This window comes from Lissotriton vulgaris, chromosome 3_1 (assembly GCF_964263255.1).
Source record: "Lissotriton vulgaris chromosome 3_1, aLisVul1.2, whole genome shotgun sequence".
In the NCBI taxonomy this organism is placed as follows: Eukaryota; Metazoa; Chordata; class Amphibia; order Caudata; family Salamandridae; genus Lissotriton; species Lissotriton vulgaris.
In genome coordinates this window covers 816,172,601-816,244,689 of record NC_141689.1, presented here as the reverse complement: position 1 = coordinate 816,244,689, position 72,089 = coordinate 816,172,601, and positions in this window count along the sequence as shown.

Below are 72,089 nucleotides of genomic sequence, written 5' to 3'. Positions count from 1 at the left end.
CCTCCGCCAGTTATTTCCACCAGTTCCAGTGTTTATGCGTAAGACATGCCATTACTTTGGGAGATGACTAGATTGATCCCCATGTTAAAATTGCATGCCTTCTTTGAAGTATGCACCCTAAAATTCCGAATATGTCACAGATATCGCCTAGTTAAACTGTTCCAATTGAATGACCTATGGCGAGTGAGGGTGAATAGGTCCTGTCCTTGTGGGAAATCTGCAAGTTGCGCACACGCAGTTAATGTGCTGTTTGAGTATTGATTGATAGAGTAGTTTATTTTGTATTCTCAGTCGCGGGGTTCCGAATATGCGTTTGAGTACATGTAGTTACAGGTCCGACTTTGACAAATTACTGAAGGTATTTTTCATCGCATTTAAACTTTGCACAGATCTACCTCAAGATTCAGTTGCGCAGGTTTACTTTGGCAGGTGGTAGGAGGTAGCAAACAGCCTTCGGCAAACACGGGCCTGGCAAAAACTCTCACTGTAATGTCCAAGTAGCAGATAAACACTTGATACCATCTGCAGTGTGACGTAATGACCGGACCTTGCAACAGTGGAACTCGGGAACCAGGTTCGAGCATTGGGGTCGGATTAACATCCTGTGCTTCTGGGCAAACCTCTTCCCCATGCACATTTAGAATTTTAGAGGAATGACTGTCCTCTATCAGTGACCTGGTATGAAACAGCTGAAACCGGACCATATCTTCAAAGCTGTTCCTAACAGGGGCCCCCTAAATATGTTTGGCCCAGGGCCCTTAAAATCCTTAAGATGTCCGAGTTTGCCCACTCCTTTAAAAAAGATTTACGGGGGCAGAACCACCCGACTCCCCCTTAGGTTGTTCAGGCTCGCTTGCTACACTTGCTCACGTGGGGCACTCCCACACAAATTTTACGCTGAACCGCTTCTAAATGTCACCAGCCACCACTGTGAAAAGAGACTTTTAACTTGACCTCTTTTCTCTATCATAAAATATGGATCTCAAGATGGATCAGCATCTTTTTAAGTCTCGGCTAGGCAGCGCGCATGCGCTGTCTCTCCGAGACATACAATAATCCATATGGTGATAGTAAATCCGCCTGCTGCATGCCTGCTTCTTGCAATTGGCTGAGTTCGATTTCCGATCTCCCTATTGGTTGCTGCTCCGTTTCGTCACTTCCGTTTTTATCGGAAGCAGCATTGACCAACTACAGTTGTATAGCGCTGTAGGGCTTTCTCAGTTTAGTTTAGGGACTACTTATTTTTTATGCGCCCACTCCAACAATTACCCTCATTCCAAACAAATTACAAGATCTCCTTGCGGTTATGAAATGTACCCATGGCGTGCTTTCTTACCTCCTTTACAGTCCGCACCCCAAACCAAAGGGTTCCGGGGATGTAGGCGACTGACAGGCGCGAGGAGCATTATGAACGGGCATTTTCATTATCTTTGCGCGTTACTTCTAGGAAGCTAAATCGGCATCATGGATTTAATGCCGATCAGCACGTATGGCTCCTAATCTCAGCCTGGATGCCAGCGTCATGAACTTTATGATGTGCGGCTGCCACTTGCCCTTTCTTCGCAACAGCCATTTCCCCCTCCCTCCCCCCTCCTGCGTTGCAGCCCGGGCTGAGACAGCTTCCCGGGCACACACAGCCGCACCGAGTACATCACAGAACTTTAAAAGACCCTTTACGTGAAATGAGGCTTTGCTGTTTTTTCACTTCTCCTTAGAGCCCCTGCATCTCCACTGAGATCGCTGGAAGACTTAGCCCCCCCCCCCCGAAATTTTTAGTAGCCCCCCCCCGAAATGTGACTCTAGTTCCGCCTCTGCCCCAGCCACCCCGCAGGGGAGACCAGGCCCATACAACCAATGGACACTCTGCAGCAGAGGGCCCTCCGCAGTACTCCGTGATTGCAGCCTGCTGCCTGTCCCTGCCTGGTGTACCTTAAAGAGCCATGGGGGGGCTGGAGCACACTGGGGACTTCAGCATTAACAGCCACGTAACTGATTCCAGATTTTGACCATTTCCTTTACGGACGTATGTAATCTAATGCCGATCGTCATGTATGGCTGCTTGCCCTTCTTCCCCGTAGCCCCCCAGCCTAGGCGTGCATTGACCCCCGTCGTGTGTGGCAGCAGGGATGAGACAGCTTCCCGGGCACACACACAGCCGCACCCGATAACTACAATACCCGGAATGCATTCTGTTAACATCCGACACTGAAGACCCTTGGACAGTATTTACATAATTTTGCTTACATACAGGGCATGTGCAGGTAAGATACACTCGCCACCGTTCTCCCTGCAGTCCCTCCTCAGGCAATGCTCCGTGTACAGTAGCTTTACCCACCAAGGACGCAATACACACAGCACAGCAGCATGTACAGAACTGCAACATATTGTGCATTCAGAAGATTGCGGTTTTTCTAACAAGTACTAACTGTTCAAAACATCAGCCCAACCTGTGCTAGAAGGCACATTAACCCTCCAGGCTATTTTACAATAAGCCAAAACGACATCCTTAATCTTGAAGAATAGCGACCACGTGCCTTTGTTTTCTTTGACGTGTGCATCCCGTGCAGGTTTTTTTGTTAATTACTCACTCAAATGCAAACCCAAAAATATAAATAAAAACTTAATATTTTATAACAGCATTAGCTTTAACTTTGACAAATACAAGACCTATTGCATTTCTAATGCGTTTTCTTTTTCACATGCAGACAAAAACAGACTTTAAATTAAACAAAGCTGCCTTTGGGCTGATGGGAGGCAGGGAGACCGAAGGAAAGAATAAAGCAGCAACCACTGGGGCTGCATCACGTGGAAGCAAGCAGGCACCCCTGAACCACGGCAGGGTTGGTGCAGACCTGCCTGCCTACAAAGAGGGTTGAGAACATTTCTCACAAGATTTGCACCATTTTCTGCAGAACATAGGGACGTGGAGAAATAAAACTTAAATACGGGAGGTCAAAAAGATTGATTTTACAAAAATATATAAATCTCTTACCATTTAAATTTTCAGGAAGGACCGCAGTAGGAAAATGAAATTATGGCTTCCTCTGCTGAGAAGGTCAGCAACCCCTGACTGACACACCCCAGTCACCCATGCATGAAAAGAAGAAAGGTCCAGCTAGGGCAGTTGTGTTTCCTTCAGAGCTCGGTCGGTGTTCACACTTGATTAACGAGCATGACAGTACAGGTGCAAGGAACAAGGCTTTCTATAAATTGCAGTAAAATATTCGACTCCTAAAGTAGAGGGTACCAATGACGCGCGGTGCTTCCACGTCCAATACGTTCCTCATTCAGATGCTCTTTAGAGAGTTTGCCTCCGTTCATGAACATGTCTGATCTTTAATACAGACAGATAGGCCACATAGAAATATGCGATTGTGAGGCCGTAGTGTTTTGCGTATAATTATGGATTTGCCACCCTTGCCACATAATCAAACATCTGCATAATCTGCCGGATTAAAAAAAATGTTTATAGCACAAATGCTTCAAAAGTTACGAAAAACGCAGCAATACATGTTGCTGCAGTGAAAAGAACTGGTTCATTTCTATGTAGTTGCCCCTGCACTAGTCGTCATGACATTTTATTGCCATTAACTGGGAAGACATTCAGGAATCCTGAGATATCTGTAGCTGAAAGTGTATCCCAATATCTGGAGCCAGCAATGCGAGCACACAGTAGGGTGCAGAGTACACGGGACAGCCCCTGCCCTTCCACTCAGTCAGCAGCTTTTAACAGCCAGGGATTTCCTGATGAGTGGGTCTTTAAGTCAGAAAAAAAACAACTGAATAATTCCACTCACCATATGTCCCCCTCTGTGGTCCAAAAACACCCCTCTCACTCTAATGGGCTTCCTTGACAGAAGTACAGCGCATATTATTTCATACTAAAAGGTCACATGGATCTAAAAATCATCATCATCAAGAAAAATCATTATCATCAAGCTTTAAAGAAAACCAGAATGGGGTACACAGGAAGAATAGGTGCGAGATTACTGAAATTTTATGCGGATAGCAACCATTAATAAATGTGGATTAAATGACTTAAAAAAACGTAGGGATGTGAAGGAATATTTAAGAACAATACGGGCAGATATAGTTTGCATACAAGAAACTCATATTGAGGTATCTCGAAAGTTTTTATTAGAGCAGTTGGGATTTCAGCTATTAGTATGCGCGACCCAAGGAACAAGAACGCAAGGGGTTGCAATCTTAGCTCGGGCCAAGACTGTGGTAGCAAAAAAACAGCTTGCTGATGCTTATGGTCGGTGGGCTATGGTAGAATGTCAAGTGCAGGGACTAAATTTTACCTTGTGCTTGGTTTATGCTCCTACAGTCGATGACCAAGAGATTATAAATCAAATCAATACACAGTTGGCCAATTAGCCATTGCCAATAGTAATGTGCAGAGATCTAAATATAAATGGGTTAGACGGCTTATGGAAAAATGACCTAGCTAGATCGGAAAAAAAGAGCCATAAAGCCCTGGTACAATTAATGGAAGATAATGGGCTTATTGATATTTGGGAACAACAGAAAGCACTGGGGGGTTGGGGGGGGGGGGGGGGTGCACATATTATTCTGCGCCCCACAAGGCAGTTGCACGGCTAGATTATTTTTTGACCTCACCTTCCCAAACATCTATTGCCAAGATAAACCGACTGCCACGAGTGATGTCAGATCATAATCCCCTTATATTAGACATCTCAGTTTCAAATCCACAGACACAACAACTTAATAGCTGGTCTTTTGAGCTATTAAGATCGGAAAAAAAAGAGCCATAAAGCCCTGGTACAATTCATGGAAGATAATGGGCTTATTGATATTTGGGAACAACAGAAAGCACTGGGGGGGGGGGGGGGGGGGTGCACATATTATTCTGCGCCCCACAAGGCAGTTGCACGGCTAGATTATTTTTTGACCTCACCTTCCCAAACATCTATTGCCAAGATAAACCGACTGCCACGAGTGATGTCAGATCATAATCCCCTTATATTAGACATCTCAGTTTCAAATCCACAGACACAACAACTTAATAGCTGGTCTTTTGAGAGAGCTTTACTACAAGATGGTAGCTATGTACTACATATGGAGAGTTGGCTTAAAGGATTTTTAGAAATAAATAGAGGGTCTGCACAGCCAGGGATAGTTTGAGACGCTTTGAAGGCCGCTTTTAGTGGGAGACTCTGAGCTACTCAATTAAACGGAATAAGGCAGAGAAAGCTGAGATAGAGGAGAAGATCAGAATATTAACCATATTGGAAGAAGAGCTAACTAAAGCAATCGGCCTGAAGCAGGACATCTCAGAGATATTGCAGAAGCTGGCCCTAGCTAAGGCCGCAGCAGGAGAATCATTCGCCTCCAAGGCGGCTGGAAAATTCCTAGCCTGGAGACAGGAGCAGTACGAATACAGCGAGCAAATTGAGCATACGCTAGCAGTTAATACCTGGCAAGCAGCAACAAGAGGAGAAATAGAGAAGCTAGTCTCCGAGGCCGAGGTAATAGCCACCAGCCCTAAAGAAATCTGCTTGGTATTTCCAAATTTCTATCAGAAGCTAATCATTCAGACAGGGAAGCGAGTAGAGATGAGATAGTGAACTACCTTGATTCTGCATTAATAGAGAGACTATCAGGGGAGGATAGTAATGCTCTGGAGACTAGATTTACCCCTGAGGAGATACAAGGGGCAATAAATGACCTCCCTGCCGAGAAAGCGGTCGGCCCTGATTTAATTCCACTTGAGTTTTATCAAAAATTCTTTACTATGTTAAGAGACGATTTGTCAAAACTCATGATTCATACACAAAAAGGAGGAGTACCTCCAGTATCGTGGGGGGAGGCTACCATGGTTGTATTCTTGAACAAACATAAACCCCCTACAGATCCAGGGTCATATAGACCAATAAGTCTCATGAACGGCGACTCAAAAATGTATTCAAAAATTTTTGCGAATCGCCTCAGCTCAATAATTGGTAAGATCATTTCGCCCAGACAGCATGGATTAATTCCTGGGAGGGGCACGGCCGATCACATAAGGAGGGTATGCATGCTTTTTGACGGTACAACAGCCTCACGAGACCCTATGGCTCTTATATTATTAGATGCTGAGAAAGCTTTTGTTAGGGTCTTGTGGGGTTTCTTATGGGCTGCACTGGAAAAGGCAAATATCGGGGATGGATGCATAGGGGCTCTGAAGGCGTTATATCTAAACTCAAAGATCAGATTGAGAGAAATGGGCGAGGTCAGCGGGCTAATCAATATTGGGCGGGGAGTGCAACAAGGTTGCCCTTGCTCCCTGCTCCTTTTTGCTTTTTATATTGACTCCTTCATAAGGAGAATAGAACTGAATAGGAGTATCCCACCAATAGAATTAAACGGGCATGGTACTAAAATACTTGGCTATGCAGATGACCTGGCCATTACATCATCAGATCCTGTGGTGGTCCTGGGAGAAATAGAAAGGGAAGCAGATATTTATGGCATATTATCAGGCTATAAACTTAACCAGGGTAAGACCCAAGTAGTGGTTAACAGCAAAATTACATGCTCAGATCATAGAGTAACAAAGTCAGCGGTATACCTAGGAATTACAATAACATCTGATTTAACAAAGATAGTGGGAAAAAAATTTGTGCCTGTGATTCAAAAAGCCAAAAAAGATCTGGACAGGATGAATAACCTACTTTTGACAATTATAGGTCGTTGCAATGTAATAAAGATGTTATTTTTACAAAAAGTCCTTTATCTTTTTAGAACAATTCAGCTGAAATTTAATAACAGCTGGTTTAAAGAAATAGAAGGAGTCGCCAATCGCTTTATTTGTGCAAAAGGCAAAACTCGAAGGGCCATTACATTTCTATCTCTACCTAAAGACCGCAGGGGTTTGACAGTATCAGACTTTAAGGTTTACTACTGGGCGGGGGTCCTTCAATATGCTAGAGGCTTACTGGGTGGAAACATTGAAGACAGGTGGCGGGGGCACCCTGATCTATACAAACTTATAATCACAGTGGCTAACCAATGGCTGTTAATGTTTAGCGGAGCAAGCTACTATAAAAAAAGTGAAGTTCAAGACACTGGGGCAGTAACATTAGTCTGGACCGCGGTCAGAAAAAAGATAGAACTAGGTAGAATGAATTACTATACCCTATTATTTAACAATCCCTTGTTTATCGAGGTGTCTCACGAAAATGTTATGAAAAGATGGGATAGACTTGATGTAAAAACAGTGGGGGATCTAATTGATCCTACAGGATTTATTAAGTTCGATAGGGCACAGCAGCTGTACAACTTAGAGCGCAGGGATTTCTATAAGTATTTGCAGATAAGATCAGTGTTGTTGAGGAAACAAGGGGGCAACATAAATTTTAAGAGGGAAGAAATTATGGCGCGAGTGCAGAGCAAGGACGGCTGCTCAATTTCACAGATATATGACAAACTGAATAAACATAAAGAAAGATAATCAGGCTAAAGTTTCCGACAAATGGAAAACAAAGCTAAACTTAGATGGCAATGAGTTTGAAGATTTGCTTAAATTAACAAATACAGTATTGAAAGTAGCGAATCTGCAGGCCCAATATTACAAGACCGCCTACGAGCTATATTATACACCGCACAGAATAGCGACTTTGGGGAACAACCGGCATAAGCTGCCCGAGATGCCAAAGCATGGGAGCAGATACAATTCATATGTTTGCGTCATGCCCAAATTTAGATCAATACAAAAGTTCAATAGAAAGTTTTATGGATAGGTCCTTGGGGATCCCCATAAGGCTGACTAACGAAGTGATGGTACTGGGAGTTACCAGAGAAGGGAGCCCCGCAGTCCATCCGGAATTCATTTGTTTGGCAGCAGCCACAAGTAGGATATGTATTGCTTCCCTTTGGAAAGATCCAAACCCTCTGACATTTCAGCAATGAATGACACGTTTGTTGGCCACGTATAACTTAGAGAAGGCACTATATGAAAAGAAAGGATGTAAAGTAAAACAATGGGGGAAACGGATATGGGCCCCAGTTTCAGAGTGGAAACAAAAGATCGAGGGAAATTAGAGGAGATTATCTGCAGTGGCAATTAAGTACATATTTCTTATTTTTATTTTTTGTATGTATAATATTTAAAATCCGTATGTTTTGCAATTTGTATAGTTTAGATCTTAATGTGGAAAATATTTATCTATTGTATCCTCTGTGTATAATAATGAACTTTTGAATTCAAGAATTGATGATGAAATAAAAATTTAAAATACCAAAAGGTCACATGGATCCATCTTTTATTGCTAAGAATCACTATTGGAAAGAACCAAAACACTTTTTTTTCCTTAAGTGACTTAGAAACATATAAAAGTGCTCTAAAAATGGGAATTTCCATCATTCCTGCAATTAACTTTTTTCCATATCACAAAAATGTGTAAATCTGCTTATTCTAAACATTGCTCTCATGAGTCCTTGCCAGCCGGTATATTGTATTACTTCACTAGTCTCACACACCTTTCCCTCCTGGAGATCAGTGCAGCCTTGGACATTCACTGCAGTAGGTGCATGTATGTATGTATGTATGTATGGATGGATGTATGTAGCACACTTCATCTTCAGTTGTGGCATGTTGCAGCCCCAGAGGACTGCACATGGGCATCTGGTATTTCGTAATGTCCTGTGGCAGTCAGATAATAATTATGGCATCAGAACGAGCATGAACTGTACTTCCTTGTGATTATTTATTACATGTATGGCCTTCACGAACCCTCCCACCCCCGCCCTTGTCCCTCTATCTTTTCTCTACGGTCTTGTACTTTAAGGGTGTTGGCCCTGACATCAGAGGCCTTGTGCAGACGTTCCCTCCTCCTTTTGACAGCTTACCAATAACTAACAGTGGGCTTAAAACTCACCCATTACTTACCATTGGTTGGCTATTTTTTAACTCTCATTTGCTTGCATCTTATTTGATGGCTTGCCTTGCTCATCTTGTGTTTGTTCCTGCCCTGGAACACAGCCTCTTCACTCGGGTCCTTCCACTGCTTACATTTATTGAACCACTTTCTTTTTTATGATTATTCACTCCATGAATGTCCATGTATTCTCCAGTAGTTCCTCATGTGTGCTTCTCTTCTCCTGCATGCCATGTTGTCTCTCACCCTTTTGTTTCTCTCCCCTGTGCTCTGTGTTGCTGTATCTCACTTGCCCCCCTCTTGAACCGCAAATTTTGCGATTCCTTAAATGCAATGTATGAAGCAAAAAAATTTGCAACATGTCCTTAGGAATCGCAAATTACCACCAACTTCTATATGGTGGTAAGTTGCGAATTCCTTAAAAAATGCACATTTTTGCATTTTTCAAAGTGCAATGTAACGCACATACATGCCCTTAGGGCATGTATGTGCGCCACATGTGCACCCATGCATATTTCAGGGGTGCAACAGGGTATCCTTTGGACACCCCTGAACCCTTGAAATTATTCTCACTTTGCGATTAGCAAATTGCAAATCTCAAATTGAGAATAACTTCCCATTCATTCCTATGGGCCTCCTGGCCCATAGAAAATAATGGGAAAGGTTTCCTTAATTGCGATTCGCAATTTTCTAATTGCAATTAAGGAATTTTAAGAAATCACAAAAAAATGCGATTTTGTACATACATACCTATTTGCGATTCTCAAAAAGCGATTTCTTAAAAATCGCTATTTGAGAATCGCAAATCAGGTTGATGATACATATGGCCCTTACTTGCTTAATTTCAGGTTGCTTCTTACTTTAGTCTGTATTGCACTTTTACTCCCTTGGACATCAAGGTTTATTTTGATAGATTTGTGCTTTTGCCTCGCACATCAGGGTTTGCGTCGGGAGTCCTCTTGGTTCTGTGTGAAGCCCTTTCCACACATCAAACCCCAATTTGTTGTTGGGGAAAGTCTCCTTGTCCATACATTTCTTGAACGTCAGGGTTGTGCAGGAAGTGTTTTTCTGATTTCTTGTGGAGTCCTTCCACACATCACACCTCAACTTTGGTTTATTGGGGGAAGTTCTGCTATTATTGTGCTTGTTACTATGTTCTGTGTGGATATTTTCCACGCCTGCATACTGTTTTTTTAAATTAATGGTTAGTTTTCTTTTACACTTTTGCTGTTGGCTCTTTTGTGCTCTTCAAGTTTGCCTGGCCAGCTTGCACGATCCAATTACTTGGGTTGGTCTATAGTCTGTGGTGTGGGAGTGTTAGAGTTGTTTTTGCGATAGAAAGGAGGATGGTGTGCATGAGTCTTTGTACTTGTGTTACTGTTTCTCCCTTTTTACTTCATTTTCTCTGCATGAATGTTCCATCTTTAATATTTCATGCTATGCTTCAGAAAGTTGTCCTGGTGGGGATCTCATTAAGTAACATCTACTTGAATAAAGATACATGAAGATACCTGCATGAAATGGGCTCTACTTTTATTACAATGAGCCTACATTCCAGTGACGTAGGTGGAGCAAATTCCTAGAGGTGGCGTCCTCGCGAGCGCTTCAATGTCGCATCATACAGAAGAAAGTCGCATCAAACAGAAGAAACGGTTGCCGCACATGGTACATTTTCCATGAAGAATAAACACTTTACAGTACTCAAAGTTCATAGCATGCTGCCCCCAACAAACAACCAAGCAGAAATGTGTAATGAGCTACTTGAAAATGGAATCATCACAAATCCTGGAAGCCGCACAGTCTTCTTCATCGTCACAACCCACTAGACACATAGGCCCGACATGGTGTCAGGGCACAGGAAAATGGATGCCAAATTTGTATACACGAAGAGGTTGGCTTAGATGCTGTATCTTTATTATGTAGGGGCCCTGACACAGTACAGAGAGTTGCTTGCCCGTCAGGCTGTAAAATGCCAACTGACTCCACAACCCTTGCCTATGCCCAAGGCTCTAATTGGTACCTAACTATATCATAAAGCCTTGGGCATATGATATTATCCTGTGGCATGTTTGTTAGCAGAAAAGGTACTGGTTTGCAGAATTGGATTCAGCCCTGTAAATAAAGATTTTCTAAGATCCTATTTTAATCGTGACCTTTTCCCGCTGTGAGTAATGAATGCGTTTATTCATTTAGGATATGCGGAATTGCTTACCCCGGACTTTTTCTGCATTTAAACCTGAAATAAAGGTGCCTTCAGTTCTCTTCTTTGCGAAGGTAGATTCTGCCAATTAGGCTGTGCAGTAAGCCTTTCCTGCACATTAGGATAATGAGGCAACCATGCCACTCAGGATTAACAGCTGTCCCTGCTAAGCAGAGCATGGTTTCTCATGCTTGAAGTTTTACAGCTCAGATAAGAATGTTAAATTTAATGTAATAAAAAAGTGAAAAACTGCACCTAAGCGGAAGAAAAGAGGAACATAACATATTCACAGCAGAAGAGAAAAATGTATTTATAGTTGTAGATGTTACAAGCCATGTAAAAAAAAGAAAAGGCTTTATGTTTGAATAATAATGTATGGTCTGACAATTTGCCATGTTTCTTCTGTGATCCTGTGACTGGCAGCAATCGCAATGGTTCAGCAGGTGAACCTTAGCCCAGTCATAAGATGGCCTCCACCTCCTTTCTCTTTGACATTATGCTATAGTCTCCCATGACCTTTAAAAGTGAAAATATGAATCATGATTTAAGATGATACCCACAAAATTGCACATTGGCTTCAAAGCAGCTGCCACAGAGGACTGACTCATTTTTCTGCACTTGACTTGAATTGCTTCCTATATCCACACATAGAATTGTGAAGCCTAACTGTTCTTCAATATTTTACCATTTACTTTCATCCTACCACAGGCAACAAGAATATATCTAGGCATGCACTTCTTTATTTTAACCAAATTTATTGAGTTTTGTTTAGCATGAAACAGCCCGGAACAAATGACCAGCATGTGGTTTCCCAACCCTGCAAACCCATCAAAATGATACATTTACAAGAGATGGCAAACCACACAGTATGAACATAAGCCCATTCAAAATGCTGTTACAACATGCTGCTTGGAAGAGGGGGGCATTTGTTGTAAAGGTACTCAAAGCTTGCTTTTGAAGACCAGTTAACATTTCAGCCTAGCAAGTTGCACTCCTTGCTTTACACATGTTACTGGCACATTTCTAAAGTTCATCAGGTTTGGACTTGGCCTTGTCTGCAGGGTCACCTCCTGACTTTTTGCCTTCACCCTGCTGTTTTCTGAACCCGTTTTTGTTGGCTTCAGGACTCTGTGTACTTTACCACTGCTAAAGAGTGCTAAAGTGCTTGTACTCTCTCCTTTAAACATGCTGAAATTGGTTTACAACCTTCTGGCATATTTAACTTGCTTGTAAGCCCTTAGTAAGGTGGTACATCCTGCACCAAAGGTCCATAACTTAAATCCGACTGATGGAGCAAGGATTCAAGAAAATGAAACTTGCTCAGAGCGATCCATCATTAACTTTTACTAACTGTTAAACTTGTAGATGAGGCAAAACTAATATACACCAGACACCAACATATGGGAAAGAAGGCTTTACGCATTCTTAATTAATATGGAATAAAGTGCAACGCAACTAAAACCTACTTTAATTTGCAAAAACGCTTTGCGCATGTGCAAACCAGAATTACGTAAAGATAATGTGACTTACTCACTTTGAGAGGGTAATATCTCATGCATGCGCAAGTAGAACTAACATATGGTCTTGAGGAACCACATGCCCGGCATCTGCTTGCTTGAATTTAAAAGAAAGCTGCTGTTGGTAATGCTGTTGCTTAGAAAAATATTAATGACAAGGGATAGAGTAGAAGTGGGTGGTGAACAGTGAGAATTACATGATTAAGTAAATAACATCTATTTATGATTCTTTTATTAATAGTGTGCATTTGGGCCTGTCACGTCTATGACAAGGAGAGAAAATGGCGCTGGATAACAATGAGTTGGGCATGCTCAGTGGATTCTTGATGTGACCTGATGACCGGAAAGCTGAAAAGCTGCCAGATACCAAGAACAGAAGACGTGGAAAAGTGAAGAGGTGTATCCCTCATCGGTGAAGCTTGTATTGACAGAATTATAAGAAATGGCAAAAATATGTGTATGGGAATGAAAAAATTATGGATGAGCTAAAGGGGAAGGGTTTGCAGAATAAAAGTTCCTTAATAAATATGAATATGTCAGCATAGTGTGATGAAAACTCCCCTAGCCCTGTCCAATCACATTTTGTATTTTACTAATTTTTGCACCTATTGAGGGCGGGACATCTAGAAATAATGACTATAACTAGAGCGACTTAAAGGTTAGAGTGTATCGTGCGCAGCATCAAGAGAATCGAGGGTCAAGCCAGATTGAGTTGTTGGAGAGAGAGAGAGAGCGAGAGAGAAAGAAGAAAAGAGCAGAATGGGAAGATTCAAATCCAAATGACAGCCTGATTAGATTCAAAGATTCCAGAAGAAAATCGAGAGGGAGAGAGTGCGTTTGGTTTGTAGAGGAGTATCTGCCCTGTCCTGATCCTGTTCTATAGTCCTTGTCTCCTGATTCTAACTCAGGGGACCCCCACCAGTCCGTTGGCCAAAAGGGTGATTTTCAGTATTTCAAATAGGTAAATATTATTCAATCTTAAAATCGGCATATTCTTTGCATATGTAATATTGATTTGTATCTTTTGTCTCTTCATCTATCCACTCATATGCATTGATTTATTGAATTAGTTTGTTTTATTGATTGTATTTGCCAAATTAAAGATTTTCTCTCCAATGTGAAGAATGATGGAGTTTGCACTGTGAATCTGAATTAATGAGTGTTCAATTTGTGACTAAAACTTTAGATAATTTTTATGTAAGGGTATATACCCAGGCAGACTAACAGTACAAGAGGCTGGCTATTTAGAAAAACATATTATATAAACATAAATAATAAAATTAGTGCAATGGACTGAAATGATATCAAAAAGGTAATTTTTAATTCCGATATAAAAATGAATAAATACATATAGCTTTGTATACACAATATACACAATAAAAACTCTTGATTCTTTGTGTGACCTTTCTTCAACACATATTAAGAAGTCATAGCAATATAATAAAAAAAAGGGCTTTTTCCTTATTTTTAAATCTCTGGTTATGGAGAATGGGGCTGTGTGTCAACGCGTTTCGACAAAGTCTTTTGTCTTCATCAGGACAAATGAATATTCAGCCACTTTTTCTAAACAGAATAAAACAATATTTTTAGATGACATCAAAATAACAGTGCATTGCTTTTTTTATGCTTTCAGAAATAGAATATCATTCATTTGATAAAAAATCTTCTTAGCCAGACTTGTGTTATTACACAAGCTAATTGAATAAAAGAGTTGGAAAACATACATATCTCATATCTCATGATATTAATAATCAACAGTATACCTCTATAATCAGGATGACAAAGCATTCCTAGACATACATACAAATGTTGAATAGAAGTTGGCGTAACATTTTGGAGATTTTGCGTTTAACAGGATACTTGTGCTGCTTAAAAAGGCATTCTGGTTGAGATCCCTATCTAATTTATCTAAAATTTACTAAGTTCTTTTAATACTGACCGGCCTATGTTTGAAAAACGGGGGGTGCATTAGAAACTTATACTTTAAGTGAGACGGACCCATGTTCTAGAAAACGATTTTAACAAAACATTTTAACAAGACATCTTATGTGGGAGACAGGGATTATTTAAAACACAATCGAATTGACCTGAGTTTCATATCGTTTGTACTCTGTTAATTTAGGGATCAAAAGAAGATACATTTTGATTTAAAACGGACCGAAAGGAACCTTCCTTAATTTATCATTGTCTGCCTACTATTTATTGTTATTCTTACCTAAAACAGATCATGAAAAAATTGATTCGGAGTAGATGGAGGGAGTAAGGCACCTTTCCTTTGATATCTGGAGTAGGTATGTGATAACTGTTCAAAAAGAAACAATTACGATGTATTATTTCCTATAATAACTTAAAACATGTTTCAGAATTGTCCTTTTTGTGATTAGCGATTCTGTTGGTTAATATTTTTACCTGATTAAACAGTGTTCACTGCTCCCATCTTACGTCTACCTGCCTCTACTTTTCAATGATTTTCAAAAAAGGAGGGAAACATCAAGCGTTCTCCGTCATTTTCATCACCACATTGCGTTGTAATCGCTAAAGTTGGTTGTCTGTTTAATTAGAGGGAATATATGGATTTGTACCAATTGCTATTAAAAAACTCCCAAAGGTCTAAAGTTGCTTCTCTTTTTTTTGTTATTTACCCTTATCAGTTGATGACTTTCAAAAAACGTGGGAGAGGAGAAGGACTGTCGGCTGATGAATCTTATCGAGATCAGATATGAACGGGCTTCAGATACAAACAGGGTTCCATTAGGGTTTGCCTCTGTTAGGAATATAAGGGGAACAAGGGGCTGCAGTTCAAATCGGATGTCCGTTACACGTATCACGCCCACTAGGTAAAGGGAGGATACGAGGAAACAGCTATATTTAGAATAGGTTTCGAATCGATGGGGAAAGACTTAACAGAGTTCAGTTTAGGTAATGCGGAGTTCAGTTTAAGAAATGCGAAGTTCGTGCGGAGTTTTTCGGATTCTTACCGTTGTAAAGATCAAGGAGCTTGAGACGTCTCTGTTTCCCTCAGCGGTTCGTGTAGAAAAGGATGATTACGCGTAATCATCCTTTTCGAAACCCTATTCTAAATATAGCTGTTTCCTCGTATCCTCCCTTTACCTAGTGGGCGTGATGCATGTAACGGACATCCGATTTGAACTGCAGCCCCTTGTTTATGAAAGCGGAGGAAAAAGCGCGAAAAGTCGGCGATAATCCTCTTCTCTCCAGCAAGCAACATCTAGGTAAAAAAATTCAAGCCTTGAACCTAGAAAAGCGTATAATGCTCTAAAAAATAATTATTATCGATAATATTGTTTATTTATGTATCTTAGAACTGCCGTGAGATTATATTCCTAACGGAGGCAAACCGTAATGGAACCCTGTTTGTATCTGAAGCCCGTTCGTGAGCGCGCGCAACCGGTGAAAATCTTAAGCTCAAGAGGAGAGCTTAAGTGGTTCAGGTGTATCGAACACCTACAGTAATTGTCGACCATTGAAAGGGGATCATGAGGTACCATTGATCGCCCGCAGGACCAAGATATGGGGAATGAATGTGTGAATGCGTGGGTAACGGACGCTGGTCGGAAGTTACCGTGTATACGAAACCTATCAGAAAGGCAATTGTTTGGTCATTAAGTGGACAGACATTTGCCAGTCGGTGACAATTACAGTCAGACTGTGGACGTACAGTCAGAGAAGTGGTTGCTTGGTCGGAAGTGATCATTTCAAATTGTATGATTGGGACGCATGCATGACCGAGAAACGAGCAGAGAAAGGAGGGGAACTGCTGCAAAGCAGAGGCGAGTGACGTCAGGAAGCGCCGAGCTGGGATAGGACGGTTAGTGTGGAGCCGCGCTGAGATTGGGCGGTTAGCGAACAACGAGTGACATCAGAAGAGAGCCACGCTGGGATAGGGCGGTTAGAGTAAAAGCCGCGCTGGGATTGGTGGATTGTCATTGTGAAGCGAACGAACGTAGTAAACAAGAAATTGTTGTGGATTTCACCATGAAATGTCTAAAAGGGTTGCAAAGTTGTTTTTCGGGAGAAAAGAAACTAGAACCTCGGGGTGGTGAAGAGGCTCCACCCGAGGATACGCCAGCTCATTATATGTCTACGAATGTTGGGTTACATACTATATTGTGGCTTGAGAACTGGTGTAAGATGACTGAGGGGAATGAGGAACTGACGTTTCCTAAGTACGGGACATTCAGATTAGAAGTGTTGTACCAGCTAAAAGCGATTATGTTTTCGTTGCGACCTTTGCCTAGGCCAACACAGTTCGAAGCATTGAATGCATGGATCAGGGCAGCACACGAAATAAACAGGGATAGGAGACAGGAAAGAGTGAACAGATCAGTTAGGGCGGTGCAAGACGCGAGGTGGGACGCACTAGCCAAGAGATGGCGAGTACAGACCATAGAAGGAGATAGGTTGTACCCACTGTTGGTCAATGAGAGGGAAACGCAGAAAAAGAGTACAGAAGACGACGACAGTAAGACAGAAGATAGTCTGATAGAGAGGCTGTTGTCGGACAGACCACCTCCATATAATCCAGAAATAGAAGGGACCTCAGCACCACCAACAGGGAGAGAGACATCAACAGTGGACGGTGGAGTCCTAAGAGAGAGTGACTTGGGCCCGGTAGGGGACAGGGCTGGTACGGTGGAAGGTGAGGGGGTACCTCAACGGGCCCCGGAAGCAAGAGTAGTGGGAAGATTCACCGTACAGCAGGTACACTGTGAAGAGGGGGCCAATGCTCAGAGGCTACCAGATGCCCTTACGGTACTTGTTACCATAGGTCCAATAGTGTCAGTATACAACCCCGAACAGATGCAGACTGAGAGTTTGCCACAATTGGAGAGAGAGAGGAAAGTCAGCGAAAATAGAAGTAACGTGGCGGATGAGTGGAACCAATGGTCCCGACCTGTAGAGAGGAGCACCCCTTTGGCAGCATCGGCAGATTCCTCTAGGGAACAGGGGGGCTTAAGAGGACCGATGGATCTGAGAGGACCACGGCCCCGGTCGATCAGAGAACTAAGACCAGATCTGCGAACTTGGGAAACAGTCACGGATACCCAGAGCGACAGGGCAAGAGACTATTCTAGGCACTGGAGTTCAGAGAATAGGGAAGTGTCCCATTGCAGGTCTAATGAAAGCAGACAGGAAGGGCACCGTGGGAGTGAGGAAAATAGGGGTACGTATACACATGGAACTGCAGAGAGAAGGCAAGATTGGGTCTGTGAAAGATGGGAGCGAGGAAGTGTTCCTCATAACACCCCTGAGGAAGACAGAAGAGTGAGTCAGGAATGTAAAGGGAAAGACCCTAGTGAAACCTCTAGTCATGGCACATTGAGAGCGGTGATAAAGGCAAGGAGAATAGATGTGCTGAGACTAAAATCAGAGGTGGAGGACATAGTGGAGGGTACAATACCTCTAGAAAGAATAGAACTTTACGAACCAGATGAACTGCGAACAGATATTCAGTGGATCTGACCAGGACAAAGGCGTTTCAGGATGGCCATAGGTTGCAGTATACAGACCAAGATCTGGACGAGAAGAGAGTGATCGGATTAAAAACCCACATCAGAGAACTAGTAGTGGGAATCCGAATATGGGTTCAACTGGACAAATGGGAAGAAAAGTGGTCAAAAAAGAAAAGTGTTAGGCGGAGCACGATAGAGACTCCTCCAGGAGCAGGGCTAATGCACGCAGAAGCATACCCCTTGAGAGAAGTAGCCCATGGAGGATATGTGCACGTACCCTGGAGTAGGGGAGATTTGTCCGCTTTTACGAACACATTTTCAAAATTGAGGGAAAACCCAGTAGAATGATACAAGCAGGTAGAGAGGTTTGTCAAAATTTCAAAGGTACTGTGGGTTGATCTGAACACACTGTTTGACATTGTGGTTCCGGGAGATCTGTGGGTAGCGTGCAAGGTCAGTGTCGAGTGGCCCACAGAGGAGCCAGAACGGGATGCACTCACGAATGGACCTTCACCAAGAGTGATGATAAAGTATGAGCAAGTGATTACGTGGTTGAAAACCAAGGTGCCACCACAAGACATAGATTGGGTAAAAATAGACAAGAACCGAAAGAGACAGTTCATGAATACTATGAGAGACTGTTACAGATATTTAAGCAGTGCAGTGGCCTGGATGTGATGGATCCAAAGGACATGGGACAGTTTGTGTCCAAGTTTGTTTTGGGCTTGAGACCCGAAATCTGTCTAATGATACAGCAACATTTGATCTGTTGGCAGAACAAACCTCTAGACGAGATCCTGAGGTACGCAAGGTACTGCAGTGATGAGATAGATTCTAAGACTAAGAAGCTCAAAGATAAACTGATGCTAGTCCAAATGCAATCGGGAGGACAGGGTCAGTCAGGAAATGGAACATTGGGGAGGAGGTCGAGCAGCCAGAAAAGGGACAGTGAGGATGGTCCAAGGCCAAGGGTAGACCTAGCGACTCTGAAAAAGATGACAAGGTGCCACCAGTGTCACGAGATCGGGCACTGGAGGCGTGAGTGTCCCCACAACCCAGAGAATCAAGTACAGGAGGAGGAAGAGGAGAGTCAGGTTCCCCAAGCTCTGAGATCAACAGTAGTCAAGCTCAAGGTGGCAAAAGGGGGGACTTCCGCTCCTAGAGCCCCTGTTCCCCAGCCACCGAAGATCGGAGCAGGGAATAAGATATACCAGCAGATGCCTCTCCTGATAGACGGAGATGAATACTATGCCTTTAATCCAGTGACAGGAAGGTGTCTGGAGGGGGAGGAAGAGTGTACCTTGGGAGCAGCATTAGAGATAGATCAGAGAGGACCCTTTGTAGAAGCGGATGTAGCCGGACACCACACTACCTTTCTGGTGGATACGGGTGCGACTCGTTCTACTGTACGGTCCGCAGTGGTCCCTAACCTGCCTCTGTCAGGACAGACCATTTAAGTTGTGGGTGTAGCCAATAGGAAAATGACAAAACCACTGACCGAGCCAGTTCCAGTAAGAATAGGAAACTTCGGGGACAACCATCAATTTGTGGTATGCGATTCTAGTCCTGTGTGTCTGCTAGGAAGGGACTTATTGTGTAAACTTAACTGTACCATCTATTGTACACCCAAGGGAGTAGAGTTGGAGACAAATGATGATGATGCTGCCTTTAAGGTTGCAAACACACGTCTGTGCATAGAATTGTATCCTGCACTATTAGTGGAGGAACTCTCCTGGGACTTGAGGGAGACAGTCAGACAGGAGGTTTGGGATTTTACAGGATAAGAGATTGGACTGATCAAAGGCGTAGAGCCAGTCAGAATACAACTAAGACATGATGCAGAATTTCCAGGAACACCCCAATACAAGCTGACCCCAGAAACAATTGCGGGAATAAAACCTGTGATTGAATCCATGATTAAACAGGGAATCCTAAAAGAGATAATGGGCAGTTCGTGTAACTCTCCGATCATGGGCTTACAGAAGCCTAGCGGGAAGTTCAGGATTGTGCAGGATTTACGAAAAGGGAATGACATTGTCGTTCCATGCTGTCCAGTGGTACCGAATCGATCAGTAATATTGTTTCAAATTCCAGCACAGACTGAATGGTTCACCGTGATTGACTATGTCAGGCATTTTTCTCAATACCGTTACATGAGGAGAGCCAATTTCTTTTCGCTTTTAAGCTGGAAAACCGTGTGTTAACATGGTGTAGTATCCCACAGGTGTATACAGAAAGTCCATCGATCTTTAATCAGATATTGAAGAGAAATCTTGAAAGTCTAGTACTGCCCCAGAACTCAGTCCTCATACAGTACATAGACGACTTCCTTGTTGCGTCAGAGACAGAAGATGCCTGTAGAATAGACACCATCGCTTTGTTGAACCATCTGGCAGAAAATGGTCACAAGGTATCTCCCAGCAAGCTACAATACTGTGTCCCAGAAGTAAAGTATTTGGGACACAGAATAGAGAAGGGAATAAGGAAAGTGTCCCCAGACAGAATAGAGGCGATAATGAAAATGATGGTGCCTACCACACAAAGAGAGGTTAGAATGTTCCTGGGAATGGTTGGCTATTGTCGCCAGTGGATTGCTAATTTCTCACTGAAGGCAAAGCCCTTACAGAAACTGACGCTCAAGGACGTGAGTGATCCGGTACCATGGGACACAGACTGTATGATGGCGTTCCTTGCGTTGAGAGAGGACTTATGTTGTCCTCCGGCCCTGGGAATGCCTGACTACACTAAATTGTTTTCATTGTTCTGCTGCGAGCGAGAAGGTTGCGCGTTAGCAGTTTTGACCCAAGATCACGGAGGTGCCCATAGACCAGTTGCTTATTTCTCGGCTACTTTAGACCCAGTAGCCGCAGCGTTGCCCGGATGTCTCAAATCCATTGCTGCAACAGGTGTCAGCATTGAGCGATGTGAGAGCATTGTGATGGGGCATCCATTGGTGGTACACGTTCCACATTCAGTAGAATTGTTAATGACAAGGACCAAAACGCAGCACCTGACTAACAACAGGCTCACGCTTTATGAACAGGTTATTCTTGCTGCAGAGAATGTGACCCTAAAGAGGTGCTCAGTTTTGAACCCTGCTACTTTGATGCCATTGCCAAATGTTTTAGATCAGGGGTCTTCAATCTGTGGGGCGCGACCCCCAGGGGGGGCGTGGAGACATACAAAGGGGGTCGCGCATTCCCGGTTGCACTCCTGCATGGAAGTGCCTGGATCCAGAATCCAAAACGTTTGCTCTTCGTTTTGGATTCAGAGTGGTGTGTCTCAATGTGCTCTCTGATTGGAGGACATTGTAAAAGAATACATCGTCATCCACGACTGTCCTCCAATCAGAGAGACTGCAGGATGAACATCAGGAAATGCAGGCCGGGAACTGAGGTCATAAATATGCAGCTGTGGAATGCTCAGGAGTGCTTCGATATTATTTTGTCCCGCTTCCTTGCACTCCGTCCTGTTGCCTTTCCCGGTCTATCTCGTTGCTGCTGCTGTTTTTTTTCAGCTGGTGTCCTTTTCGTGCTTCTTCTTCGTAGATGCCTTTGCCTCTCTAAGCTGTTTCCATGTTGCCAAAGCAACCGAAGCTTTGTAGAACTTTTAAGTAAGCTGCCTCGTCCACCATGCCCTGACTTTTCACCACGCACACATTCTTATCTATAAGAATTTCCTGCCTGAGACTGTTTCCCACAATAATTTCTTCCTCCTTGTAGATTCTCTCATTTTTTTAAAATAAGGTACAATATTCCGTAGGCCTGGTAAAAAGGTATGTTTTAATAAGGCATGTGTATATTTGCCTCGGGCCTGTTTTGGTTGCTAAATTTTAAGGCCTCTCATATTATTTTGCATATTTTTTGAAGCGCAGTTAAGGCTCAGAAGAGTGTCAAAGTGCTGCATGAGGATACACACAGAGGCAAACATGGAGCCAGACTTTGTAATTTCTATTCTGTTTTTTTGCATATATCGTGTCCTATGAACCATAGCAACAAAAAAGCTCAAGGACAATCTGGATTAAAGGGTTACTGTACCCCAAACTTGCGAAGTGCCCCTCAAACTTTGCATAAGGAGCAAGAGAAAAATAAGGGCAAATACTTGGAAGATGATGTATAACGAAGAGATAGGAATAAACAGCTAAAATATAAAACCAAACATACTGTGCCTATACATACAGAAGAAATATTGGGCGCACAACACGTTCCATAATATGTTATGAATGCGGATGGGTCCATGCGTGGCCGACTGGAAGGCAAGGAGAGAGGTGCGGAATGAGAGGCTGGATGCGGGTCTGAGAGGGGATTGGAGAGAAGGGGCGGATGATGTGAGTGAAGTGAGCAGACGCAAGGTGAGAGACGTGAAAGAGTGAGAGGGTGAGAGGAGACAGCCAAGAGAGGTGACGAGGGCAGCAAGGGAGGGTGAGAATTCGATTTAAGGGGTCAGGGATGAGGAGAATTGTGAAGTGGCGAAGGAAGTGCGGAAACGCAATGAGGAGAGGTGAGGGCAGAGAGGAGGGCTACTGTTGAAGGGTGGGAGAAGATAGCTGAGATGTGATCTATGAGGTTTGCTATCAAAATGATTTTCGGTGACCATTTAAGTATCTGTTGAATGTGCGAATCAGAAGGGGGTCCTTACACTGGAAAATTTTGACAGGGGGGGTCTCGGCATCCAAAAGTTTGAAGACCTCTGTTTTAGATGATGATTGTGAAGACCATGACTGCCTTGAAGTGACTGAACTATGCACCAAACCGAGACCAGACATTGTTGATGAGCCTTTGGAAGACCCAGATGAAATTCTCTTTGTAGATGGCTCATGTATAAGAGACAATGCTGGACAGCTAATAGCGGCTTTTGCCGTTTGCACGATTCATGGGATAATCGAAGCCGACTGCTTAGAAGGGGTACACTCCGCTCAGGTGGCTGAGATAGTTGCATTGACGCGTGCCTGTTTGGCAGCTAACAAGATTCGAGTCACCATATGCATTGACAGCAGATATGGGTTCTGTGTGGTTCATGACTTCGGTCAGTTGTGGACTCAAAGGGGATACATGACATCATCAGGTTCCCCTATCAGGAATGGGGAATTTGTCAGGTTACTACTGGAGGCTCTGCAGGGGCCAGCAGAAATCGCTGTAGTGAAATGCACAGCACATAGCAAAGGTGCTGATTTTGTGTCACTAGGAAACAGATATGCGGATGAGGTGGCACGCTATTGTGCCGAGCAAGCTTACTCATTCACTGATCAGGTTATTGAGGGAATGCATAGAGGGACCGAGCTAAACATGATACTTGAAGTGGCAGACACTTGGTATGAATTGAGAAAGATGCAGGAGCAAGCGTCTGACTTTGAGAAAAGAGTGTGGGTGACTTCTGGCTGTACCAAGGGGGATCTGGATTTGTGGATTTCGGCAGATGGGAGAGCTGTGTTGCCGAATGAACTGGTGAGCCCGATGGCCCGACAGATACATGGTTCTGTGCATTTGGGAAGAGATGCAATGATACGAGTGTTCAGGCAGACTTGGTATAATCCCAAGTTCAGAACGGCTGCAGAAGCGGTGTGTCAGAGGTGTGTTACATGTCAACAGGTGAATGTCGGAAAGAGGACACCAGTCACGTTAAGTCATGTGGGGAGGTCTGGAGGGCCTTTCAACAGAATGCAACTGGATTTCATTGAGATGCCAAAGTGTAACAGCCTCAGATATGTCTTGGTAATTGTATGTGTGTTCTCTAGATGGGTCGAGGCATATCCCACTCGTAGGTGTGATACACTCACAGTGGCCAAATTATTGTTGAGGGAGTTAGTGCCTAGATTCGGGGTCCCGACCTCTTTGGAATCGGACAGAAGAACACATTTTAACAGTGAAGTTGTGAAGATGCTCTGTTCTGCATTGAACATTGATCAGAGATTACATTGTAGTTATCGGCCAGAGGCTTCTGGCATAGTGGAGCAAATAAATGGAACACTCAAGGCACGAATGGCGAAAGTGTGTTCGTCCACGTCCCTGAAATGGCCAGATGCTTTACCGTTGGTGTTAATGAGCATGCGTAGTACAACAGACAGGAGAACGGGACTCTTACCTCATGAGGTGCTGATGGGAAGAGCTATGAGGTTGCCATCCGTCCCCTCAGCGGCCTTGCTGAATATCACAGATGATCTGATTCTTGATTACTGCAAAGGACTATCTGACGTCATCCATTCTGTGTCCCTTCAGGTGCAGACGGCAGAAATCCCGACTTCTAAAGACCTCTGTCACGACCTGTGTCCCGGAGACTGGGTTCTAGTGCGGAAGCACGTGAGAAAGAGTTGCCTGGACGTCCGCTGGCGAGGGCCATTCCAAGTCATCTTGGTGACGAACACTGCTGTGAAGTGTGGTGGACTGCCAAATTGGATCCACGCTTCTCACACCCGAAGAGTTCCAGCGCCCCTGGAAGAAACAGCTCCTCTCCTTGAAGAAAATCCAACTGTGGAGGAAGATCCACAAGAGGGGACAAGCCAAGCTGTGGGGGCGTCTGAAGAGGCTGGTAGCTCATCCGACCGAGCTGAGGGAGATCACAACGGCAGTGACACTGAATCTGCCTCTGAATGGGAAAGCTGCAGTGAAGGTGATCTCAACTCTGAAAGAGCTGGAGGCCGGGATGAGCAGGTTGTGCCAACGAGCAACAGAGGTGTGAAGGGCACCGAGGCAAGTTGGCCTGAAAGACAGAAAAGGCTGAATGTGAGGTTGACCTCTGAAAGAGATCTCGCACCTGTATCTGAAGAATCAGACCCGGAAGGAGAAAGCCAAGAGTCAGAGGTAAAGGGTCCGAGGGGATCAAGGAGGGTGAGAGTACCTTGCAGAAGATACGCCACTCTGGAGTGGACCTACCCTTTGACAAATGCCAGGTGTACTGAGATCCGGGAGGGTGAGGTCGGTGCTGGTGACCGATACGGCTCCTAACTATAAGTTGGAAGTGATACTGTTGGTGCCTGGACTGGAAATCGAAGGTTTACTGACAATCACTGTAACCCCCCTCTCCTAAGCAAGATAAATGACTTGATCTTAAATAGATTGACTTTTCCTACATTTGGCCCTGAAATACCTGCCTATGAATCAATAGTCCTTCACATAGAACTCTTGGATTACGTACTCTGTGCACTTGGAGAAAATCTTATCATTGATGCGCAGTAAATACTTTGTAAATAGCTGCTAAAAGTCACTTAGAGCCGAGTGGAAGAAGAAGAAATTTAGGGACATCCCTTAGAGAACGGAGAAGGGTAGGGTCACCTGAATGCAAACTGGAGATGAAGATTTGAAAGGGGATCTCTACTTCTAGGTGTGGTTCGAGAAATTCATAAAGCCAAGCAAGAGACTTTGTATTGCTGAGACTTTGTGTTGCTGCTAGAATCGAATCACACTGTCTGAGACCATGGAGGCTGGGAACCCGACTCGTAGGGCAAAATGTATTATAGGTACACTAATAGGGTTAGTAATTTTCTTTATATTTGTAGTAGTTTTAGTTTCTTATTTAGCACCACAAGAGCAGGAAGCGGAGGTCAAGGGAACACCTACACCTACCACTCCTAGCCACAAAGAGGTAAACATAGGAGCCGAGAGAGCTTTGCTAGCTGAAGAGAGCCATAGATTACATGCTGATTTGTCCAAAGGAAACTTTGGGAAGAATGCTTATGCTAAATCGTTGTATGAGTATATTGATGCAATGGATGCGAAAGATTGTTCCGTGTGTATGCAATTGCCAGCTTCAGTAGACGAGGGTATTAGATACCATCACCTGCCATTAACGTATGGAATTTCATGTAGTTTGCTGCTTAGCATATTTTATGGGAGATCTCATTTTGAATATTTATTTTCGAATTATGATGCTGTGTTACCGGAAGTCCCAAACTATAAGCATCTGAACAAGTGGGATTATTATAAATCAGAAGATAGACTTAGATACTTTTTCATTCCAACGAAAACCATTGATACCTCATATGCACATCGACACAACTTAACCTGCTAATTGACAGAGGTAGAGAAGAAGTTCGTAGAACAGGTTGAGGACAGATACCAAAAACAGAAGCAGGGCCAATGGAACCTGACTTTCAAGGTCTGTTCAGCCAACCTCCGATGTTTGCCTTTACCAGAGGCAGAAATGTGAAAGAAATACGCACCCAGCCCTGCAAACCAGACTTACAGATCACCTACAAAGGTCTTAAACCGTGTTACAATTGTAGTAATTGTAATAACTGTATCCCTGGTAACATGACCAACCACCCGATGAAGGGACATCCTATCAAACTCCGAGTTAATACCACCTGCAACAGCAGCAACGTCATATATCTACTGAAATGCCCCTGTGGGAAATGTTACATAGGGCACACTGAAAGAAAGATCCGTGCCAGGATCTTGGAACACAAGAGTAACATTCGAACCCAGAACCTTAAATCTTCTGTGGCGATACATTTTCATGAGAACAGACCTAGCGTGGCCCCGTTGAAATTCCAAGTGTTGGAGCATGTCAAGGTCACCGTGAATAACAAGAACACCTTACTTAAGAGAGAGAACTTTTGGATCCGATTTATGTCCACAATGGTGCCCCATGGGTTAAATGACCGCATGGAATTTCTATGTTATTTGTAATCTTTACTCTAACTTTGACCTAGTTCATCTTTGTTGATTCATGTACTTTCTATTTTTACTTTCAGCCGATGGGTTCTCCTCTATGCTCTTCGCTTCCCACTCTTTTCCCACTCTTTTGCCTGTTACATCATGGCGACCACCAGAAAGGCCTTTTCTCTCTTTAGTCCGTCCTCCCTGTCAACTCTTTTTGCACTTTTAACCTAGTCGATCAGCAGTTAGCTTGGTTGATCGTTCACGGTGCGGAACTCCACGGAGTTCGAGCGTAGTCACGATATAGTAAGTTCCCTTCTCGGGACCACACTGTTTCAATTATTCAACCGCTTGTCGAGCCTTCGTTTCGTACATCACACGTTATCTGATCTTACCACGTATATCACGAATGTTTATATATGTTTTATATATTTTCTTTGAACACAGTTTGCCACTCCCACTGGGTTATCACTTGGTGGTTTGGGACTTAGCAGGCTCTCATGATAATTATAGACCCTTACGTAATTTTACTGGTATTGTTACTCCGCTTACCTCTTGGTTTCCATTGATAGGCTTTCTTTTTCACTTTATTTTATTTTATACCATGCAATGAGAAGATGTGTTAGATTTTAGTTTTGTGTGTTGGAACTAGGATACAGAGTTGATATGTTTTATTTCTGTTTTTTGCTTGTAGAGTAATCCCCTGAGGAAGGGTGTGGCCCGAAATGCATCGGGATGTGTGATTATGTGTTACAACGCATTAGTGATCTAAAACATTTTGTGAACACCATCCATCCAGTGATTCAACTTAAATCATGAATTTACAATGAGTTTAATAAACTGTGATTGTTAGAAGAACATTTTCGTACATTTGGAATGAACTTTTGGTTAACCCTCAGATTTACAGAATAAGACCTGCCGGTCCCCTCCAGGGGGAGCAATGTATTAGTGTTTATATACACAACTGCTTTTGGCTTTATAATACATTTTCAAACTTGACTTTTTGTCGGTGGTTCTTTGGGGAAGGTGATGGAGGTAGTTCGAATTGACATGTTGAAAAAGATTTCCTTCCACACTCTATGACAGGTAAAAAGGTCCAATCGACCTGTGACGGGATTCTAGAGTTCTGAATTCAGATTCTAGATTAAAGTTTCCCGCCTTTCCACATATAAATCTTACCCAGAGTCTTTGGTTAGTTCACTGAAGATTTGTGAATCAGTTAGATAACTGTTGATATCACCATCAACTAACTCAACTAATGGTCCATCGACCAGAGGAAAGATTGTTAATCTGTGAAAAGATTAGTTGGGTATTAAATATTGTTCAAATTTTGTTTGAGATTACAGAAAGCTAACTAATCAGAATTTAAGTGAATTATAAAACTTGACCCCCCCCCAGCGGGTTTGACAGGGAGTGTGGATGAGCATTTTAGTAAATGTGTATGGGCCCTGTTGAAATATTTTGTTTGTGAAGTGTTCATCCTTGGTTTTCAGCTGGATACGTTTTTCTGGCAGCAGAGTTATGGGTATTATTGATTAGTTTGGTGATCATTGATTATTGATTATTAACTATATGTTTAACATCAAGCGGCCAATTCCGATCCGGTAAAATCCGCTACGAATCGCAGTACGGTCCGTTTTTCCCATACGATTCGTACACCTACAACGTCCTCGTACGTACGATCAAGTACGATCCTAACCCAAAGCATGTCTATGCACGAATTGTACCAAACACCATACGAACTAAAAATACATACGATTCATATCCGGGTCACGCTGTACGCGCCGTCCGTACGTAAACAGACAGCAGTTTCCGGACCCTCCGTACGACCCTATTGCTACGGGAGCTGAAAACTACAGTAAAAGCAGAGTACAGCCCGAACCTCACCCCAGTACGCGTCAGACAAGCCATGAACCCCATCGACCGTGTCATCCCAGTCCTGTACGCCTACAACCTGGTCAAGGAAACCGACGACGGTGCAGACGGTGAGTACAACGTACTGCAACAACGGAAGAGTACATGTACGGTACATCACACGCTCGCGTATATCACCATTGCAATAGTGATACGAGACACACACACGCCATTAACGTTTGGGTACGGTGCGTCACATGCTGGCGTATATCACCATTGCAATAGTGATACAAACCACACACTCGCCATTAAAGTTTGGGTATGGTGCGTCACACGCTGGCGTATATCACCATTGCAATAGTGATACAAGCCGCACACACGCAATTAAAGTTGGGATACGTTGCTCACATCTGAGAGATGTGTAGATATGACTCCCAGCAGTGCCCACACATAGGAGGGGTCGCTGGATAGGACTCCCAGCAGTGCCCAGACATAGAAGGGGGTGTAGATAGGACTCCCAGCAGTGCCCAGATGTAGGAGGGGGTGTAGATAGGACTCCCAGCAGTGCCCAGACATAGGAGGAGGTTGTAGATGGGACTCCCTGCAGTGCCCAGACATAGGAGGAGGGTGTATATAGGACTCCCAGCAGTGCCCATACATAGGAGGAGGGTGTAGATAGGACTCCCAGCAGTGTCCAGACATAGGAGGGAGTGTAGATAGGACTCACAGCAGTGCCCAGACATAGGAGGTGGGCTTGATAGGACTCCCAGCAGAGCCCAGACAAAGGAGGGGGTGTGGATAGGACTCCCAGCAGTGCCGAGATATAGGAGGAGGGTATAGATAGGACTCCCAGCAGTGCCCAGACATAGGAGGAGGGTGTAGATAGGACTCCCAGCAGTGCCCAGACATAGGAGGGGGCTGTATATAGGACTCCCAGTAGTGCCCAGACATAGGAGGAGGGTGTAGATAGAACTTCCAGCAGTGCCCAGACATAGGAAGAGGGTGTAGATAGAACTCCCAGCAGTGTCCAGACATGGGAGGGGGGTGTAGAAAGGACTCCCAGCAGTGCCCAGACATAGGAGGGGGGGCTGGATAGGACTCCCAGCAGTGCCCAGACATAGGAGGGGGGTGTAGCTAGGACTCCCAGCAGTGCCCAGAGATAGGAGGGGGTGTAGATAGGACTCCCAGCAGTGCCCAGACATAGGAGGAGGGTGTAGATAGGACTCCCAGCAGTGCCCAGACATAGGAGGAGGGTGTAGATAGGACTCCCAGCAGAGCCCAGACATAGGAGGGGTGGCTGGATAGGACTCCCAGCAGTGCCCAGACATAGGAGGGGTGGCTTGATAGGACACCCAGCAGTACCCAGACATAGGAGGAGGGTGTGCATATGACTCCCAGCAGGGCCCAGACATAGGAGGGGGGTGTAGCTAGGACTCCCAGCAGTGCCCAGACATGGGAGGAGGGTGTAGATAGGACTCCCAGCAGTGCCCAGACACAGGGGTGTGCATTTCCACCATCATTCAAAAACTACATGCCAGTATGTGTACATTCCTAACCTGTTACACTTTTGATAGTTGCATATTGTTGGAACTGGGGTCACCAGCTCCCCGAGGGTAGCATGGCACGAGCGGGTAAGCATCCGAAAGCATATGTGTTAAGTGACCATACAGCACACTCAACCACTGAGTCAGAAACATGGGCACGCAATTAGTGACACCACTCCAGTGTGCTTGTGTAAAAACTCAAGTCAACTTTATTAAGATAGAGCAGGATCAGGGTATAAGGAATTCATCATAAAATTAGCTTCATAGCTCTCTTTTCAGATAACTGTGTGTCAACACTTGGCATTAAACTTCAGTTGAATAAATATTAGATATTCCATAAATATTAAATATTGGATAAATACATTTTTAGTAAAACGCAGGCCTGACCTATGCCTTGCCCCTGGTCAGCACCCGCATCAAATACATTAAGGAGACAACCAAAATGATAGGTCATCTTATTAGCCCTGTGGGCTTTTTACCCACCTCTCACCAAGCAAGGGTGAGCGTTTTACAACAGAAAGCATTTCAATAAATAACAGTAGGTTTCTACTTATTACTCCCCAAGCAAAGCTGAGCGTTTCAGAACAGCACATGTAAATAAATCACTGTAGGCTTCTAATAAATATAGCACTACGTGGAAGTAAACATTTCATTAGGAATAACAACCTCGTGGGTAGGTATAACCATTTTAACGGGAAAGCCTGCGCTTAAAAGACTTGGATTAGGCATATACAATCCTTCAGTAAATGTAACACATTCCCTTAGCCGTAGCCTAGATTGACATACCACCTTCTGTGAAGCAGGAGTAAAACATTTCATGAGGCTGGAGTAAACAGCTCAGTATCTGAAGTAAACCCTTCGGCCATCCCCTTGTGCAGGGTCAACCTTTCCTCAATCAGGAATAACTACTTTAGGAATCACTCCCAGTAGGAATAAGTATTTCCTAATTTAGGGCATTAAGCAGTTCAACAACACATTTCCTTGGGGTAGAGTAAAGGGATTAATTCACCAATGCATCAACATTCAATAAAGGCATTTCACCATATCATGCATCAACACATTTCATTAGAGGCCAAGCATTTTCTTAGCAGTAACCTCTTTACCCTTCAGATTAAATTATCATCTTAAGAGGGCATCAGCAGACCCCTAACTAGGGTAGAATAACCATCCTACTAGGTACGAACTAACATCTCACCACCCCCCCCTGACTAAACAGGTCTTAACACTCAGGCAGGAATAAACATTTCAGGGAGTAGGAGTAACCCTTCCCTGGAACAAGAATGAGCTTTTATTAACCCGCAGTATGGTCCTCTTACAAGGAATTCAGTGAGAAACATTCATTTAACACATTTCAAACCCAGCAACTAAGCAACCATCCGGTCAGGTAAGTTCCCCCCTTCAAAAGGCAATCATTTCAGTAGGCATGGACAAAACATTGAATCCACAGGGGAATTCTCCTTGTGAAACTCAGTCCCTGCCGAGAAGCAATCTGACTGAGGTAATTCCACCGCTAGGGACTACTTCCTCCTCGGTCCAGTCACGAAATGAGCAATTTTGGGGATTCTTATCCTATCACTAAGGGCTACTGCCCATGTTAAAAGGGGGGGCCTTCTATAAATAATTAGGACCCACGGAGCTCACTGACAGTGTTCCCAGTAACACAGGCTCTCAGGGCCAGCAGGGCCCAACTTCAACCTCCCCCCGGGGAGGGGCAAACTCGTGGCCTTCTCCGGCCTTCCGCCCACCTCCCCAGGGATTACCTGTCTCTTCGGCTCCTCAGGAGCCCTTGTGTGGATTCCTGCCAGTCAGGATGAGGGAGGGGGCTCTTGGGCTCCTTCTAAGCCCTCCGGAGGTTTGTGGGCCAGACAGGGGAGGCCCGCGCTACTCCGGCGCTCTTCTCCGGGCCTCCCTTCAGCCCCGACGTTGCCCCGGTCTTCCAGGGCCTGCTCTGGCAGGGGGGGGGCTCGGACTGTCCCACAGAGCCCTCCCCGACAACAACAAGCTGTTCCCAGGCCTTCCACAGCCTCCACGGCCCGGGAACTAATAGGGTCGTGGCACTAGAGGGGCTCGGCCACGCGGCCAAACGGTACGCGGCGGGGCGTGGCTCTGGCAGCCAATGGCTGTGCGGCTGATGACGCGGTCGGGGCACCCCCGTCACATGGGGTGAGTGTCCCGGCCTCCCCAGGCCTAGCGTGGCCTGACGAGAATTCCCGGCGGCCTCCTCACCTTCAGGCCGGGCGCGGCCACAGCAGCACGGCGGCTGCCCCTCCTGGCACCGGGGCCCGCCGGCCGATTGTCAGGCGAAGTCGGAGCTCCAGGGTGATGCCAGCGACCTCCTCAAGGAGCGCCACGAAGTCACAGCAGCGCTCCGGGGACACAGCACCTCGGCAGGCGACAGGGGCGACAGCGCCGACCAGCGACAGGGGCACAGCGCTCCACACAGATTCTTCGACCCCAGCGCATCACAAGATCCAGCAGGTGAGCGCTTGAGGCAACCTTACAGCGCTTCACAGGGGGGGGGCAATTGGCACAGCGCCTCGGGATTCCAGCGCTTGAAGGCACAACAGCCATATCAGGCAGAGTCAGCGCTCATCAGGGCACAAGTGCTTCAGACAGGAATAGCGCCCAGGAGCTTTGTGGCGCTTTAAGAGTATAGCGCTTCAGGGCCCAACAGTCTGCAGGACATAAGCACTTCTCCAGGGGGCACAACGCGCAGAGGCTTCAGCGCTTGGCATATTACGGCGCTAGGAAGGCCACAGCAATTCTGGGAACTCGAGGGATGTAGCGCTCCTCAGGGCACAGCCATTCCAGCAGTTTACAGCGTTGGGCAGTTTTAGCAATAGCGCTTAGTGCAGTGAGCTGGATGCAGCGCTTCACAGTCACAGTCTCTATTTGTAGCGCTCTGTGGAAAAAGGACAGCGCTTCTCAGCAGGTTCCACAGGACAGGTCACACAACAGTGGCAAACCAGAATAAGGTTTCCCAGGTGGCGTCAGGGGGCGCGGGGAGCGACACAGCACCAATTCCTGGTTGATTTCTTAATAGTCCTGTGGTGATTTGGTTTCTTCTTGGCGCAGCTGTTTCTTGCGCCCTTGTAACTTTCAGTCTCTTGGTTCCTTGAAGGGGAGGTTGGAGTTGATGGCTGGTATCAAATCTCCTCAGCCAGTTCCCTTCAAGCAGACCGGGGGTTCCCCTTCCGCCGGGCCAGGTCAGAGGGGCAAATTCAGGACACCTCAACACTTGATAGGCAGCACCTAGGCCCTGTCTCTACCAGTGTCATAGGCCCCTGTCTAGGCCCCACCGCCTAAAGCTCCTGGGTAGGTTCTCCCCCAGGTCTGCGCTCCCTCAGTCTGCCAGGAAAGTTTCCCTTCCTCTCCTTTTATAGTGCCAGTTGACAGTTGGTAGTGGCAGTTGGTGTCACCTAACCTCTTCCTGAAGGTTTCAGAGGCTTCCAGGAGGTTCCACCACTCTACCTATGGGCAGGCTGGCAGGCTATGATGGATACATTGCCTGAGGGTTCCAGCCAGCCCCTGGCCACTAGAATGCGCCAACGTAGACCATGCTGCAACAGCAGAGGTCAGTGGCGGCCATGTTAGGGGTAGGAAGTACTACCAAACACCAAAGCTAAACGTGAGGGTAGCCCTACGTTTTTTTGCCACAGGTACGTTTCAATTTACCATTGCAGATGTGGGGGGTATGTCCCAGACCATGTTCAGCCGTGTCCTACGTGATGCCTTATCTGCCATGTTAGAGCACATTGATGAATTCATCAAATTGCCAAACCCTGAAGAGTTGAGAGATGTCAAGGGTGAATTCTATACCCTGGGAGGGATGCCACATGTCATTGGGTCCATTGATGGTACACATGTGGCCTTGGTGCCACCACAGGCTCAGGAGCAGGCTTACCGCAATAGGAAGCATTACCACTCAATTAATGCCATTGTAGTGTGTCTTGCTAACATGCTGATTTCCCATGTTTGTGCACGTTTTCCAGGATCGTGCCATGATGCATTCCTCATGAGGCGTAGCAGGGTACCACAGATGATGCTGCAGCTGCGCAACGATCGGGCATGTCTTGTTGGTGAGTATACTCTGTTTGTCCTGTATGTTTAACTTTTTAAATTGCTCTGACAAAATTGCTTTACCCTATATTTTAACACACTGTATATGTTTAGGAGATGCAGGATATCCCAACATGCCGTGGCTCATGACACCGCTCAGCAAACCAAGGACAGCTGCAGACCATCGGTACAACAATGCAGATGGGCAGACCAGGCGTGTGATTGAGCGAACGTTTGGACTCCTGAAGAGCAGATTCCAGTGCCTTGATAAGACCGGCAGATCCCTCCCATACGCCCCAGTCAAGGTGTGTAACATCTTCATTGTGTGCTGCCTGCTGCACAACATGGCAGTTGAGAAGGCAGTGCCACTCATCCTGGATCCTGATGAGCTGGAACATACACCCATTGAGGATGAAGGGCTTGGGCACGATGCAAGTGATGAGGAGGAGGAGGGGGATATCCGGAGTCAGCTCATACGCAACTTCTTCTCTTAATGGTGAGTCACTGGGTAGTCGTGTGCAAGCTTGTGGCATGGAGTGGCATGTGTTGCATACTGTGTGTCCAGCTGACTGTATGTCAATGAACTTTGATGTTTGTTGTGATGTGTCGCCCAAGTAATGATTTAATGAAACAAGCATATGTGCAATGAGTGATTTAGTAATGTACATATGTACTACATTGTGATGTATTTTCACATGACCATGTCTGTATACAAATATTATTAATGTGTCCCCTTGTGTGCCTGTCTTTCCCAGATCGCTCTGCCTGTTGTCTGTTCGTGTCATCTTGGTACTCCTGCTATTGATCATGATGATTGCAACGTGTGTCGAATCACCGTTCCATGCACAGACCTGTGGAAATGTCAGTTTTGGTAAGATATCTTAACATATTTTAATTGGGTTGGTATGCTATGGGAATGTGTGGTAGCTGTTACTGTGCTTGTTGTTGAAGCATCCACACATGTGTCTAAAACATGGATCAAGATTCCTGTTGCAACACTCCCATTACTGGACACTCATTCTTCTTTTCAGTCATCTGTTGTTGATTGGTGACTCTGGGGAATGCATCAATGTGTGTAAACCATGGTCCTGAGACATTGCGGATGTGACCGGTTTACATTGTGTGTGACATCACAACCACAGGCTCTGTGTGGATTTGCAAACTCACTGTGTTTAGCAGGATGTGTTTGGCTCATCAAATTGATGTTGTTGACCAGTACAGTCAGGTTTACCTATTGACATGTTGTGAAGGTGCGGACCACTGTATGTCCCACATGTTCTGACAATTGTCCAGTGAGTGTGTTCGTAAGGATGCATTGCCCCCTGTGCCAGTATGTAATGTCACTGTCAGGTCGCAACATCTGTGACAGTGTAGACCACTGCTTTGCAAGCTCTCTTGGTAACTTTATGTCAACTTTCTATTCCGATTATACCAGGAATGTTGCTCTGATGACGTAGGAACGTAGAGGTGTTGGTAATGTAAACACTCCCGTTACACCAATCGGTTGTCATTAATGCAGACAAGTCTTGTGCCGTGCTGCATATCATGGTCACGATAGGGGTGGTTTACTGGGTTTGTTCCTCATTACTCACTGTAGAGTTTTCTCACACCTGATTGTCATGTTTGGCATTGTAAGGCACACTTTGATGAGCCAATGCTTGGCTCTTGCTAGGTTTTCTTGTGTTTAGATAATCCCCTTTCTCGTTGCGTCAGCTAAGTACGGCTCTAGCAGGTGATGTGTATATTACAATCATGAGCCTCACTGATTCCCATGGCTGACTACAGTAATATGATTTATGTGAGTAGCACTGCTACACATTCAATTCACTGTATTATTTTGAGCCACATTCGTACACTGTGAGTAAGTTTGTGAGCACCTGGTTCAAATTGCATAGAAGCACCCTGGTGAGCGTTAGACCCCCTTCATTTTGAAGACAAACTCTGCTACCTTTTATGTGTCCATTGTAAACACTGTGATGTAATATCAGTTATATACATGTGCAAATTGGATACAGTGGCTGTGGTTAATGTACACAGGTGTAACAGTTACAGAATAGGTCATTAGTAACATATGATTCAGTGGCAAGACTAGTTGCATTGTAATGCTTGTTTACCTTTGTTTCAGATCTCCCTCCCTGCTGTTCCCATCCTCTCCTTTCCTCGCCTGATCTCCCTTTTGAGTCTGTCATTCATACTCAGACCAAGGGGCTATCTGGAGATGGACCCCCTTGAGCATCAAACAGATCAGAGGATCAAAGGTACCGACAGTCCATGGCAGTCGTGTGGAGATTGTTTCACCAGCATTACAGGTACTCTCATTGCATGACAGTTATTTTTCTCTGAGCAATGCTACGGGCCATGTACATTGCCTGAAGCAGCATGGCCTCACAACAAAATTGCACCATTTATGTATGAAATGTTTTCCAAAGTGTACATTGTGCCACATTACTCTCACCCCAGATCTCTTGCCAGTCTGAATGGGTCATCTATGGTATACTTTACAATGAATCTGCATATGTGGTTATGTGTACGGGTTCAACATGTATGGTGTTTGTATTAGGTCATGGTCCATATTGTGATTGGCATGCATGGTTGTGTATGTATTCTTTGAGCTTAATACCCGCAATGGACATGCAACACTTGCGGACGCTGTTTGTCCTGTGCCCCGCTTGGCCTTTTGGTGCCTGGTCCTGTGGCCGTCATATTTGGTGATTGTTTTCACAATTTCTAGCAGTGACCCATGAGTAACCAGACACTCCTTCCTTTCCATACACATGTAACATGCTGCTATTCAAATATCCTTGTCTTTGTGTGCTACTTTAACATGGTGTCTCACACCTTCAGCCATCATGTGTTCAGACTTTCCTAATGCTGTATCCCCAGTGACACCGCAAAAGCCAGTGGCCAGATTCTGCGACACACAGGCCTCCAATATGCTCCAACATCCAGCAATCCATTCTTAAGACAGACAGCAGATTGTCGGTGCCACAGTTGCACCACATGCATGACAAAGGGAGGACCGTCAGCAACTGCAACGTGCACAGTGCAAGGCCCAGCCGTCATTGATTGACACAGGTTACACTACTGACTCATGCTCCAGCCACCCTCCACACAGTGAACACCAGACAATCATGCACCTGGTATCAGGCAACCCCTAAGAGCACACATTACAGCTTTGCAGGCTGTGTGTGCAACTCATACTGCCAACCCGGCACTGCCACACATGACAGTGCATGTCCGTACAAGCAGCTCGTGCGTTGTTCTGCACACATGCTACTTACAGCAACACAACATTGGACTCTGTTACTGCATCAACACAACAGCACAACACAAAACCATCATAACTGTGACCTGGCCGTAAGTAAGACCAAAACACTACTTCTACATTGCCATCACAGATGGATAGTAGACCATCCACAAGGATGACACCAACTTTCCAGGTGTATGATTGATAAATGTTTGTGAGGTACACCCCCAGAGTGACATACTACATCAAGTACGAATTGTAGTGATGCTCAAAATGTGCAGCTCTGACTGAATTTTAGTTGATTTGAATCCGTAGATCCTCTGCATATGATATCATTAAGACTCTAGACATGGCAATCGGCCAAAGTATGCGTACTCTGAGAGAGCCCTGCAGCATACCCCACTTGTGTGTTTTGACTAAGGAGTCGAAGTTGTAGGTGCGGACCTGATGTGTGCAGTCAGATAGTTATGACAATATCCAGTTCAGCACTGAGGAACACACACCTATGGTCTTCATGTGGGTCTGAAGATTGTGATGGTCTACGGTGTCAAATGCTGTAAACATGTCGGACAGCACCAACGCCGCCTTGGAAGCTCCATCTACCTCCCAGCGTATAGAGTCTGCCATTTGTATGAGGGCCACCTGTGTAGTATGGATAGGATGGAGGCTGGATAGTGATACCCCCTCATCCACCACCAAGCCCACCACCCCTGCCACTCCCACACTCACCAGTCACCTGACAGCCTAGTCCAACGTCAGTTACAAACACACCATGAAGCCCATGAACCCTATCCACTCTGGATCCCCATCTGACCTATACCCCACCATGTATTAAACAAAGCAAACGCAACCATCTCACACCATCTCCAAAAAACTATCAACATCTCCTTCAAGACTGCAACCTGTACGGAGAGCTGTCAGCACACTTAGATCAACACCCTACTAAAGTAACACAAGGCAGGCCTAAATGACTTAAGTAACTTTCAGACCATCTCCTTGCTCACTTTCCCCACAAAATTCACGGCGAAAATTGTCAACAGACAGCTGACCCGTTACCTAGTAGACAACGACATCCTGGACCCATCACAGGCCAGCTTTTGCAGCAACCACAGCACTGAGATGGCCCTCATCACCACCACCAACGACATCTGGATCCTGATGGACAAAGGAGGGCCAGCCACACTCATCCTTCTGGACCTATCAGCAGCCTTCAACACGGTCTGCCACTGCACCCTAACAGCACGCCTCAATGACGCTAGAATGCAAGAGATGGCCCTGGCCTGGACCACATCCTTCCTCTCCAGCAGTACCCCGAATGTACGCCTCACACACTTCTGCTCGCTCCAAGTCCACCAAAATCTTCTGTGGCATCCCACAGGGATCATCCCTCAGCCCAGTACAGTTCTATATCTACGTGGCACCACTCATTAACATTGCTCAACAACACAGCCTCAACATCATGTCTGCCGACAACACCAAAATGGTCATATCACTCACCAGAGACACCCACACTACCAAAGCCAACGTCCACAGGGGAATGAAGGCCTTAGCAGAATGGATTATGGACAGCAGGCTGGAGCAGAATTCCAACAAGACTGAGGTCCTCATCCTCAGCAACACCCCATCAGCCTGGGAACGACTCATGTTGGGCGCAACATCGCTAGAATCTGGCCCAGCACCCATCAAGCACACACATAACCTGGGGTTTATCCTCAAATCCGCACTCTCCATGACCAAGCAAGTCAACGTTGTCTCCACATCATGCTTCTACACCCTGCGATAGCTCAGCCGGATCTTCAAAAGTATCCCCTCCAACACAAGTTATAACATCACCCAGGCACTCGTCACCAGCAGACTGTGGTGCAGGAACACCCTCTATGCAGGAACATCAACCAAGCTCCGGAGACAGCTGCAACACATCCTGAATGCCTAGGCACGACTGATCCTCAATGCCCCCAACACAGTGACATCACACACCAACTGAGAGGCCTGCATTGGCTCCCCATCAACAAGAGGGTCACCTTCAAGCTCCAAATCCACACCCAAAAAGCCCTACACAACGCAGAACCAACATACCTCAATGACCGACTCAGCTTCTACACCCCTTCCTGCAGCCTCTGGTCTGCTAACCTTGCCCTCGCCACTGTTGAACACATCCTGAAATCCACCGCCGGAGGCTGATCCTTCTCCCACCTCACCACCAAGACCTGGAACACTCTCCCAAACAACCCGCATCAGACCTAGGAGCTGTTGCCTTTCACAAGACTCCTCAATACCTGGCTCTTCGATCAGTAGCAACCCCCTCCCCTCCACCCAGCGCCTTCAAACCATCACGGGTATGTAGCACACTTTAGAAATATCCTGTTTGATTGATTGTTTGTGAGTGCCACTGTCAACTATGGGCAGACCTTCATACTCCTCAGCCACACTGAGTAGGCACTCCACAACTACAACAAAAAATATACTAATATGGACGTCTCCCATCCAACACCACGTTGTCTGTAGTGCGTCCAGCCACCCTTGCCCTGGACAACATTCATCACTTCCACAGTACAACTGCATGAGGCTGATAGATTTCCCACATCAAGAAAAAGACCTGGTAGTCCCTCCCTGGACACCAACACATTAACCATGACCTGTACACATTCATGAGACTCTTATGTAACTGTCTGTCAGAGCAGTATGGCAACCCCGCTCAGCAGTTAGTAACCATCAGGTGTGAGTACTTACCACAAAGGATGTAGTTAATCATACATTGTGACCTATGTGTGTCCCCAACCTGACTCAGATCCCAGTGTATGTATGGCTTGTGTTTGTTCGACACTCTGGCATACTTTGACATATCCCAACACGTATGTTGTTGACTCTGGGGGGAAAATACTGCAACATCAATACCTATTGTGTTATAATTATTTTATTCTACATCTTGTGAGTGAAAGGTGAGTAGGTGTTTGGTGCTGTACAAACATGTGGGGAATCCAAAGTTCACAGAAGGAGATGTGATGCCTTGCAGTTTCAGTCAACAGAGTCCAGAACACAGTGTATGGCATCATTGGTGAGACTGCGACCAGCAAGTCCATGTGGGAGAGTGTGACAGTCAATAGGGTGTTGCTGTTGCACCCAAAGGAAAGATGCCAGACCAGGTGACCTGGGAGATGTGCATGGCCCTCTGCCTCTCAACGTTTTTTCCGTTGACGACCTGCCTTCATTGGGGGACCCTCATGTGCTGGCCTTGACGATGCCTGGGACTCTCCGTCGGATGTATCCACCCCCTCCATCTCCCTGTACGTGTTGCCAGTGTTTGCCTGGATGTTTGTGGCCTAGTGACACAGGGAGGGTGCTGCATGTTGTCAGCAATCCGACGGAGTGAAAGGCTGATGTCCCACTGCACCGCCAAGAGCTCATCCAGTCTTGCCTCCATACATCCTTGGTGTAGTAGTTGACTGGCGTGTTGCTCGGCCTGCCGGTTATTCAAAGCAATGAGGGCCCTCGCTCCCTGGTATCCCGCCGGTATCCCTGCATGATGTTTCTGAGTTCAAACATACCAGGCCCGTCAACTTGCTGGTCAGGTTCTCGCCTCTGCCTTGTGCCACTCCCACCACCCCTGCCTGGTCTGCTGTTGTGGGCACATCGGGTCGACAGGACCCCTGAGGGTTGACAGTGGTTGTGTTGTCTGCCTCCTCCTTGGTGTCCGCCGAACCTTGTCCCTCATTGTCAGACTGGCTCAGTTGTGGATTGTGTGCAGGGCTCCGAGCTGTCTGCTGGGATGTGGCAGGAGTGGGTGTGGTGGTTGGCGCAGATACCCCTAATCCAGCTGCTGCACGGGTTTGGGATCCAGAGGTGCCAGGTTGGTCTGTGTCATCCATGGAGTGATGAGAGGCATCGCTGTTGGTGGGATCCGGGTCCTGTGGAGCCTGGGACTGTGATCCTTCTCCCCCCTGGTTGGGGGTAGATTGTTCACGTTGCCCTGTGTGTGAGAGACAGAAGATGTTAATGGCATTCAATGCCAAAATAAAAAGTTTCACATAAATTTTCGTTGTCACTGTTCCTCCTGTTTTAGATTTTTCACACTGTTCAGTGGTGGTGTCAGATTGATCTGTGTTCAGGACACTTTTTAATGTGAGGGTCTATTTACATTGAATGGCACTGGCAGACATTTCAGCAGTGATTTGAGAGTCATACTGCACCACACCTATGCCAACATGGATGCAACACTTTCACACTGTGGATTCCCATATTGTGATAACAGTACAGGTATATCCCACATCTGTGCCATGGAAGTGGCACAATGCTTCAGTTGTGTTGCTGGTGCAATGCTGATCCAGCAATGCTCTGTGCAGCCCTATCGCACAATGCTGTGTCAATCCTTACGTCTGCTTCAGGCATACACATGTTTTTGAGGCAGCATGCGCATGAAAGTGGCTGAGTGAATTTGTTAATATTTCATTCGGCCACTTTTGTGAGGCGTTGCTATGCTGTGACAGGCAGCCAATGCACAGGACACCTCACCAGAACCACACCATGACCAGTCCACATACTTCTGCTGCAGGGCTTTAGAACGTGACACATCTCCCATGTGCATCACCTTGTCAATACCCAACACCATTGCAGTAATATTTGTGCGTCCGCTGCATGAGTAGCGTGTAGATATGGCATTGTGGTATAAGTGCAAGTGACTTGGGAATCAGGCCTGTGCATGTTTTGGCTTAGATGCGTCATCAAATATGTATTTATGATGTTACATGAGGGTGGTGACAGTGGAACACTACATTGCCTGTCCCAGCTGGCTATGTTTATGTAAGGGGTGTGTGTGACAGATTGTGCTGGTGATTTGAGTGTGCGTTGGAACTGTAACTCACTCATGGTGTGGCTGTCCCCCCATGGCCCATGGTGCCATGACCATGTTTGAGAGTTCCGGTTTAAGATATCTGACCTTGTTGTCCTGATGTTACAGTTTGCACTGGTCACAGGATGACCTTTTGCACCATACACCATGGCCCTGTGTCAGCTATGTTGTCAGTACTTTCACACTCCCTGTACATTGATCATGGTCCATGGTCCATGGGTGTGTACCTGGTCCATATGGGATGCTTGAAATTGGGCTTGTGCGTACACAGTAGTGGTGATAGGGTTGTCCTTAGTTTTAGCTTATATGCCATCCCCCTTGCAGCCTTCTGACCCTGAGCTTTGCACCCACACCAATGCTGTTGACCAGTGGTAGGAGTCATAACCACACCCTCCTCCTATGTCTGGGCACTGCTGGGAGTCCTATCCAGCCACCCCTCCTATGTCTGGGCACTGCCTGGAGTACTATCTACACCCCCTCCTATGTCTGGGCACTGCTGGGAGTCATACACACACCCTCCTCCTATGTCTGGGCACTGCTGGGAGTCCTATCCAGCCCCCCTCCTATGTCTGGGCACTGCTGGGAGTCATATGCGCACCCTCCTCCTATGTCTGGGCACTGCTAGGAGTCCTATCTACACCCTCCTCCTATGTCTGGGCACTGCTGGGAGTCATAGGCACACCCTCCTACTATGTCTGGGCACTGCTGGGAGTGATACGCACACCCTCCTCCTATGTCTGGGCAATGCTGGGAGTCCTATCCAGCCCCACCTCCTATGTCTGGGCACTACTGGGAGTCATACGCACACCCTCCTCCTATGTCTGGGCACTGCTGGGTGTCCTATCCAGCCACCCCTCCTATGTCTGGGCACTGCTGGGAGTCATACGCACACCCTCCTCCTATGTCTGGGCACTGCTGGGAGTCCTATCCAGCCTCTCCTCCTATGTCTGGGCACTGCTGGGAGTCATACCCACACCCTCCTACTATGTCTGGGCACTGCTGGGAGTGATACGCACACCCTCCTCCTATGTCTGGGCAATGCTGGGAGTCCTATCCAGCCCCACCTCCTATGTCTGGGCACTGCTGGGTGTCCTATCCAGCCACCCCTCCTACGTCTGGGCACTGCTGGGAGTCATACGCACACCCTCCTCCTATGTCTGGGCACTGCTGGGAGTCCTATCTACACCCTCCTCCTATGTCTGGACACTGCTGGGAGTCCTATCTACACCCTTCTCCCATGTCTGGGCAGTGCTGGGAGTCATATGCACACCCTCCTCCTATGTCTGGGCACTGCTGGGAGTCCTATCCAGCCCCCCTCCTATGTCTTGGCACTGCTGGGAATCATACGCACACCCTCCTCCTATGTCTGGGCACTGCTTGGAGTCCTATACAGCCACCCCTCCTATGTCTGGGCACTGCAGGGAGTCATACGCACACCCTCCTCCTATGTCTGGGCACTGCTGGGAGTCCTATCTAGCCCCCCTCCTATGTCTGGGCACTGCTAGGAGTCAGACGCGCACCCTCCTCCTATGTCTGGGAACTGCTGGGAGTCCTATCTACACCCTTCTCCTATGTCTGGGCACTGCTGGGAGTCATAGGCACACCTTCCTCCTTTGTCTGGGCACTGCTGGGAGTTATAGGCACACCCTCCTCCTATGTCTGGGAACTGCTGGGAGTCATACGCACACCTTACTCCTATGTCTGGGCACTGCTGGGAGTCCTATCCAGCCCCCCTCCTATGTCTGGGCACTACTGGGAGTTATTCACACACCCTCCTCCTATGTCTAGGCACTGCTGGGAGTCCTATACAGCCCCCCCCCCTATGTTTGGGCACTGCTGGGAATCATACGCACACCCTCCTCCTATGTCTGGGCACTGCTGGGAGTCCTATCCAGCTACTCCTCCTATGTCTGGGCACTGCTGGGAGTCATACGCACACCCTCCTCCTATGTCTGGGCACTGCTGGAGTCCTATCCAGCCACCCCTCCTATGTCTGGGCACTGCTGGGAGTCCTATCCACACCCTCCTCCTATGTCTGGGCACTGCTGGGAGTCCTATCTACACCCCCTTCTAAGTCTGGGCACTGCTGGGAGTCCTATCCACACCCTCCTCCTATGTCTGGGCACTGCTGGAAGTCCTATCCAGCCGCCTCTTATGTCTGGGCACTGCTGGGAGTCCTATCTACACCCTCCTCCTATGTTTGGGCACTGCTGGGAGTCCTATCTACACCCTCCTCCTATGTCTGGGCACTGCCGTGAGTCATACGGACACACCCTCCTCCTATGTCTGGCCACTGCTGGGAGTCATACGCACACCCCCGTCCTATGTCTGCGCACTGCTGGGAGTCATACGCACACCCTCTCCCTATGTCTGGGCACTGCTGGGAGTCATACGCACACCCTCCTCCTATGTCTGTCCACTGCTGGGAGTCATACGCACACCCCCCTCCTATGTCTGGACCCTGCTGAGAGTCATACACACACCCTCCTCCTATGTCTGGGCACTGCTGGGAGTCCTATCCAGCCACCCCTCATGTGTCTGGCTAATGCGGGTGGTCCACCCATGTTACATGAGTTGTTTGTATACTCACCAGGCTCCACAACTCCTGGAATTCCATGTACTCCCACCGGTGGTAGCAGGGCCATGACTTTCTCCTCCCAGGGCTGGAACTGTACTGGTCTGCGGGGACCACCACCTCCGGTGTGGTGAGCATTGGCATAGTCTTTATCCATCTTGCGCTTGGCTATCCTCCTCAGATCGTACCACCTGGCCTGACAATCCTACCTGGTGCGCCTGATGGGGGCAACAGCATTGACCCTATCGACGATCCTGTCCCACATGCGTGTTTTCTCCACTATGCTGGTCTGTCTGACCAATGTAACAAACAGCTGTGGCTCAACTCTGATGACTTCATCTGCAAGGATCTCCATCTCCTGGTTAGTGAACTTTGGATTCTTCGGTGTAGTCATGCTGTGGGGCAAAAATGTTTGGGGGAATGACAGTGTGTATGGATGGGGGTGTGGGTCAGAATGTGAAGGGGGTGTGCGGGTCTGAATATGATTGTGGGTATGTGTGAAGGTGGATGTGTGCAGTTGTTGGTGTGTTGTCCGTCTCTGTCAGAAAATGGTTATGTTGCAAAGGCTGATGGTTTGTGTGTGTGGGCCATTTTATTGGTCCATTAGTGGGTGTGGCTTATTTTGAATTTTTGGGTGGGAGTGTCATAAGGGTTGGGTCTGAGTTGGGCCCTCTGTTTGCATTTTTGATCCGGCCAGGACATTGCTTTGTACACAGGAGATATGTTTAGTGGTGTTGTGTGACTCTTTAGAAGACTCTTTGTGCTTTTTTTGGGGTACTTGTCTATTTTTTGAGGAGGGGTTCGACTTGTACTTTATTGTGTAGTTCTCTCAAACGTGACGTATCTACGGGATGCACGAGTGCTTCTATCGTACTTTATTGTGTGGCTCTCTCATACGCGACTTATTGGTGGGGTACGCGTGCGCTTCGTTGATGGGGGGTTCGAATTGTACTTTATAGTGTGGCTCTCTCATATGCGACGTATTGGCGGGGTACGCGTGCGCTTCGTTGATGTGGGGTTGAAATCGTACTTTATTGTGTGGCTCTCTCATACACGACGTATTCCATACAAATCGCAGCTCATATGCGACGGCGTTTTCCCGTACGGATCGTGGTGAAGGTCTCCGGTCAGGATCATACTTGGCGGGTCATACGCCATGTTTACAAATCGTACGGTTCACTAGCCGAGTCCGTATCGTAAGGTTCTTCGCTAGTTTTCCGTACGATTCGCAAACATTCGGACGGAATCTTTGTAAACGGATCGTACTACGCAATTCGGACGGCATTGTACGAATCATACGGAAACGCATACAAATACGAATCGTAGGACGGTTTCCTTTCCTGAATCGGAATTAACCCCCAAGTGTTAGTGTTGCGTTCTATATTGTCTGGAAGCACAGGTACGGAGCTACCTGGGAATCACAGGAATAGAATTTAGAAGAGTGTGGTAAGCAAATCACAGTGCAGAAGGTTACTCGTCTGTTGTCATAATACCTGAAAGCTACGAAGGGCTGAAGGTGTTATATTAGGGACTATATTGTATAAGAGTAAAGAGTGAGTGATAGTAGAGGGTCCACCTGTGAAACTTTGGCCTTACCCACAGAGGAGTAGCCCTAGAGGAGTACTATGTCCTCTCCAAGCTTAAGTGAAGAGTAAGTGAAGAATCTATCTTTGGTTTAGCTGAGCAGACAGAGTAGCAGTGTTTTTATATTGTTACTAACAGAAATTGATAAAGAAAAGTGAGAAAAATGCATTGCCATATTACCTCGTGAAGGAAGGGTCAGTAGCAGGAGTTATACTGACGTCACAGAGAGCTGTGCTGGTATTGGGTTAAACAGTGGGCGTGTAACAAGTGCAGATTATAAAGGGAGAGTCAGAAGTAGGAGTAATACTGACGTCACAAAGAGCCACGCTGGCATTGGTCAGACAGGTGACTGTGCTGTGAGCCCTGATTGGCCCGTAGACAAGAACCGCACTGGTATAGGTTGTGGAAAATAAAACATAGTGCACTCTGATTGGACTGTTAGTGTGAGTCGCGCTGGTATAGGACGAGTATTAGCAAATAGGATACATGAGAATACGGAAAAGTTTCCTTGATTTAGCCTACTGAACTAGTTAGTCACAGGAGTCAGAAGTATGAAGTTGATTCATAAAATTAAAAATTTCTTTAAGAAGGACAAGCAAACAGTAACTAGGGAGGGAATTCTTATGCCACCTCCTAACATGCCTGCGTCCTTTATGATGATGGAACGAGGATATCATACTTGTGTTGGGTTGGAAAATTGGGTAGAATATACGAAAGGTGATGGTGTTCTAGCTTTTCCAGAGCATAGTACGCTCAATGTGACGATTCATCAGAATTTGAGACATTGGATGAATTCATTAGAACCAAATCCTAGGTTAACACTGTATGAAGCCTTGGAGGAATGGGAAGTTGAGGCATTTGAACAAGAGAAATATAGAGGAGATAGACTAAATAATAAAGGATTTTTACTCAGAGACCCATTTGACACTTGAGGGTATCAGATGAAAAGATGAAGGAGAGCTGTGCTAAAAGGGATTATATCCAGTGTTGATGGCTGAAGATTAAGTAGGGAGTAAATGTAAAGAAAAAACAAAACTTATAGGTATGATAGGAGTAGGGTGTGATGAACCTGATGTTGAGTTAGTGGAAGGCTTTTTAGTTAAAAGACCTCCGCCTTATCAAGGTAATGCTAGAGATATAACCCCAAGTGCACCAATGGTGGGAACTCCATTAGTTCCACAGGCTCTATATGATCCAACAGTTACTCGAGTATTACAAGAAAAGGAAAGGAATGCATTGAATTAGACAAAAGAAGAAATAATTAAAAAAATATATCATTTGGGTTTGTATGCCGAAGCATTGACAATGCCAGTAACAATTGGTCCTGGTATTCCGTTGCATGGTGACAAACTAGACACCCCGAAGTTACAAACAGTGACAGTCCCACAGAATAGTGTTAGAAAAGAGATAGTGATGTTAGAAGATCAAACTAGTGAAAGTGATTTAAATGTCTTGTTATTAGATCTCCCAAATCTTGAGAGAGTGACTGAAACCCTGAAGAGAATTTCACCTGTAGATACAAGGAGGAAAGTACCAACTGTCACTACAGTGGCAGGAAATTCTACTGGGTTTTTATGGGAAGACCAAGATTAGTGGGCAAAAGGAATAGAAAAAAAAAAACCCTGGCCACAAAAAATAGATGTAAATTAGTAAGTTGAGAGTGGATTTGGAGGAAATGATTATTGTCACAATAAGTTTGGACAGATTAGGTTCATATGGAGATAAGGAATTGTTGTTTTTGTGTAACAGTATAACCAGGAGAGCAAAGAAGCTTCATGAGAAAACAGTAGAGGTAGAAAAATCTAAAATATTGCAAAGACCATACAGATCAGAATTTACTGAGAAGGATTTGAAAAGTTTGAATGTGTCAGGAAGGAGATTACAGATAAAAGAATTAATGTCTATTTTGAAGAAATGGGGAGATGCAGACCGATGGAGAGGTAGATGGACAACAAAAAGGGATGAAGCAGCTACAAAAGAAACATCTACCTTCCCGTTAAGGGAGACAGAAATGGTTGAAAGAATGTGTCCAATGAGAGAAATTCCTGGTGGTGGATATGTTCATGTTCCTTGGACTAGACAGGATATTTTGTCTTTTACAAATGATTTTCCTAGACTAAGAGAGAAACCGGTTGAATGGTACAAGCAGGTAGAAAGGTTTATGAAGGTTTCAAAGGTTCTGTTGAACGACTTGGATGGCCTGTTTGACATAGTGGTACCAACTGATTTGTGGAGGGAATGTAAAATTACTGTTGGTTGGCCAACTGAGGAGTATCATAGAGACGCAAAAACAGGTGCGCCTTCAGAGGATGTCATGAAATCGTATCAACAGGTGATTACTTTCTTGAAAGGAAAAATCCCTCCAAAAGAAACAGATTGGGTTAAAGTAGACAGAACAACTCAAGAACCAAAGGAATCAGTGCATGAGTATTATGAAAGGTTGTTACAGGTTTTTGAGCAGTCTAGTGGATTTGAAAGTATTGCTGATAAGGATATGGAACATGTTGTGTATAGATTTGTCTATGGATTGAGATTAGAAATTAATCATATGATCCAACAACAGCCCAGAGATGATATCTTAAGTTTGCAAAGTATTGTAGTGACGATATATTGATGCAAAACACAAGAAGCTAAAAGAGAAAATGATGTGGGCACAAGTGAAGTTGGCAGAACACCAAGAGGCAAATTCTTTTTCTCAACATGATAACCAGTCAAATGATCAGATTAGACAAATGTCAAAGGGAAATAAAGGAAAAGGACAAATGAATAGAGAAGAAACAAGAAAGAAATACCCTTGTCACACGTGCAGAAAGCAAGGGCATTGGAAGAAAGAGATTAGATCTGTTCAACACAATAATGGGGTAAATCAAATGTTATATCCACAGATGCAGAATGAGGTGGTTGTGAACCAGCGGCAACAGCAACAGGTAGTTACGCCTCAATTGCAGGTGCCACAAGACCCTATCCCAAACCATGTGAGCGCTTAGGTGCAGATATACAGTGCGAACACTGGATTTTGTGGAGAGAGAGCTAAGGACACATAAATGGTTCAACAATATTGGATGCAGAGTAATGAGTGATTTGGACATGTCTCAATGACGGTGCCTAAGGGGGAGGAAGAGTGCATGCTTAGCGCATCCTTGGCGGTTGATCAGTCAGGTCCATTTGTTGATGGAAAGGTTGAAGGTAATAACATCAATTTCCTAGTGGATACTGGTGCAACCCATCCTACAGTGAGAGCAGCAGAAATTCCATACCCACCCTTCTTAGGAGAAACTATCCAGGTTGTAAGAGTCTCGAATAAGCATATTAAGACCCCAGTCACAAAACCAATAGAAGTGAATATTGGAAATTTCAGAGACATACATCGGTTTGTGGTATGTGATACGAGTCCTATAAATCTGTTAGGGAGAGATTGGTTGTGCAAGTTGAATTGTACCATCTACTGTACACTTGATGGTATTGCTTTCCAAACACCTGATGAAGATATCACATTTAAAATGATGCTAGCGAAACAAGGGACAGAAGGGGAAGAGATGTTTACACTTCTTACTGAAAGCAGATTGCCTGATGAGCTGAGAAACACAGAGAGATCAGATGTGTGGGATTTATCAGGAAAAGAAATTGGTCTGATGGCAAATGTAGATCCAATTAACATCATGGTGAAAAAGGATGCAACTTATTTGAACACACCCAAATACAGAATGAGTCCCGAAGTTAAAGCAAGAGTTGCTCCAGTAATTGACCAAATGATTGAACAAGGTATTTCAAAAGAAATAATGAGCAGTACTTGTAATTCACCAATCATGGGCTTAACAAGCCTAGTGGCAAGCATAGAATAGTGCAAAATTTGAGGAATATTAACAAGATAGTGGTACCCTGTTGTCCAGTAGTACCAAATCCAGCAGTGATTCATTCTTTATCAGATACCTTGGGATGCACATTGGTACAGGGGGATTGATTTGTGCCAAGCATTCTTTTCGATTCCTTTACATCCGGATAGCCAATATCTTTTTGCATTCCGGCTCAGGAACCGTGTTTTGGCATGTTGCCGAGTTCATCAAGAGTAGACAGAGAGCCCCTCGATTTTCATTCAGATTCTGAAAAAGTGTTTGGAGACTACAGTCATGCCAGGAAATTTGTTTTTTGTTCAGTACATTGATGACCTATTGATGGCATCAAAGACACGAGAAGCCTGTGTCACTGACACAATTGCTTTACTGAACCATTTGGCAGATGGAGGACACAAAGTGTCACCAGAAAAATTACAATTTGTCAACAAGAAGTTCAATATTAGGAACATAAGATAGAAAGAGGAGTCATAAAAGTGACGCCAGAAAGAATAAAAGTGATTTAACAAATTCATTTGCCAACAACTAAGAAAGTAGTGTGAATGTTCTTGGGAGTGATTGGATACTGTTGTCAGTGGATCAGTGTGTTTTCACTGCTTGCAAAGCCTTTACTAAGGTTGACACAAAAGGATGTGACATATCCGATTGAAAGGGATGATGAAAGTGAAGAAGCATTCATAAAACTGAGCGATTGTTTGTGTCAAGCACCAGCATTAGGAATGCCTGACTATACAAAATAATTTGTTTTGTTCTGTTGTGAAAGGGAACGATGTGCAATGTCAGTGTTAACCCAGAGACATGGATTGTCACAAGGTCCAGTGGCATACTTTTCTGCCACTCTGGATTCAGTGGTTGCAGCATTGCCTGGCTGCTTAAAAGCAGTAGCTGCTACTTGTGTAGTCTGGGACAGAGTGAATCAATTGTAATGGGACATCCCCTAAAGGAATATGTGCTGCATTCAGTTGAGATCCTTTTAATAAGGGCTCGTACTCAGCACTTGACCCCTAGTAGATTGACTAAGTATGAAAGAGTAAAACTGGGTGCTGAAAATATAAGTGTGATAAGAAGCACACAGTAAATCTGGCAACCTTGTTGCCTGATCCATACTGTGAGGAAGTAAAAGAAGAGGTTGATAATGATTGTTTGGATGTGACAGAAATGTGTACAAAGCCCAGACCTGACATTCAGGATGTGCCCTTGGAGGAAACAGACTCTGTATTGTTTGTTGACGGGTCATGCTTTAGGAAGGGAAATGGAGAATTGAGTTCTGCCTATGCTGTATGTACCGTATCAGCTATCCCAGAAGCATCCTGACTAAGAGGAGTCAAGTCTGCACAAATAGCTGAATTGATCGCTTTTACAAAAGCATGCACAATTGGTAAGAAATTAAGAGTAACCATATTTACGGATAGTCAATGTGGTTTTGGGGTTATGCATGACTTTGGCCAATTATGGCTACAAAGGGTTTTTTTTTTTACATCTACAGGTTCTCCTATCAGGATTAGTAAACATGTCAAAAAACTATTAGAAGCACTACAATTTCCAAAAGAAATTTGCTTTGGTCAAATGTGCCGCACATAAGTCAGGAAATGATTATGTGACACAGAGCAACAGATATGCTGACCAAGTTGCGCAATTTTGTGCTCAAAATAAAATGTCTTTGAACAGTGGGTTGGAAAAAGAAGTTACCAATTTGCAACTAATGTTCTTTTCCACTTTTGAAACTTGGGATGAGGTTAGACAGTTGCAGGATGAGGCAGGTGGAGAGAAAAGAAACTCTGGATTAAATCAGGTTGCACAAGGAAAGCAGACAATGGGTGTGTCTAGATGGTAGACCAGTAATGCCAGATAGTTTATTATCACAAATAGCGAGGGTATATCATGGAGCTACACACATTGGGAGGGATGCCATAATTAGACACTTCAGACAGACATGGTACAATCCCAAGTTTAGGTAATTGCAGAGAGTCTGTGCGAAAGGTGTTGACTTGTCAACAGCTAAACCCAGGTAGGCTTGACTTCATAGAGTTGCCACCGTGCAATGGTTTGAAGTACATCCTGGTCTATGTGTGTCTGTTTACTTGATGGGGAGAAGCCTATTTTATGAGTCTTACAGTTGCCAAGCTACAGTTGAGAGTACTCATCCCTAGGTTTGGATTTCCACTCATTTTGGAAACAGATGGAGGACGTAATTTTAACAACGATATAATTCAGTTAATTTGTAAAGCTTTCAAAGTTGAGCAGAAATTACATTATGCCGATCAACAAGAAGCCTCTGGAGTGGTTGAGCATCTCATTGGCACAATACAATCTAGGCTAGGGAAGGTGTGTACATCCACATCGCTGAAATGGCCTGATGCTTTGTCCCTTGTATTGATGAGTCTTAAAAGCATTCCTGACAGAAGAACAGGATTGAGTCCACATGAGATTCTCACCAAAAGAGCAATGAGACAAGCATTTGTATATTGAAACAAACTGATGAATATAACTGATAATCTAGTATTGGACTATTGCAAAGGACTAGCTGATCTGGTACGTTCTGTGTCCCATCAAGTTTGAGAAGATGCAACCACAGCACAGCCGAATAAAGCTAATGATTTGAGTTCAGGAGACTGAGTTGTTTGGAAGAAGCACTCAAGGAAGACATGTTTAGAGCCCAGGTGGAAAAGACCCCATCAAGTTATATTGGTCATGACGACAGATGTGAAGTATACTGGCAGCCAAACTGGATTTATGCCAGTCATACACAAAAAGTCCCAAGTCCACTTGAACGACAAGAGCAGCAACTGGTAGACAAAGAGAAGAACGAGAAGCTGAGAGTTGAAAAGTCGAAGAAATCATAGAAACAGACTCCGAAGAGCTCATCGATGATGAACAACCGAGTACCAGTCAAGTAGAGTGGGCACCAGTTACTGGGTCTTAGGAGACTGCTGTAGAGAAAGAAGAAGGACGAGAATTTGAAAGACCAGAACAGATTGAGCAAAGAAGAGAAGAATTTACTATAGAAATTCCAGATCAAGCTCAGTCAGAAGAAAAATAAGAAGAAAGACTGAAAGGTCCAGAACAAATTCAGTCAACAGAAAAAGAGAGATCAGAAAATCCAGAACAGGTTCAGTTAAATGAATGAGAAAATAAAAGAACACTCAAAATAGGAAAAGAATGTGGAAAGGCAGGGTCAGAAAAGTTGATCACTGGCAGATTGGAGTGAAAAGACAGAGATATATAAGAAGGAAAACAGGAAAAGAACTAGAACAAGTAAATGAGGTGTCAAGTTGAGCAAGAGCGACCAAGAAGAACAATACGGAAATCAAGAAGAATGAGAGTCCAAGCAGAAAATATAAAGCTTCTGAATGGACCTCCATTATACTTGAAGATTTTGAGAATCTTGAACTAAATGAAGAACAAGAAAGTGTCACTATTGAAAGAACTGATGAAAGCAAATTGAGACCACCTTAAAAAGAAAAGACTTTGACACAAAGGGTGGAAATTTGTCAAACCAGAGAATAAAAGAAACAAAAAAAGAAAGAAATAAAGAAAAAGGGGGCAAAGACGAAAAGCTTTGAAGTGTGGGGTCACACAAAGATTTTTCTTAGACGAGATTTTTAGATTCTATTTTTCTTAAGAATTTTTTTAAAAGAAATAATTTAGATATTCATTAATTTCTTTAGTACTAAAAATGGCAGAAACGGAAGTGACTGAACATCCGAAATGTAGTCTAAAATGAAGATGTATTAAATGTTGTTTGTGTAGCATTTCAATATTAATGTTGATGTGGTTATTGTTAACTGGTGTGCTTCCTGATGTAATGGTAACTGATTAGGCCTGGGCGGTAAACTCTTTTCGGCTTGCGGAATTTGGATAATTTTGCGTTCCACAGAGAACGCAGATTTGCCAAAAATTCCGCAATCCGCGGCTTCATGGAATTTTTTGCCTGTTTGCGCTTTCAAAATGAGTATTTGTGAGATGTTTCTCCCCGAGCACACAAACAGCTTTCGCAAACAGGAAGAAAGCATCGCGAACGGGCAGAACAAGGAATTCCGCGTGTTTGCAGAACTTTTACGTGCTCGTGGGGATTTTTTACCATTTCGCAGGCCTTTCAGTAGTGCGACTACGCACATTCCGCCCACCCCTGTAACTAGTAATCAAAATAAGTCTATTAGATAAAATACTAATACCTATATTTCAGTAGCAATAGTAACACTGATGATAATGATGACATATGAGAGTTGTAAGTGTAAAGCCAGATCCAGAATGGTGACTGAAATAAAGAATACAAGAATGGGAAGAAAGAGAAAAAGGGAAGCAATAGAATTGGAAGAAATAAAAGGAAATCTATATGGTAAAATGAAAGAATTAGACATGAAATAGAAAAGTCAAGAACTTGTAGAAAGGGAAGATGAAGACACTGAAATTAGATAAAGAAAAGTTGGCACTTGGTAATGATAGGCATTTTATGATGGCTCAAAATGTCATCAGAGGGGGTGTTGATGGAGCAAGGATTAAAAAAAATGAAACTTGCTCAGAGCAATCCTTCATTAACTTTCGCTAAATGTTAAACTTGTAGATGAGACGAAACTAATATACACCAGACACCGACATATGGGAAAGAAGGCTTTACGCATGCTTAATTATTATGGAAAGAAGTGCATCACGTCTAAACCCCGCTTTAATTTGCAAAAACGCTTTGCACATGTGCAAACCAGAATTACGTGGAGATAAGGTGACTAACTCGTTTTAGAGAGGGAGAAAGTTCACGCATGCGCCAGAAGGACTGACATGTGGTCTTGAGGAACCGCATGCCGGCATCTGCTTGCTTGAATTTAAAACAAAGCTGCTGTTTTTAATATTCTTGCTCAGAAAAATAATAATGACAGGGGATAGAGTAGAAGTGGGTGGTGAACAGTGAGAATTACATGATTAAGAAAATAACATCTGTTTATGATTATTTTATGAACAGTGTGCCTTCAGGCCTGTTACGTCTATGACAAGGAGAGAAAATGGCACTGTATGACAATGATTTTCGCATGCTCAGTGGATTCGTAATGTGACCTGATGACCGGAAAGCTGAACAGCTACCAGATACAAGGACAGAAGATGTGGCAAAGTGAAGATGTGTATCCCTCATCCTTGAAGCTTGTATTGACGGTATTATAAGAAATGGCAACACCATGTGTATGGGAATGAAAAATGATTAATGAGCTGAAGAGGAAGGGTTTGTGAGACAATAGTACCTTAATAAAATGAACATGTCAGCATAGTGATATGAAAACTCCCCTAGCCTTTTCCAATCAAATTTCGTATTTTACTAATATTTGGAAACCATTGAAGGTGGGACATGTAGAAATAACGACTATAACTAGAGTGACTTAAGGTTAGAGTGTGTCGTGCACAGCATCAGGAGAATTGAGGGTCAAGCCAGATCGAGCTGCTGGAGAGAGAGAACGAGAGAGAAAGAAGAAGATTAGAGCAAACTGGGAGGATTCAGATCCGAATGACAGCCTGATTAGATTAAGAGATTCCGGAAGAACATCGAGGAGGGAGAGAGTGTAAGAGAGGGATGCGCCCTGGTGCGTCAGGTTTGTACAGAGGTCTAGTAAGTATCTGCCCTGATCCTGTCCTATAACCTTTGTCTCCTGATTCTAACGCAGGGGACCCCACCAGTCCTTTGGCCAGAGGGGTTTTTCAGTATTTCATATAGGTAAATATAGGTAAATATTATTCTATCTCAAAATGTGCATATTGTTTGCAAATGTATTATTGATTTGTATATTTTGTCTCATCATCTATCCACTCTTTTGCATTGATTTGTTGAATGAGTTTTTGTTATTGATTGTATTTGCTAAATGAAAAATGTTCTTTCCCATGTGAAGAATGATGATTTGCACTGTGAATCTGTTTTAATGAGAGTTCAATTTATGACTACAACTTTAGATAAAGCTTATAAACCTTACCCTGAGTCTGTGGTTATTTCACCGAAGATTTGTGAATCAGTTAGATATCTGTTACTATCACCTTCAACTAACTCAACTAATGGTCCACCAACCAGAGGAAAGTGTGTGAATCTGTGAAAGATTAGTTGGGTAATAAATATTGTTCAAATTGTGTTTGAGATTAGAAAAAAGCTAACTAATAGGAATTTAAGGAATTATAAAAGTTGACCCCCCCAACGGATTTGCCAAGGAGTGTGGATGAGCATTTGAATAAATGTGTATGGGCCCATTGAAATATTTTGTTTGTGAAGTGTGCATCCCTGGTTTTCTGCTGGATCACTACTAGTGGGCCTATAGTACTGATTCTGCCACCCACTTAAGTATCCCTTTCATTCATTTCTCCAGTCTGCCACTACAGCCTGTATGAGTACTTTTAAATTACCATGTTGATCTGGCAAAATAAACCTTTTGCCAGGCCTAAATCTTTCTTTTAATATATAAAGGTCACCCCTAAGGTAAGCCCTACACAGTCTAGAGGGCAGGGTGCAGTGTATTTAAAAAGTAGGACATTACATTTTAAGGTTTACATGTCCTAGTAGTGAAAAACTACGAAACTCGTTTTTTACTACTGTAAGCTCTACCGCTACCATAGGAACCTTTCAGATTACCTTATTTCATTTAATAAACTGTAACCGCCAATTGGGAACAGGTAGTGATGAAAGGTGGTTTATTAGTAGGTGCAGGTAGGTACCTACAACTTGTAATAGCACCACAATCACAAATAAGGTCCTGACTAGCAGTCAGGCTTAACTTAGGAGACAGGTGTATAAAGCATTTAATATCATCAAAATAGTAAATAAGTAAAAGACACAACACAATAGAAATCTAACAACAATCTATAAACATAGAGAATACTTTTATCTTTAAAATGACACTAAAACAACAAAATTCAATGCAGGGAACGAGAGATATGAATTTTCAAAGTTGAAATTAAATAAATGAGCTTTCTAACGTCTAAAAGTGTAAAGAGCCACCGCGGCTCTCTGGTCGCGTTGGACTGGGAGAAAGTGAAAGTTTCAGGCCAACCACAATTGAGCGCGGGTTGGATACAGTGATTGGTTGGGCTTGGTCATGTTTTAACCTTCCTACAGTCACTTTTTTTCAGGTTTTTCTCCAGATGTCGAGCGATCGGGTCCTGGGATCCGGATTTCTATCTGATGACGCCGCCTTGCTGCAGCCCAATGCCTCACTGAGTCCTGGAGGTCTTTGTCATCGACAGTGAGGAGGTATGTAGCTTTCAGCAGGGCAAACCTGCACGGTTGGACTGAGTCACGGTTCAAGGTCATTGGCTTGACTCTCATCATCAATGCTAGTCTTCCTCTGGAGCATTTCCATAAAAATGTGTCAAACGTTCTAAACAGAAGTGCTTGCCTGAAGCTTCCTTGATGTTGAAAATTGGCCCACATCTCCAGCCAAGGGTTCAGAAGCTCTGTTTTGCCTCTTGTGGTCCGGCAAACCAACTCCCACAATGCACCTGGTCAATCCAGGAAAATCCAGATGAAACCGGTCAGCTGGAGTTGTCTTCTTAGTGGATGTTGCAGGTTGCCTCTTGCAGCACTTTTCTACCAAGTTGCTGCTCAGGGAGTCAACTCATTATCTTTCAAGACAGACAATGTCCTTCTATTGTGGAGCCTCAAGAGTGCAGTAAGTGCAGTCCTTCTGCGTGAAGTCCAGGTGTCCAGCAGAGCAGTCCTTCTTCTCCAGATGTTTTCAGAGAGGGATCTGAGGTACTCTCGCAGCTCTCCCTTATGTATTCCTCATTGTGGATTGGCATAACACCCAACCTATGGGGTTCAAGTTGCCACCCTCTGCCATGACAGCTCCCTGAGAAGTGTGGCGTATTTTTGTCCCAGAATGCACATCTCATCAAAATTCAAAATGGAGATAATCTCTACTTGGAGATAGGGTCTGGTTAACCCAATCCACCGGCTAACGTTTCCTTATAGTCCCCTTCCAGACCAAATCCTTAACTAATTGGAGAGGCGCCCTTTTGGCTGGGGGTCAAGGAAGTGAGGGCTGGTCTGGGTCCTGTGACATCTGGGCTGCTCTCCTTGAGGACTAGTTTTCTACCCAGCCCCCTTCCTGTCCTGGAAAGCCAGAAAGTAAATCTACACCCACCAAATGGCTGTATTGTTTCAGACCCAGTCCTCTTCACACCTAATCAGAGAGCAGCTTCTCTCAGTCTGTCAAAGGCCGGCCAATCAGAAGAGGCTGCTAGAGGACTGCTTTTGGCAATTTTAGGAATACAAGTTCTAAAACTAATTTCCTGAAATAGCTTTATTAAATCCGACTTTGGCAAGTTGTTTGATTTATTGTAACTATTATTCTGCTACTTTGAATTATGTTGCTAGTTCATTCCTGTCAAACGTTGGACTTCAATAAAGTTTAATAACGTTCAATAAAGTCTTCCTATGTTAGCCTATGGAGCTAGCAGTATTACAATGGAGAAGAACGACTTTTGCAGTTTTTCCTTCACAAGAGCATATAAAACGTATTTTATAATGTTCCTGCTTATAACAAGGCACCCTACCCTTGGGGCACCTAGGGCATACCTAAGAGGTGACATATACGTATTAAAATGGTAGTTTTAGACTTTGGAAGTACTTTTAATTCCAAAGTTGAAGATGGATACAGTTTTATTTTAAACCAGCCTGCAAGGCAGGGTTGGCTTTAAAATAACACCAGACACCACAGCAGTACATTTCTGTTTGTGTTGAGTCCACTGGAGTCTCTAAACCCACATGCTCTACCATATACTAGGGACTTAAAGGTAGGTTACCTGAACCAATTACCATATACCTTTTATGCAGAACACTTGCCCTGTGCTTGGTTAGCAGAGCCCAGAGCACATTCAGAGTCAATAACCATGAAAAGGCAGATAGAACTATGCTTTTGTAATGGCATGGTCTACCAGATCTATGCATACTTTATATTGTGTGATGAAACAACAGCTTCCCGATTGGTAACTGCAACAATGACCTATGAACTCACTGCAGTCATTCCTGATGGGTATGTGGTACCTCAACAAGCACTTTGAAATATTTTCCCTCATAAATACTTCAACATTTGGGCAAATGTCTACCAAATTATATACATAAGGACTAAGTGATACATTTGATGACATTGAATATAATAAATAAGCCACCGCCTACTCACATTCACAGACTGCAGCCCTGACTTCCCTTTAACCCAATCTCAACCTATATGAACTTCAACTATCGACTTCTACCATGGCTCCTCTATTTACCCACAACAAAGGATTCTTGTAGGTCTGGAGTCAAAACTACAACTGTGAAGATACCATTACCTTTGAATCTGTTGCTTCAAAATAGGAGGCGATATCTGTTTAAACCTGTAATCAGTAACTAGTTACAAGGAGGACTCTGGTTCATGGAAAAGAAATAGAGTGAGTAGTGAGAAATGCTATAAAATTTAGAACTTGTCAACCAACTGAATAGCATTTAGTATCCTGATAATATACAAGCTTGGCAAAGCCAATCCTCCTTAACAAAAGACTGTTGATGGTCCTGTTCTCAAAAGCTTATTAAGGTTCAAAACAACTCTTCAAAATTTGGCAGGAACTGGTGGCCTTTAGCCTAGAATACCAGCCTAGAATCCCATTAAAACTCCTGTAAGTTGACACTGCTTATTGAGGCATCATAGAAGAGTCAGTGTTCTTAAACCATGGCATTCCATGTGGGCAGTGGCAATGCTCACATCATTAAAATATACAAGCTGGTGATTACACCACTTTCACAAGCTTGGCTAATGTCTTCCAATCTAATTGTGACATATACCGTATTTGCAAGAATGTCATCAGACTCCTTCTTTCAATTATACTTGATGTCAACACTGAGAACCTGCCTTATTCCTTTTTTTTTAATTTTAAATATTTTCTTTGACAACACATTAAGATGTAATTTGCATAGATTCGAAACATAAATCAAAACAAATAACGATAGCTGTCATCATTAAAGTACACTCAAAAAATTTGAGTAGATAAATATAATCACAGCTGGCATAATTGGTCAGGAAAGATTCAACAAAAATGATTTCAATACAACATGAATAATCATTCTTACTACGACCCATCAATCCTATAAACATAAAGACCGAGTAATAGATTTCTTTGTCTAAGTTCATCTATACTGGGACAATAGGACCCAGATTTTCTCAATCTTACCCATAGATCCTAATCCCCTAGTCTTAGCAAAGCAGTTTCCAGGCCATGGGTTTCTTTAACTATAGACCACCAATCACAAATAGTTGGCGGTAGTGGTGAAATACCTCTCCGAGCAATATCTAGCCTAGCTGCCCCCATCATTATTGAGAAAGACAGTGCGACAACTGGTTTATCAGATTTGTAGCCTAACATAATTTCTATATCCGCTAGCATAGGGCCCACATCAAGCTTACTATAAAACACTTGACCAATCTTCTGCCAATAGATCCGCAATTCCAAGCATTCTATAAACATGTGGGTAAGATTTGCAGCTTGAGTCCCACATTTAGGGCACTTGGTCTTCTTACTGCCATTATTAGCTCCTGCCCATTTAGCAATCCTCTCTGGTGTATAATACAACATACCAACTGTCCGAAATTGTTGTAGTCGTAAACTGACGGAATGGACAGAGCCACCTATATTACCCAGAGCCTGAGTAAATATAAAACGTGTTATGACTGTATTCAGCACTTGGCTCCAGTGTGGCGCTAATTTTACGGAACTATCTACCTTGAAACTGGCCAATTGCTTATACAATTTGCCTATGAGAGATCTGGTTTTCTCCCCGTATAAAAGATCCCAGATTGGAGATTTAGTAATCGTATTTGGATCCAGGTTCTTCCCCAAATAGTCCCTTAACTGATATTTAAATAGAGAGGTATTAGGCAATTTATATTGTAATTGTAAGGCTTCAAATGATTTGATTCCTCTGACCGCGAACAAATTCCCCATGCATAAGATCCCACATTTAGACCACAGTCTACAACTATAATCTTGAAATATAACCTGCCTTATTTCATGCATGCTTCTGTCCTCCAATGTGGGGTAAAAATACTTCATATAACTTATTATATTTGATGCATACTTCTAGAACAGTAAAGTAGTCGTCAATTCCAGCTGGAGTTCAACCAAATCTATGGAAATGAAAATAAACTCACAAACATTTTGGAAGAACTCTTATACCAGGGAACAGCTTATTTTAATAGCTCTCTGTGAGATATTTGATATGTTGAACCTCACAGAAGATTAACCAATTACATTACATTACAGGAAGATTAATTGATTTTCCCAGAACTAAATGTGATATGATGGTCATGACCACTTCCAAATCTTGTAGCAGCAATCAACATAGTGCTGCATGCAAGCCTCCAGATCCTGCTGCACATGAGCTCTTGGGGATGGTGCAAAGTCAAAATATCGATTCCCCAATATCGACCTACAGTAATATCGAGTTGTAAATATCGAAGTTGAGGAATATCGTGGTCAAGAATATCGTTGGACAGAATATCAACCCTAAGGTAAGTAATATCGATTTTTTTATAACGATGTAAGTAATATCGAAGTTAGTAATATCGATAACAATTATATCGATGTCACTAATTTCGATGTTGCTAATATCAATATTTGTTTGTTATGTATTTTATATTGTATTTTATATGTAAGTGTTATATGTTTTTGTTAAGTATTTTTTATATGTGTACTGTTTATTGTATATTAAAAATGTTATTTGTAATTTAATTTTATGTTTTAGTACTGGAGCGGGTTGTGGGTTTATAGGGGAAAAGGGTGGGAAGTAATTTTTTTTAAATTAATTATACATTTTTAGTAATTGTAAATTAATTTTATTTAATTTTTGCGTTTAAGTTCTGAAGCGGGTTGTGGGTTTATAGGGGAATTGGGTGGGAAGTAATTTAATTGTAATTAAGTAATTATTTATTTTTGATTGGTATTGATAAATATTTTATTTATAATTAATTATTAATTGGCAATTAATTATTTTAATTGTTAATTAATTTTATTAATTGGTAATTAAGGTTTGTAATTGGTAATTATATTTTTTAATTGGCAAATATTTTTTTTAATTGGTAATTAAGGTTTGTAATTGGTAATTACAATTTTTAATTGGCAATATCTTTTTTGAAATTGGTAAATAATAGTTTTTATTGTTAATTAATTTTTATTAATTGGAAAATAATTTTATTAATTGGTAAATAATTTTTTAATAAAAAATACTTTTTATTCAAAAATTTATTTACTGTTTACCATTTTGTAATTGTTAATCTATTTTTAATTATTACTATATTTTAGTGTTCAACATTATTTGGGTATTCGTTTTGTTTTAAGTCTTTATTTCGATCAATATAGATCATAAAAGATTACAACAATTTTAAATGATTAAAAAAATATCGATTTAAAAGAAAGTTTGGAGGATAAATAAAAAAACAGTGCAAGTAAACAAAGTTAAAACATTACAGAAGCAAGTTAGATAAAAAAAACTATTGCAGTGCATTACATTTAAAAAATCATCCGGCAATGCTTTTATCAATATTTTGCTTGATACAACGGTTGCGAATGTACCACATAGCTGTTAGAAATTTTGCCACTGCAAACACAATAGGAGGGGATAGATTTGTCTTTAATATTCTTTAGGCTGGGAGATAGAGCCTGAAGCCAAGGTTTTTTTAAAAGGGGAAAAGGCCAAGATTTCCTAGGTCTTTGATAAGCTTGGCATAAGAATAAAATATGCAGATCATTTTCATGAGGATGTCGGCAAGCTGGGCACTGTGCGGAGGGCTGGGACTTCCCCCAACCATCCGTAAAGGCCCCAAGGGTGAGAGTGCCGTAACGCCACTGCATGAATAGTTTCCTAGTCAGGACGGGACTAATTCCATCAAGGACAGGCTCCAGGAGGTATGAGTCCTTGGACATGGTGAACAGATTAGTTAGAGACCCCTCGCGTGTACCCTCCACAAGCATTACCCGGGTCAAGCTATAGTTCCGGCCTTCCTAGAGACTCGCATGTTTGTCTGATATATCTCAGCCAAGGTATCAGGGTAGCATTTGGTAGGCGTAGGATCTCCATGAGCTCAACCCTGTAGCTCAATAGTTCAGGGGAGCTCCAAATTCTACGCCAAAAAGTTAAAGGTCTCAGTCCCAATTCTTCAGTAATGGGTCTAAGACCCAAATCTAATCTCAGTGGGAGGAGGGGGGTGCCAGGTGGTAGAGCTGTCAGCTTCCTTAAGAAATCAATCTCACTAATCTGTAGTTTCTTGGCGATTGCATAGCCCCACAGTTCTCCGCCGTATGTAACGGCCCCTCTTGCCTGCATTTTATAAATGTGAATAAGGGGACCAAAAGGCTTAAAAGTTGACCTACTTGCCATCCTACAGATTCCACCCGTTAGCTGGACCAGTTTCATGATAGCCCTGGTGCTGTGTGAGTCCCAAGTCATGTTCTGGTTGATGGTTACCCCCAGGTATTCGAAGATGAGGACCCTCTCTAGTCTCTGCGACCCTATGGTAGGGTTTGGGCAAGTTGAGGAGGGACGGTTGAAGATCATGAATTTTGTTTTCATAGCATTGATCTCCAACCCTCGCTCCACACAGAAGGTCGAAAACCCGTCCAAAACCTGTTGTATACCCATAGGAGACTTGGATAGTAGCGGGGTGTCGTCCGCAAACATGATAGCGGGCACCCTGTTGCCATTAAGCTTGGGAGCATCAATATCAGCCAACCTATTCAAGTGGCTGATCACCCCATTGACAAAGAGGCAGAACAGGGTCGGTGCAAGCACACAGCCCTGTCTTACCCCTCTGCCAACGGGAAAACTACCCGAGAGAGCCCCACTTCTGCCACACCTAATCCAGGCGAAATTCCCATGGTGTAGTCTCATCAAAATTGACAGAATATCCGCCGGGATCCCTAACTCTACCAGGACAATCCACAATCTATCTCTCGGCACTAAAGGCTGCTCGCAAGTCCACGAAAACTGTGTACAAGCTGCCGCCCTCGATTGTCACAGTCTTCCAGAACAAAAGGTTCAGACGGAAGATCTGGTCCGTTGTTGAAACCCCTCTTCTGAACCCGGCCTGGTAGGGACCTAGGATGGCAAATTCCTCAATCCAATTTTGGAGGCGATCGAGAATCAGCCTACCAAAAAATTTCTGAGTTACATCAATGAGGCTGATAGGCCTGTAGTTGGCTGGGAGCAGGGGCGACCCCTTCTTATAAATAGGGACAATCTCTGCGCCCAGCCAAGTACCCGGTATATCCATACCCCTTAAAACAGCGTTAAATAACGTCATTAGGTATGGTGCCCATACATCGGGCTCCTGTTTAAATAGGTCACCCGGTAAGCCGTCCAAACCAGGCGCTTTACCAGGTAACAGCCCTGCGATGGCTAGTCGCACCTCCTTTTCGGTAAAGAGGTCCCCCTCTAATACCGTACGGGTGATCGATAAGGATTTGCTAGGGGCGCCATCATCAACCCCATAGAAAGACTGGAAGTGATCCTGCCAAGCCTTGGGCGAAATGTTGGGTTCAATTGCCGAGGCTAGCTCCTCAGACCCCGTGTTTACAATGCGCAGCCGAATTTACGTGAATCCCTACAAGATAATGAAATTGTGAGTTTTTCCCATTTCTCCTGCTCCCATTCACTTCTAGCAGGTGAAATCAGGGACTTATAAGCCCTTCTCCTGGCCCTAATCACGGATCTGTCTCTGCCTTCCTTGATCGAGGTCAGCAGGTCAGATTTAGCCTTGCGGCATGCAGCATTATACCAAGTGGAGCGGGTATGATGGCCACCACCACTGTTTCCTGTCGAAAAGAGAACATCAGCCACAGACTTCACCATATCCTCATGCAACAGCCACAACTGCTCGTTGGTGCCCGGCATGCGAGGTTGCTTCATTAATGTACAAACCTTTTCAAAAGTGAGAATAACCCGGGCGTAAAGCCCTGATACCTTCTCTGGATAGGAGGCGAGCTTCTCCCACCTAACTCTCCGTCTGTTATTGATCAGTGCTAGCCCATTTCTAGGGACGTCTGTCGCATGCCCTCTATCATCCATGCCTGGATGGGCATATTCCAGTTCCAGTGCGTTGTGGTCACTGTCCTCCCTAGGTATCACCCGGAAGTCGATAATATGAGACCACAACGAAATTGGGACTAGAATATAGTCTAATCTCGATTCCCTACCTATTCTAGTGTATGTATATTTGGGGGGGATGTCAGAATTAGGGCGTCCGTTGCAGGCCCGCACACCGTGTTTAAGAGTCAGACCGGTGATTTGGACGGCCAACGGAGTCCAGGCTCTGGGCGCAGGTGCTGCCGTTGGTGGTACGGACCATAATGCATCCTCCTCTTGGGAAAGTCCATCCACTAGACCCAGGAGGGGTTCAAAGTGGCAGTTTAGGTCCCCTCCGATCAAGAGGGGAGTGCCTGGGAAATGTCACTAAGGGCAGCCGAGAGGTCATCGATGGTGCATGACTCCTGTGTGATGCCAACCGGCCTGGAATGGACATTTAACACCACAAGTCTATTTGAATTCGGCCACTCTAACAAAAGACAAAGAATGTCCTCTGTGCCTAATGGGAGCACGGCAACCGTGCATCCCAGATCAACCGCCACCCAGGTCACTAAGCCGCATGAGGGGCACCCCCTACTGCCCACTTTGCGGGGACAGAATAAGATGCAAAACCTGTGCGAGGGACTTCCTCTCTCGCCCAGGTTTCTTGGAACATGCATATGTCCCTACCCTCAATAAATAAGCTCCAGTCCGGAGAATTTATTTTTTTTCCCCAGGCCAGCCACATTCCAAGATAGTATGTTTAGGAAGGGCGGTCTGAGGTTCAGGGTCAGAAGGGGGGAAGTGCCCAAATATGAGGAATTCATTAAAGGGGTGTTACCAGTGGGACTTTCCCCTTGTTCATATGTAGTTTCACCCAGACTGTGGATGATCCTGGCTATATTTGTATGAGCCTCTCTGGGAGAATGTTGCACCTCACAACGAGCTGGCCCACAGGAGTTATTAGGACAGAATTTAGAGGAAGTAACTCCCCTTTCCTTGAGGCCCCGGGGTCGCTTTGCTGCCTCCCCCCTCATAGTCCCACTCTGTCAGTCGACTAAATACAAAGTGCTATACCTATTAAAGTTTGGAATATGAACTGGATAGTGGGCAGAAGGACGGTATGTGACTCCTCTCCCTCTGTCACCCCAGCTTCCCTCCCTCATATAGATAGTCTCCCATCGCTCCTCATCTCTCACATGGGTCACTGGAGGATAGAAGAAAGATAGAGGTAAGGACTGAATAGATGTCCCAAAGTCAGGATAGGACCAACTGCAAATATGTGCGACGGTTGAGGGGTCCCTGAAATTAATTAGGATGCAATCCCCATTGATCGATTTTTGTGTGTTACCTAACCATGGGACTCTCCTCACCATAAGGACACCACTCGTTAATCCCTGGGGGAGGGGCCTGTTGATGGAAATCCAACTGATCACCTTGTTCTTGAGAGCCATGACATGTTCTTTTGAGGATGGGTTTAGCTCCGGGACCCCCACCAGGATAACTGTGTATGGACTCGCCTCTGGCAGTAAGTTTACTACCCTGTGTCTTTTGTTAGAGCCCTGGTCTCCCTGTGTGACTACATTTGGTTTTTCGGGGGGATGTGACAATATAGCACAATCAGTCAGCTGGGGGGACACTATATGGGGTGCGGGTTGTTGGGATTGTGAGGGCTTGGAGGCTGGTGCCGCCTCCTTCACCACCTCCTTTGCTATTGACGTGGATACAGGTTTTTTATTCCTGAGCCCCCCCAGCTTTGACAACAATACTATCTTTTTTGGAGGTGTTTGCTAGTTGGACCGTAGCTTTTTCAATTGACACAAATCTAGCTTCAATCTTAGTTAGGCGTGCTTCCAAGGGGCTTAAAAGTGACTTCAGAAGAGTGCTGATATCAGAGAGGGTGATATCTTCGTCACATGGGGTTACATTGTGGCTAGGTGACTGAAGTCGTGTTTGGGGGAGGGGATTTGGCATGGGTAATGGCGTCTTTCTCCTTTGGGGGGTATGTCCCTTACTACCAGAACCCATATTGATTCCATCTGCTGATGGGTTGTGCTTTGGTACCTTAGCTTTGCGCCCCCCTGGGTTTTGTGGCCCTCTTTTCCTTTTTGGGATGCCTCCTTCTCTTTCCCCCTGCGTAGGGCAAGTAACTGTATCAATATTGTTATCCGTGTTAGCCAAGCTAACAATGACATTGATAGGGGGAGGAGGGGGCTGAGGTAAGGGTAATAAGCTTAGCTCTACAGGGGCACTAGTGTCGATATTGTTGGTTAGTATGGTGGAAATGGTTAAATCAGGGGTATCTAACACACCACTAGCTCCATTCTCCCAATTGACAGACTCTATGTGATCCAGTCTCTTTACCGGGGACCTATCCTGCGCAATTGTGCCCATGGATGATCGCCTTACCCAGTCTATTTCTTGCGAAATTTGCCTTTCCAAAATCGTAATTTCATCAATGAGGAGAGACCCCGCCTTTGCAAAATAGTTGTCCAAAGTACCTTTTGAGTACCCAGCAGCTAGCGTGCTCTTACTCCTCGTCTCTCTCATGGCCATAGTTTCAAAGTATGGTGAGTAAAAAGGATGAATTAACGAAATGCAAGGGGTGTAGCCTGGTCCCTGTTTCTACCGTTCTCGAACGGCCTCAAACGGCCCGCCCTTTGCCCGGGCTTAGCCCCGGTCTGAGTCCCGCGCGCGTCCCGCATACCGCGGGCTGGGTGTGGTTAAATAGCGAGAGGCAGGGGGCGGGAAGAATCTCCAGGTGCGGCCGATGGCGCGCCGCTGAGACCGCTGGGACTCGCAGTCCCGCTCCAACACCACCACACTGCTGTCGAGAAACACCCCAAGGGTCCAGGCAGGTAGAATTTGAAAGTAAGTTCCAGAAGCGTTTTGCAGACACACCACAAGCCCTCTAGTCCGCGACTGCGAGCGGCTCCCGCGAAGCGGGGGCCGCGAGTCGTGTTATGGACCTGTGAGGCGGGGGTGGGACGAATCTCCATGTGCGGCCGATGGAGCGCCGCTGAAACCGCTGGGACTCACAGTCCCGCTCCAACACCACCACGCTGCTGTCGAGAAACACCCCAAGGGTCCAGGCAGGTAGAATTTGAAAGTAAGTTCCAGAAGCGTTTTGCAGACACACCACAAGCCCTCTAGTCCGCGACTGCGTGCAGAAGTAATTTAATTATATTACATTAATTATACATTTTTAGTAATTGTAAATTAATTTTATTTAATTTTTGCGTTTAAGTTCTGTAGCGGTTTGTGGGTTTAAGGGGAATTGGGTGGGAAGTAATTTAATTGTAATTAAGTAATTATTTATTTTTGATTGGTAATGACAATTATTTTATTTCTAATTAATTATTAATTAGTAATTAATTATTTTAATTGTTAATTAATTTTATTAATTGGTAATTAAGGTTTGTCATTGGTAATTAAATTTTTTAATTGGCAATTAATTTTTTAATTGGTAATTAAGGTTTGTAATTGGTAATTACAATTTTTAATTGGCAATTAATTTTTTGAAATTGGTAAATAATCATTTTTATTGTTAATTAATTTTTATTAATTGGAAATTAATTTTATTAATTGGTAAATAATGTTTACCAATATAGAAAAATATTTTAGTGTTCAATATTATTTGGGTATTTATATTTATTAATTAATATATATTGGTATTGATTGTTAATTTATTGTTAATTAATTATTTAATTGTAATTATGTTATTAGTAATTATCATTGGGGATTTGCAAATGATGTAGTTATTTAAAAATAAAAATTTACATTATTTTATTTAGAACAATATTTATAAGTATGTTATATTTAACTTTGACACTATTCAATGCTTTCCCTACTGTTACACTCTCTGGAGTGGGAATAGTAATTTTTACCCCTACGCTATCCAATGTTTTCCCTACTGTTGCGCTCTCTGGAGTGGGAATAGCAATTTTTACCCCTACGCTATCCAACGCTTTCCTTACTGTTGGACTCTCTGGAGTGGGAATAGTAATTTTTACCCGTACACTATCCAACGCTTTCCCTACTGTTGCACTCTCTGGAGTGGGAATAGTAATTTTTACCCCTACGCTATCCAACGCTTTCCCTACTGTTGCACTCTCTGGAGTGGGTAAAGTAATTTTTACCCCTACGCTATCCAACGCTTTCCTTACTGTTGCACTCTCTGGAGTCGGAATAGTACGTTTTTAACCATACGCTATCCAACGCTTTCCTTACTGTTGGATTCTCTGGAGTGGGAATAGTAATTTTTACCTCTAGGCTATCCAACGCTTTCCCTACTGTTGCACTCTCTGGAGTTGGAATATAAATTGTTACCCCTACGCTATCCAATGCTTTCCCTACTGTTGCACTGTTTGGAGTTGGAATAGTAATTTTTACCCCTACGCTATCCAACGTTTTCCCTACTGTTGCACTCTCTGGATTGGAATAGTAATTTTTACCATTACGCTTTCCCTAACGTTGCACTCTTTGGAGTGGGAATAGTAATTTTTATCTCTACACTATCCAACCTTTTCCCTACTGTTGCACTCTCTGGAGTTGGAATAGTAATTTTTATCCCTTCGCTATCCAACGCTTTCCTTACTGTTGCACTCTCTGGAGTGGGAATAGTAATTTTTACCCCTATGCTATCCAACGTTTTCCCTACTGTTGCATTCTCTGGAGTGGGAATAGTAATTTTTACTCCTGCGCTATCCAGCGCTTTCCCTACTGTTGCACTCTCTGGAGTGGGAATAGTAATTTTTACCCCTACACTATCCAATGCTTTCCCTACTGTTGGACTCTCTGGAGTGGGAATAGTAATTTTTACCCCTATGCTATCCAACGCTTTTCCTACTGTTGCACTCTCTGGAGTGGGAATAGTAATTTTTACCCCTATGCAATCCAACGCTTTCCCTACTGTTGCATTTTCTGGAGTGGGAATAGTAATTTTTACCCATACGCTATCCAACTCTTTCTCTACTGTTGCATTCTCTGGAGTTGGAATAGTAATTTTTATCCCTACGCTATCCAACGCTTTCCCTACTGTTGCACTTTTTGGAGTTGGAATAGTCATTTTTACCCCTACGCTATACAACGTTTTATATAATTAATTTTAAAAATATTAAAAGTATATTTAAATTTTTTAATGTATTAAACATAATTCTTTACTTTTTATTTATGTTTTTGTTTTATGTTTGTAAATGTGTTTGTAATGTATAATATGTGTTATTAATTTATAAATTATTAAAATATTTATTAAAACTTATTGTTAAGTACATATATAATATATATTTTCTGTATATGTTTAAATAATGTATTATTATTATATATGTATTATTTAATCATTTTAAACATTATTAGATATTTTTAACTATGTTGATTTTATTTATTAGTGTTATTTACTTTATTGTACATTTATATTTTTACAGAAAAAATACGATATTTTTAACATCTATATTTTATTTTCGATATTTTTGTACTTACCATGTTGTAGATAGGAAGCCAATATTCTTGCCTTCGATATTTTTGCACCGATATTCCTGTAGGTCGATATTTTGTAGGTCGATTTTTTTGTCAGTGATCCCTTGGGGATTAGTACTGGAAGCAGCGCTGGATCAATTTGTGTGTTATTTTGGAGTAGAGAGGTCACTGCTCTTACCAAATCAAAGTGTGTGTGATCTTCAGAAAATAAGCAAAAGTGGGGGCCTTTCCATCTCACGTAATGCATGTTTGTTTCTGATTTATGATTGTCTACACTAGGTTAGACCTGGAGAAAAGGCACCATATCTTACCTTTTTAACCTGTAGTTCCTCTCTGAGTCTGACAATCAATCTTTGACCTGTGGGGCCTTCGGAGGTGAAGGGCCCAAGATAAGTGATGGAAGAGCGCCAACACATCCTCCTATGGCCGGGATGCCCTTTACCCTCTCCCAACACAATCCCCAAAGATGGGAAGACGGACGCAGTTCTGAACTTTTGGAAGGCGGAAGGGAGTCACCCTCCCGGCCGTATTTATTAAAATATGAAACAAAATTAAAACATTAAATAAAATGTTTCATAATCATGTACAATTTTCATTTATTACATTTCGATGAAGACATGTTCTTTGGCTAACCTTAACAAATCTCTAATACAAAGGTTTCCTAGCCGAGTCTAACATCCTGCAAATGCATACATTCTAAATTAAAATTGTACATCCTAGCATTAAGGGCCAACGGCAAGGTCTTAACCGGTGTCAGATCCCTACTACCAAAACTCTCGCCCTCACGGTGTGAGTGGCGGCCGCGCAGAGGACTGTACCCTCCTTGCCAACTCTAATTTCCCTTGTCTTGTCGGGGGCCCCTCTTTCCACTCGACGCCATCTTAAAGGTCGTCCGAGCACCCGTGTGAGGTATCTGTAGGAAGGACAGCGTGGACCCCCCCCCCACCCCCACACTCTCTATCACATCCGCCGTCGCGGATATCCGGGCCCCGGGAAATTCGTAGGAGGGGCATTTAGCCGCCTCCTCCCCTGGAAGGGTCTATGGCCGTCTCCCCTTAGGCGAACCATCCTTAGTGGGTGCCGCCTCCCAGTGGGAGGGGCCAATGGCCGCCTCCCCCCGGGCGCTCCCATCCATAGTGGGTGGCGCCCCCACTCTACGGACCTTGAAATTACTGCTCACCGATCATGACCTTACCGCCCGACCAAAAAATAAATACGACATTTGTTCACCTACTAAGGAGGACATATCAGCCTACTTACTCGATCAAACTGTTTACTCCTAGAAGAAACAACATTATCCTACTGACCGAAGTCACATCATCAATCTAG